This window comes from Lepisma saccharinum, chromosome 15 (genome assembly GCF_977018435.1).
Source record: "Lepisma saccharinum chromosome 15, izLepSacc3.1, whole genome shotgun sequence".
Lineage (NCBI taxonomy): Eukaryota > Metazoa > Arthropoda > Insecta > Zygentoma > Lepismatidae > Lepisma > Lepisma saccharinum.
Window position 1 is genome coordinate 59,468,151 of NC_139243.1, and position 72,089 is coordinate 59,540,239.

Genomic DNA, 72,089 nt, shown 5'->3' on the forward strand with positions numbered 1-72,089 from the left:
AACCGCATAGGCTCCTTCCTGATTCTTTTGCTGCAAATTCAGAGTGTTTAATATTCAATTGATCTATCAAACTGCTTATTATTTTGTCTGAATTTGCATTTGAATATACAGGTACAGTTTCTGTTATGTGGGGCTGTATAAATTTTGTGCCATTTGGTTTCTTATATTGTACAAACAATTTAAGGGACAGTTTATAAGAGCCATTTTGTGCATTTAGAATTGCCTGCAGATCAGAATTTATATTGTTCAAAAAATTCTTAATGCCACATCTTGGCTCTGATACAAACCGGTGATCTCTTAATTGGCCCTTAAAACTGCTATGGATAGGTTCATGGCGTGGCTGCTTTGCTGCTCTAGCATTAACAGGTGTTTCATGCTTCCTTTTCAGACCAGATGTGGATGGTTGTGTTGATGACTGTACAGAGCAAGTATTTTTATGTGTATATGTGAAGTATTGCATGCTGTATTTTCTATGGCATTTGGGGCAAATTTTTGTGGGAGTTCTGCATTTGTCCGGGTTACAAATCTTTTGGTGCTTAGCCCAATTGGGGCTGGATATATTTTTATTGCATTGATTACAATATTTTTGACTTGGCATTTTTGTTGTTGTTTATTATATACAATTTCCTGGGATTCAAATCAAAACTCTATGCTGGATAAAAATATCAGTTGAGTTCAGCACTGTACTTTGTGTGTGTGTATGTATGTATGTGTGTATACACTTAATATTTTTGGCTTTGGTATTTATATACAATTTCCTGGGATTCAAATCAAAACTCTATGCTGGATCAGTTGAGTTCAGCACTGTACTTTGTGTGTGTGTATGTGTGTATGTGTGTATACACTTAATATTTTTGGCTTTGGTATTTATATACAATTTCCTGGGATTCAAATCAAAATTCTATGCTGGATCAGTTGAGTTCAGTGCAGACAAAAAAAACTGCATAGCTCTATGTCAATTAGTTCTTGAGATTTTGTATTTAGGAACCATTTTGGCGAGAATAAAACTGCCCGGGCGGGGAATATTAATCCCACAGCTCCGCGGGGCGAGAATTTGAGAAATTGCCCCGAATATTGATCCCACAATTCCGCGGTGCGGGAATAGAACTGCCCGGGCGGGGAATATTGATCCCACAACTCCTCGTGCGAGAATCTGAGAAACTGCACCGAGTATTGATCCGCGCAGTCCTTCAGCGGCCTTCAGAGGCACTGACCTAGCACAAATACCTGCACAGACATGCATGTCCCAGAAGACACTGACCTAATGCCATTTTATATAACAACTTGGACAGATATAGGCCTAACTCTAAATATGAATAGATTACAACAAACAAGCTGGATGTAACAAATATCAGATTTTGTATAAAAAAATGCAAAATATCCCAGTTTCAATTCAATCCATTTATCTGAATCGAAGAAACCAACAATTCACATATCCCCATATCATTGTATGCTTGCCCTATTAGTACCTCTTTTGCTGTTGTACTCAATTAATTTTCACTAATCTTCAATTTTCTTGAAGATGCCTAATAGAACAAGATATGGCGGTATGAGAAATATGTGAATTAAAGATATTTTAGTAATATACGACGTCTTAAGAAAGGCATATTTGGCTCCAAAGTACTTTGTCTAATGCTTACTACCATTCCCTATTACTGGCAAAAAGAGTTAAAAATATTGACATATTGAAAAAAATTGACTTGTTCCCAAGTGTTCACCGAGTTCAGACATTTGCACATAGATGGCCCTGTTGTTGTTGCTTATTTTTTTGGAATATCTCTAAAACAGGCAAATTTTGTTTACTGTTTTCTACAATTGGCAATACTGACATGTATTACACACCAGATGAATTCAAAACACGGAGACCCATGTTTGTAATCAACACCTCAAAAAGGAAACAAGTTGTGGTGAATGACAGGACAAACATTAAAATTATCTGTGAATTCCATGAGGCATTACCTGATGACACCATATGTAGTGTTATTCTCATAGGTGAAAAATCATATGTTTATGATGTAAGAAATGAGAGAGTCACGGAGCAATTCTAGAGAGTCTCTGCATATTGCATTTTTTTAATAAACAAATTGAAGCTGGTATCCAATTGAACTTAAACCAGAAGTAAATATGTATGGGTATGTATGTAGGTGGCTCTTATAAGCAGCTTGGCTTAGTTTTAAGTGTGGCCAAAAAAAATATCAAGAGGGGCATATTTTTGACAGGATTATGGACATCAATCTCACAGAAGTGCCTTTTGTAAGTATAGACAAATCAATCTGAGGGGGTTCATACTTTCCGAGAAATTCCCGATGGCATTTTTACAAAAATCTTGGATTAGACGGGGTTCCACACTAGAGCAAAAAACTCATATGGGCATGTTGAGCAAGTTTTAAGTGTAGCAAATCTGCATGAGGGGGGTTCATACTTTCCTGAGTTTATAGTATCGTCTTTTATACTACTCACTCTGCTCTCCCACATAGCACAAGAAGAGAAGAAGAATCACAGCGATCGATGGGTTGTCAACGTGCGCCTCAAAGATGCTGCCAGCAAATTCCTCAACTTGAATCCAAGTGACAGCATTTCTACCATCGCCAAGTGTTTGAGCGAGGTTTTCTTGGAAGGAGAGAGTTCACTCTCAGTGCACTTGTTCAAACACAGCCTCGAAGTGACAGGGAACTTTATTCTCCTGTTGGACGGTTACGACGAGATTGGTACTAGGGAAGAACGTGAGAAGGTGCGTATCATCTTACAAAAATTGAAGGAGAACTCTCTTGGGCAAGTGATTTTAACGACGAGGCTCCACTTCAAGGAGGAATTAGAGTTAGCAGTATCAGCCACTGCTTACCGCTTGAAACCATTAAATGAAACGGGGCAGGAAAAGCTTCTGGCAGAAACATGGATTAAGAACCTTGGTATATTTTCCACTGAAGACAAAGAAGAACGTGTTTACGTCTATGCTCGGGATCTTGTAAGGGATTTTTCTCAAAAAGTTGACGAAGGGACAAAGAGTTTGATTGGGATTCCCTTGATGTTAAAGTTACTTGGGGAAGTGTATGAAAGCAAATGTCGTTTATTTTGCAATAAGGAAGGCACTCAAGTTGAATCTGTTATCATTGGAATTGACAATGTCTTAATGCTCTATAGAAAATTCGAAGACAAGAAATATGAAGACTTCTATGCAAAAGAACTAAGGGAAAGTGCTTCAGTTAATGAGAGCATAACGACAATCATTGTTCATGATCACAGAAATACATGTGCAGAAATAGCTCTTCAAGAACTTTTCCCTTACACTAAATTTCCATGTAACTGTTGTCTGAGGAGGGAACCGAGGAAACAGCAAGTACTAAAGGAAGATCAAATTCTGAGGATTGGGATTTTGCAGAAGACTGACGCAAGAGGACTATCCTTCATTCACAGAACATTTGCAGAGTACTTCCTCGCAATATACCATATCCTACACATGGGTAAATGTTGTAAGAAATTCGTTAAAGCATTAAAACAAGCATTCTATGAAAGAAGATATTTTGTGGTAAGGTTGTTTCTGGACAACGCCTTAGCTACAAGCAGAATCCATCAGGCTGCTCTAACAAATGATGTAGAGGAAATTGAAAAAGAGCTAGAAAAGGGAACTTCAGTTAACCTACTCGATGCACTGGGAAGAACGCCCTGCCACTTAGCGGCTTCCTATGGACACGTGGAGGCAGCAGAATTGCTTCTGACAAGGGGATATAATACACGCATAAAGGACGGTCTTCACAATTATACACCAGCGGAAGTGGCTGCTAAGGTGGGGAATTGGGAGATATGTTCTCTCTTTCTATCAAAGCGAAGGAATATTGAACTAAATGTAGAGGACAAATGCACACTATTTAGATATCTGTGTGAAAATGGAAAAGCAGAGCCTCTGAAACAAATGCTCAGTAACATTAATTTATGTTTGAAGGGTATTTTTCATTTCACGCAGATACTTTTTTGTGAAGATGAGGAGGACGGTTTTACTGGTTTCAACAACGCTTTAAAAAATGGCAATATTGAAGTAGTTAGAATTCTTCTTGACAAATGTACAGACTATTCTGTGCAGATTATGAAAGATGATATCATCCAAAACTTCTTTGATATTTCATTTTATGAGGGGGAAAGACAGAAAGCATGCTTGAAGTTATTAATTGAGAATGCGTTAGTAAGTAATTACCCTTGTACCCTCACAGAAACACTGTTGGTTAATGACTTTTTTAGCGCTGAATCGTATGTTCAAACTATTATACAATGTTTGTTGGACTGCGACTTTTCGCTAAAGGATGTATTGTTGTTAGCTCTATTAGATGGAAGAGACTCTGACTTGGAGAAAGTATTCACTGTGGTTGGTAAAGAACATGGCGATATTGTTTCCTTCATTACACAAACTTTTAAATCACACGTGAACACGTTACATTTTGCTGCTGTTTACGGTACAGAGGATTCTGTTATCTTTCTACTAAGGAAATTAGAAACTGAAGGTGAAAATATACTTCATTTTATATTACCTCCAGATGTGAAACAGCTATCACTATTGCATCATGCTGTAAGGAGGAATCACGTTAGACTGTGTGATCTATATATTCAAAAAGGTAAAGAAAGTGAAGGAAATATTGGAGAATGTATATCCCGGAAAGACTACCTAGGTCGAACTGCTCTCCATTGGGCTGGTTATCACGGACATACGAGAATGATGGAGTTTCTTATTTTGAAAATGAGAGACGAACAAACACCTATTTTTGAAGGAACAAGTAAGTATCCGTTAGTAAGTTGCCATGATGAGATTCTGTTCTTTGAAACTTTATATCTGAAAATTATGAAACATGGACGGAACTTATTAGCTTACATATTGCAAACCGACTCCGCACAAATGAATATTTTTGACTTCTTAGTTAAAGATAAAGATGAGCATACTTACAACCAATACCTTAAAAATCATAAAGTATGCTGCCTGCAGTGTGTAAAGGAGCAGATGAAGGATGAGATTTTTAAGCTATTTCAGGCAATTTCAACGACATTTAGTGTTCAGAATTTCATGAATTTCTTAATCTTTAGAAGTATTGAAAAGAGGAAAACAGTTACCTACTTCATTATTTCCGAGAATGAAATGGGATATAACGCTTTGACAGAAGCTGCCTTTGAGAACCATTTCGAAATATTTAAACTGCTCACAGAGGAAATTGAGAAAGAGGGAGCAAATCGTATCCACTTGATACAGAAGAATTGCTCTTCTTATGGATATGATATAGTATTTCAGTTGATGGCAGAGAAAGGACACATGCAGATACTTGAGTTTATTCTCCAGAGAATAAAACGTGATGGAGGGAATGTACTTGATTGCAAACCATTTCGTTACGTAGGAGAAAATATATATATTACCCAAACATTTCTAGAATGTTTGGCGAATGAGAAAATGTCGTCCTCGCAGTTGGATGCACTGAAAGCACTCAAGAAAGATTCTGAAATTAAGTATTTTATGAATGGCTTTGCAATTTCCTGCGACATGACTCTTCTGAGGACTTATATTGAAATAATACGCCGAAATGGCATACGCCTTGAGCATTTCATCACACGAAGAAATCATGAAGGCATTACTTGTATTCATTGTGCAGCTAAAAAAGGGAGGAAGGAAGTCGTTGAGTATCTTCTTGAAGAAGTGGAAGAGGAATGTGGACACTGCAGGCACTACTTCTATCCGAACGAGGAAGGATGGACGCTGTTGCATTCAGCTGCTGTTGGTGGAAATCCGTGTTTAGTAGGCTTTATTTTAGACAAAATAAGGGAGTATAAGTTCAACACCATAGCATACATTATCCTACAAACAACTGATGGACGGAGTGCTATTCACTACGCTTCTTATAATGGCCATACAGAAGTTGTAAAGCTCTTACTCACAGTCATAGAAATTAGAAGTTCTGTTCTTCTAAAAAATATTCTCTCCAAGCAAGAATATAAGAACACTCTGTTGCGCGATGCTGCGTATCATGGTGACAACGACCATCTTAATTTTGTAGTGCAGAAATGTACAAGAAAGCAACGTGAAAGGGGTGTACTCAAAGATGGAAGTAAAGTAAAGAAGAAGAAGTTTGCAAAATATACTATCAACTTAAGAGGGATGAAGATAAAGAAATGTGAAACAAGAGTGAGAAAGTCAAGTAGTATTTTCAGATTCGTCTTTGGGAACTGCAAGAGTTCACAGTAGTCCAGGTTAGGGCATTCTGCAACCGAAAATGGGGCTCGGTGGGGCTCGCCTTAATGGATTTCTCTCGTAAGGCATGAGCCCCATTTTCTGGCAGTGTTGCCAGCTCCTTACTCGAAAAAATCACCAAGGTTTTTTTTTGGGTCTAACCTAGCCTAAAGCAAGGAGCTGGCAATCTTGCTTGAGGCTCGCCTTAATGGTTTGCTCTTGTAAGGCATAAGTCCTATTTTCTCGCAGTGTTGCCAATATTTTACTCGAAAAAAACACCAAGGTTTTTTTTTCGGGTCTAACCTAGCCTAAAGCAAGGAGCTGGCAACCTTGCTTGAGACTTGCCTTACAGTGCATAAAGCAAGGAGCTGGCAACCTTGCTTGAGACTTGCCTTACAGTGCATAAAGCAAGGAGCTGGCAACTTTGCTTTATGCACTGTAAGGCAAGTCTCAAGCAAGGTTGCCAGCACCTACCTACAGCTTTTTTTTTTCTTGGTGTAACCTAGCCTAAAGCAAGGAGCTGGCAACTTTGCTTGAGGCTTGCCTTACAGTGCATAAAGCAAGGTTGCCAACCTACTGGTATTTTTGCCATGGCTTTTTACAAAAAAAAAGAGAGAGAGGAGAGAGAGAGGGAAGAGTTAAACAACCGACAACTGCCAACACCTACCTACAACTTTTTTTTTCTTGGTCTAACCTAACCTAAAGCAAGGAGCTGGCAACTTTGCTTGAGGCTTGCCTTACAGTGCATAAAGCAATTTTTGCCAGCCTACACACACTAAACAAGGAGAGTCGGCAACAAACACGCACTGCCGTAAAAGAGAGAGAGAGATGGGTGGATGGTAATATAGTATGTGTGTGCGTGTGTGCGTATAATATGTAGCATTATTAACTAGAGTGTGTTGGCAACCCACTTACAACTAAAAAAAAATAGAGATGCCAACGTTGCTGTAAGATGAAGAGAGAGAGAGATTTATGGCTGGCAACAGTGGTGAGCGAATGCATCTTATTGTAAATTTTTTCCAAGTCCCAAAAAAGAAAGAGAGAGGCCAATGTTTATATATCGTGACTTTTGTAAACCTCTCTCGGGGGAACAATGTACCACACACGCGCGTGCGCGTATGTATTGTAACGCAAACAAACAAACAAAATAATAATTGTTGTTTTTTAGGATACCTGGCCCCTATAACCTCGCCAGGGTGCGTGGTGCCCAGCCAAAAAAGTAAAGGTTTTCTAACGGCTGCGGTTATCTACAACCGCACCTCTGTAGAGTTTCACGTGTTTTTTTTTCTCAAACTTCCATGAAACTCTACAGAGGACCTCCGTAATGCATGCAACGTGTGCTAACGACTCTAGTGTTATTTTGATGTTGTAATATTTTTGGATATAGAGTTTTATTGTGAGATATAGATAAAAATAATTATGTTTATTATAATATTTTCTTGATGAAGATGGAGAATATGTGTGTGTTACAAATAAAGTTGCATGCTTTTTTTCTAGTGTGTGTGTATGTGTTTTTGATGTTTCGACAGCATCTGAAACGATAAAAAAAAGAAATTTTATTGTTAATTTTCACGTGTAAAAACAACAACAATTTTTTTGTGCAAATTTTCTGATTGTCTCGTGCTATAGTGCAAAAAAAGATATTGTAACTGATAACTAATGAAATTGACATTTGTAACTGATCTGAACTAGTGAAATTCGTATTGTGCTATTGTAACTGATTGTGCTAGTACAAAAAATTTCTTATTGTGCAGGAAAAGATGTTAAAAAACTTGTTAAAACTGCTCTGTGACCCTCTCGTTCTTCACGTCGTAGGCGAAGGACTTCTCTGCAATCAGGATGACACTGCATAGGGTATCCTCGGGCAAGGCATCGTGGAACTCACAGACGACCTTGATGTTGGTTCGATCGTTGACCACCACCTGCTTTCTCTTAGATGTGTTGATGACGGTCATGGGTCTCCGTGCTTTGAACTCGCTGGGCGTGTAGTACATGTCCACGCTTCCCTCGGTCACGCGTTTGTAAGCCGAGAACGCTTCGTAAAGTTTGAGGTAATCATTTTTGGTCACGTCGAGGTTGTAATTCTCGCGCGGGAACACTTCGTTGCGTCCATTCTTCAGATAAACGTTCTTGATCTTGCAGTCGTCGAACTTGCTGGAATCTTTTTCCTGATTCTTGTCCCTCCCGGTCTGAAAAAGCACTACGACTAAATCTGGCATGTCGAACTGTATGTTGTTGAACTGCGTCGTCACGTCGAATTCCATGTGACTTCCCGACGCCATCTTCTGCACGCACTGGTAACCGTGAAAGTGAATCGGCACCTGCGGACTTTTCAAGATCTCCGCTTTGTACTTGAGGGCGTAGTTCGTTTCGTATTCCACCACCGGCATTCTCAATTCCATGCTTCGGATGACGCATTTCGCCGCTTCGGGTAAAGTGTTGGCTATCGGCGTGGTGCCGTCCGGACCCAAAGTAGCGTATCGCATCAGTGCGTCGTTGTCGTTGGCCGCTCTTCGAAACGTGATCCTCAGTCCTCCCTTCCACATGATCTCCTTGTAGTCCGAGAAGAAACCAGGCAGCAGACGCATGGGAAAGAGCACCGTGTGACTTCTCGTCGATATTTTGGTCCCGGCTTCGAATCCCCCGGCCTGGTAGTACGCTGCGTCCGTTTTGGATAATTTCAACGTTCCCACTGCCGTCGACGTGATGCCTGGATAATCTATTCTGTCGAAGACGGTGTTGTGTTTCCTCACCTCCACCTGCGAGAACAGGTGAGGCACGAAGTTGTCCACGAGTATCAAGTTTGCTGCTGCGGGAAACGCGTCTCCGTTTTCCTTCTTCACCACGTCGAATTGAAGGTAGAGGTCCGCTCTGTGAGGATGAATAAACCCGTCGCCTACGTCCACGTCGTATTCGATCTCCCTGTTCGCTTCGTTCAGATTGGCGAACGTGCGACGGTTGGGAGGGAAAGATTGCAATTCGTAACTTTCGATTTGCTCCATTTTACACTATGTGTGTTATTTATTATACGTTGATCTCCACGATGGCCGTCGTAGTGGCACCTGCGAAATCCACCACGTCTCCTTTCTCGTTCGTCACCACCAACTCTATGTCGTCTATGCGGTTGCGACATACTGGAAAATAGATCGGCGAAGAGGGCGTGTAGATGATCGGTTCCATGAACTCGGAACTTGGTTTGAAAGTGGCTATGATTCCCGTCTGCTTGTGACTTCCTAATCCGTCCGAGGATTTCGTGATCATGCCTTCCGCCACGTTGCAGTGTACGTTCAGAGTCTCTATGGCTAGAAATTTAGGAATGTTTGTTGCCGTGTGCTTGATGCCAGCTTCGAGTTTTGGGTGGTTGTTCTCGAAACCTAAAAGTTCTCCCATGGTGCCCAGGTCCACGGTCTCCGTCGCGGATAGGATTTCCACTCTGTGCGTGACCGAATTTTGAGAAAGGTATGTGCCTTTGGGTAATTGAGCTTGCAAAGTGGAAAGATTGTATTGTCCTGGCGTGACGACGATGTGTTCGTTTCCGACGCTAATTTTGTTGTTGTGCTGCGTGACGTTAGGTATGAGGTACATGCTGTAGAATGCACGCAGAGCCACGGATTTAGGATAGACGATGTCGTCGTGCAGCGTGAGTTTCAAGATTGAAGATTCGCTCGTGAGATGGAACACGAACATGGTGTTTTAGGTACCACAATAAGTAGTTGTATTGATACTACGGACAGCGCAGGAAAGGAAGAGCTCCCCTCAAGCAGATTTGCTACACTTAAAACTTGCTCAACATGTTCATATGAGTTTTTTGCTCAAGTGTGGAACCCTGCCTAATCCAGGATTTTTGTAAAAATGCCCTCGGGAATTTTTCAGAAAGGAAGAGCTCCTCTGAGAAAGGAAGAGCTCCCCTGAGAAAGGAAGAGCTCCCCTGTATTATAAACTCACGAAAGGAAGAGCTTCTCTCCAGCAGCTTTGCTACACTTAAAACTTGCTTAACATGAGCATATGAGATTTTTGCTCAAGTGTGGAGCTCTTCCTAATCCAAGATTTTTGTAAAAATGCCCTCGGGAATTTTTCAGAAAGGAAGAGCTTCCTCAGATTGATTTGTACATACTTACAAAAGTTGCATCAGCCAGATTTTTGTCCATAAACTTGTCAATTTTTGGCACACCAGAAATTAAGCTTATAGTATGTTTTTCTGTCAAAATCCCAGGAATCTTGAATTGATATCTATTGGGTTCTGAGACCGAGTGGAGTGTGGTGCATTGTCTTGTAATCAAAAGGTTCGGGTTTGAGTCCTCATAAAATCTGATGGCAAAATGTTAATATTGTAGTTTTGTAAACAAGGGGTTTTGGGTTCGAGTCCTGATAGATTGAAATATGTGTGGCACTCCACACGTGAGATTTTGAGAATAATTATTCCTAGTTGATATACAACTCCCAGATCTGAAAACCTGGTAAAAAGTGTTGTTCAACAGAGCAAAATTATTCTCTATTGGGAACCACTCGCTCAGCCATACAATAGGGGGAAAAGCGGGTAAATATAATTAATTGTTTGCATGTCTTGCCGGCACGCAAGAGATAAAATCTACACGCTAGAAGGGAACATTAATGATTTTTCTGTACGATTCACTGAAGGGGCCATTAATCTTTCTGTGCGACAGGGGAAAAAGTGTAACATGTCTGCAACATGTAAAAGTGTAACAAAGATTATTGAGATAAAAATACATATTTTCACACAGTGGCAATGAACTGCACCCCCTTCATGCTAAAAGCAATTCTCTTCTGATAATATGAGCCTAGGCAGAGACTTGGAAAATATTATGACAGAAACAAAATCCAATTTTGTCTGTATAAGGGTCTCAGAACCCAGTAAAATGTGGGCATATTCCATATTGAGAAGTGTTAATATTGTTGCATTGTAATCAGGGGTTTTGGGTTCGAGTCCTGATAAAAGATTGAAATATATACAACTGCCCACACATAAGATATTCACTGCTAGCTGATAATACAGTTGAGGTTTCAAAGCTGGTAGAGTGTCTGGGGCCTCTCTGACAGCAAAGTGTTGGTATTATTGCTTTGTAATCAAGGGGTTTCTGTGTTTGAATCGGGCCTCTAGAATTGCTCCGTGACCCTCTCATTTCTTACATCATAAACATATGATTTTTCACCTATGAGAATGACACTACATATGGTGTCGTCGGGTAATGCCTCGTGGAATTCACAGATAATTTTAATGTTTGTTCTGTCATTAACCACAACCTGTTTTCTTTTTGAAGTGTTAATTACAAACATGGGTCTCCGTGCTTTGAATTCATCTGGCGTGTAATACATGTCAGTATTGCCTGTAGTGACCCTCTTGAAAGCCGAAAAAGCCTCATATAATTTAAGAAAATCATCCTTGGAAATGTCTAAATTGTAATTTTCAATAGGAAAAACCTCATTTCTCCCATTTTTAAGATATATGTTCTTGATGTTGCAGTTATCAAATTTACTTGAATTTTTTTCCTGATTATTGTGTCTCCCAGTCTGAAACAGTACCACCACAAAATCGGGCATGTCAAATTGAATACTGGAGAATGAATTTGTAGCATCAAATTCATAATAGCTACCAGTGGCAACCTTCTGTACGCATTGATATGTGTAAAATTGCAGAGGAATCTGTGGATTTTTTATTATATCAGCTTTGTATTTCAGAGCATAACTGGCCTCATATTCAACAACAGGGATTCTTAACTCCATAGTCTGAATAATGCATTTGCCTGCATCAGGTAAGGTATTAGGCAGAGCTTCTCCTGTAGAGTTTAATGTGCTGTACCTCATCAATGCATTATTATCATTTGCAGCTCTTCTAAATGTGATTCTTAACCCGCCCTTCCACATAATATCTTTGTAATCCGAGAAGAATCCTGGCAACAGGCGCATGGGGAACAGCACTGTGTGATTTTTAGATAATATCTTATCACCAGCTTCAAATCCACCTATTTTGTAGTAAGAAGCCTCGGTTTTGGACAATTTTAATGTGGCCAAAGCCGTGGAGGTAATGCCGGGATAATCTATTCTGTTTATAACAACGCCATGCTTTCTGATCTCAATTTCAGAGAACAGATGCGGCACAAAATTGTCCACCAATCTTATATTTGAATTTGCCGGATAATCTGTTCCATCGAGCTTTACAACATCAAATTTGATGTATAGATCTGCTCTGTGGGGGTGTATAAAGCCGTCCCCTACATCAAGATCGACCTCAATTTCTGTGTTGGGTTGATTTAAATTTGCAAATGTCCTCCTGTTTGGGGGGAATGATTGTAGCTCATAACTCTCAATATTTTCCATTGTATGTATTTTTATTTAAATATTAATCTCTATGATTGCAGTTGTTGTGGCTCCAGCAAAATCAACTAATTCTTCTTTTTCATTAGTGACCATCAATTCAATGTAATCTATTCTATTATGACACACAGGAAAATATAATGTTGGGGATGGATTGTAGATGATTGGCTCCATAAATTCAGAATTAGGTTTGAATGTTGCAATGATGCCAGTTTGTTTGTGAGTGCCTATGCCATTTGATTTGGTGATCATACCCTCGGCCACATTACAGTGAATATTCAGAGTCTCTATGGCTAAGAATTTAGGTATATTAATAGCAGTGTGTTTGATGGCTGGTTCAAGTTTTGTGTTGTTCTCAAATCCTAACAGCTCTCCTATAGTACCCAGATGCACTGTTTCTGTAGCAGATACAATCTCTACTCTGTGAGTGACAGAATTTTGAGTTAACACTACACCTCTGGGTAATTGAGCATTTAGAGTGGACAGATTATATTGCCCTGGAGTGATGACAATTTTTTGATCCCCTACTGCAATTGTGTTGTTGTGGTGTGTAATATTAGGTATCAAGTACATGCCGTAAAATGCTCTGAGAGCTATTGTTTTGGGATACACTATGTCATCATGTAATTTGAGTTTCAATATTGAATTTTGGCTGGTGAGATGGAATACCCCCATGATGTTTCAGATACCACAAGGCCTTTTGAAAATTTTCAATTGATGGTTTATTTATTTGAGACATATATCTAAGAACTGATAAACACAAATGTCCGCAATTAACATCTTTGAAGTTTTGAACACGGGCATTATTGTAATAAAGATTAGCTGAATTTAGATATTTTATTAAATTTTCAGGAGGAACACCTCCAAATGAATCAAACACAAATGCCTCATTGTTTAAATATTTAAGATAACAGATCCAGTGAGTGCCCTGATTTTTGTACTTATCCAAATTAACAATGCCACACTCTTTGTTGAGTGGTTGCTCTGGTAAAGAATCAGACATGTACACACCTCTAAAATTTTTGATGCCCAGTGGCTTGATTAAAGCTTCAATATCTTGGTTTGTAAGCGGTTCTTGTTTTTTTTAAACTTACTCATGGCTCTCTTAACACCTTTGCCTTTTTTCTCCATTGCCAGGTTATGGCGCCTCTGCTCATCTAATTCTGCCCTATTTTTCTTGGCATCTATTACTGTTTTTGCTATGGCAGCTGATCCCCCAGCCAAGCTCCCAACAGCCCCGAGAGCAGCTAAGATGGCCGGGATAGTGAATATCAATCCACCTACATGTGATTTTTTTCTTGATTGCTGTAATTTTTTTAATTGGGGGGTACTAAGCAACAATTTCATACCATGTCCTTTTGCAAGACAAGAGCTTTTTTTCTTGCGCTGCTTTTTGGTCAAGAGACTGTCAATAGTTTTAACAGATTTGAGACCTGCATAAGGTATTTGATACATAACACCCTTGGCCTTCATTGTAGGTTTATTATATACATATTCACAACCCCCACCCCAGTTTTTGTATGGTGCTCATAGCTATGGTGGTTCCCAACGCTGATATTCTCTCACTTAAAGAAGCATCTTTGCTTACAAATCTGCCAAATGCAGCCTCTTCTAATTTCTTGTCTGCAACATGTCTCTTGTCAAGATCAGAATGTGTGTTGTATGCTATGTCATGGTCTCTACAAGCAGCATCTAGGGGATTTACACCAGGATCACCTCTGTTTAATCTATGATCCAATTTTGTGCCTGGACCACAATACTGATAGCCTGGAATATGTAGTTCAAATGGCAGCTTGTTTATAATGTCATTAACCAACCCCCGACCCTCAGAAACATTCCAAAATTTAGGTGGTAGAGTATTAATAATTTTTATGAGATATCCAATCCCCTTAGGGTCATTCACTCTAAAATTAGACAATTTTGTGCTTATCATGTCCATAATTCCAACCTTTTCATTGTAAAAATTGTGGTTGCCAGCATTTTCCTCCCCAGCTATCACCAGCAACCTATCCACAAGTTTCCTGACATCATCAACCCACACAAATTCTTTAGGCAGGGTGTTGTATTGTTTGATTCCACTGCCAGTCTTCATTTGTGACCATATGGGCTTGATTAAATTATTGTATTTTGCCCCACTGCTAGACTTAACTCTTTTTTGTGTGGGATCATTGTTCTGGTATAGAGCATCTGATTTTATTAATATTTCTTTGTAGTGCTCATAATCTTGATCTGTATAGCTGCCAGGCCTTTTCCTAGTCATCAGTTCCCACAATCCAGGTGTTCCGGGATATTTAACAAAACCACCTCTTTGTCCAAGATGAGATTCTGAATAAACAATTATATCATCCCCCATAAATGTTACTCTGAAATTGCCAATTCTATGAATGATGCTGCCGTCAAGCTCTGTGTCAGCATATAAGCCAAACACCTCATCTTTGTTGTCTTTAGGTGTGGTTAAATATTTTTGAGCAAGAAGACCCAATTCAATAGGATCCTGAGTAGCTTCAATTCTTCGAGGAGCAACAGGACTAGGTGTATGAATACTGGAAAGTGGGGTGAATGGATAATCTAATATGTTCCTTGCAGCTACAGGTACAAGCTCCGTGATCAAATCTTGATTCTGCTCTGTAACAGTTTTGATATTCTTACCTAAATTATTAATAGCATCAATTACAGGCTGTTCTGTTTGCTTGTGTTTTTCATAAATTCCTCGGTTCTCTGATTTCCATCCCTTAAATCTTTTTACAAGATAATCTCTTAACTTAAGATCGTCAATGACTGGTCGTTTCATGGTTATTTATATATGCTTCAACGTCTAGAAAATCGTTGATTTTATTTCTGTATTTGCCGCTATTGGGTGTTCTTGTCATATCAATAGTGACAAACCCATAACTGTCCTGGTTCCAGCACCTGCTGCAAAACTTGGAAAAATCATTGTAGCTCAAGTCCCCACCTACATATTCATCATGTATGTGTTTGAGGTTGGTATGATCTTGATGAAACACACATATAAAATTGCTGTTGTCTCGGATCAGCTGCTTCGGTATTTTTGAAAAAGTCTGTGCCAGGTAGAAGCAATCAATGTTTTTGTGTCGGCCCTGTGTAAAGAAATTTCTAACCTTGTTTTGATTATCCAGTATAACATCATCAAACACAACAACAGAATTATCGAGACATTCGTGAAGTGGCTTAACATCTGGTTCAAAAGTAGCAATATCCAATCCATCATATAGCTTCATCAGCTGCTGATATTTTAATTGTTCCAAGCTCTTAGAGAAGACATACAAGTGCCTGTTTTTCCAGTCTAACCAGTTGGGTGCCAATAAAAAATTATCAATCATTAGTGTAGTTTTACCACAAGCAGATGGCCCAACAATAAGACACCTAATATTATCAGGCAGCAAGTTGCCATTTCTCTTATTCTGTTGTTCAGGTTCTGGCAGCCTTTTTATAACATCCCAGGTGCTCATATTATCACTTTGTTTGCATCGATCCAGCTGTTTTCCGGATGACCCAGCCATTTGACAAGTAACTTGTTGCCTTTTCTGCGGATGATTTTTTCTATGAGATATGTGTCAGGCTGTTTAGTTTTGCTGAGCTCTTGTTCATAGAACCTGCCTTTGAGAATTTCTCCTCGGTGATCTTTTATTATATATGTGTTAAGGGTCCCGGGTTTAACTTGAACCACTGTAAATAATTCAGTGCTCCAGTTTCTCGTAAAGCCTCTTTTGAATAAGTGCCTATATTTGCTGATTCTTACTTGATCACCCACCCTGTATTTGGCCCTTCTTGTTGTTGCCTGGTATTTAGGATAATAAACAGTCCTGATCAATTTTTGTTCATCAGATGAAGTTACTTCAGAGGGTTTCATGTTGATTGTGGAATGGACAGAATTGTTATATTTATGTAGAAGTTCTGGAAGAATATTAATCCATTTATAATTACCTTGGAGGGTAAATTGTTTATACATAAGATTTTTTAAGGTTCTGTTGAATCTCTCTACAATTGAGGCCTTGAGATCACTGTAACTCGAGTAATGTTTTATTGCCTGGCTTTTAATAAATTGTTGGAACACAGAATTATAAAATTCTTTGCCATTATCTGTTTGCAAATAGCGCGGTGATCTTCCACTCTGATTGATGATTGTCCCGATGGCTTCTGTAACACATTTTCCAGTCTTGGATTTGAGTGGCACAGCCCAGGCAAATTTTGAAAATGTATCTATTACAGTGAGTAGATACTTGTAGCCCTTGTTGATTTTGTCTAAGTTTTTCAACTGTCCACTTGACAACTCAATCAAGTCGCTCTGCCATAAATCATCTATGCCTTTTGTGACTACTGGGAGTCTCTTAAAATGATGTCTGGCTTGTCTGTGTAATTCATCAACAATAATTTGTCTAGACATGGTATGAAAACAAGAATATTGCAACTATGGGGTGTTCAGCAGCTGATACTACAGGATTTTCTAAATATAATTTGTCCCCTATTTGTATTTTAAATTCCAAAGAGCCATCATCTTCAACATAAGATGTTTCTAATGTATTGGGGTCTGTAAAATCCTCTAATTCTACACTGGTGATTTTCACTTTGTTCTCAGCATTTGTTATTGATAAGGTAGGGTAGTGGTGTGCCTGTGGCTGATGCCAATATTTGATCTTGATTGGTCTCAATGTCCCCCCAACAAAAAACTGGTAATAAAATTGTGCAGGGGACAGCATATATATTTTGCCACCTGGTGTAAATGGTGAATCATATTCTTTGTTGGGGATGCTGTACAATTCAAGAATTACTGTATGTTTTGGATTCTCGATTATGCCTGTTATTTCCTTTTCTGCTGTGAGCAATCTGCTTGTTACAGATTCAAGGTGCTCATTGATGGTCCTAACAACATCATCGTGGCCTGGCTTGATTTTTATGTCCACAATAAGTTTCTTGTATTGTTGCACAATCTCTTGAAGCTGGGTGGCAAAAACAGACAGAGCATTTGCTTGATTGGATTCCATGGTTCCTAGCTGTTGCTTGATATTAGCTACAATTTGTTGCAAATTTTCAACAACTGCCAATTTTGAATTTTGAGTAGTAAGATCATGGACCTGTCTTCTGATATCCTCAAACAGGGCATGCAGTTCATTAATATGTTGATTGGTTGGTAGAGTGGCAACTGTCTGTGTGAGATGTTTGATCTCTGCTTGGATATTCTTGATATCTTCTGATTTCAATATGCGATTCACTGCCCTCTTAATATTTTTAAGTTCCTGTGATGTAGGAAGATTTGATACTGTATTTTGCAAAAATTCAAGTGCCAATTTTACATTGTTTAATTCAGAAGCATCAGCCACATTTTGCATAGCATTTTGGAGCAGGGCTATATCTGCCTGAGAGGGTGTGGATTGTTGTAAAATTTCAAGTTTTGTTTGGATATCATCGATCAAGTGATGAAAATGAGATAGTTCAGATTCAGTGTTGAGGTTTTCAAGCTTTGTGATTTGTTGCTGGACACTGACAAGGGTATCTACAATCCCAGGCAATCGGGATTCTAGTACATTTGCCAAATCACTTTGCACTGCTGCTATTGTACCTTCAAGATGGGTTATGGTACTTTGAATTTTTCCAAAATCTTCATATGTTTCAAGTTGCAGCTTAATATTTGCTACACTCCGAGTTATTGCATTCAAAGCATCAGAAGATGGCAAATTGTTCATAAAATTTTCAAGTGTCTCAATTTTTTCTTTAACCTCGGCTATGGCATTGTTCAAGGGGTCCAGATTAGGTATCTGGAGTGATTGAATCTGTTCCTTTAGAGTGGAAATCACTAGATCAAAATCTTCTTGTGATTTTATGCTTTTGACAATTGTTTGGAGCTGTGTCTGGACATTATTAATCTGCTCCTCCAATTGCTGTTTCAATTGCTGAGAATTGGTGGCCTGGGTCTTAAATTTGGCTTGAAGAGCTGCTACAGCTTCTTCTAAACTTTGAAAATTATCTAATGTGGCCAGATCAGTATATTTTTGAAGCAGCACTTTGAGTTCAGAATCAATTTTAAGAAGAGGGTCCATGCATTGTGATTGCAAATTTGTAATTTCTAATTGAAGACTGGCATTAAGTGTGGTTTGTAAAGCTTGTAAATCACTTCTTAATTTCTTGACTCTGACATCAAGCATCAGAATCTCATCACTGTGATCTTCATGCCTTGTATGGCCAAATATATCATTAGGCATTTTGTTTTAGTGGTTATTTATTATAGAGTATCTGATTCTTAATTCTATAAAAAAAGGTATAAGCTTGTCATATGACCCAGGGACCTCAATATATAAGCAGTCACCAGCAGAAACAGTATATACAGTGCCAGAAACCATGTTTGAGTGCTTAATTCTGTAAATATTTCTCCCTACTGAAATTTTAACATCACCCTCAGGGGTTGTAATAAATTGTAATTGCCCACCTACAGGTAATTGGTAATGATTTAAATTATTGTTAAATATGTACAATGTTTTGCCCGTTTCTTCATTATTATCTGTAAGTATGCTGTTCAGATGAATAATTAACAAGCCACTCAGTTTAGACAGCCTATCAGGAGAGGCTTGTGGTGTCGGCAGGTCCATAATAGCCTGTTTTTTGAACCCAAATAAGTTCATAGGCATGTTTATTTATTTCAAATCATGCTCTGTAATTGGGCATTGATTCCCACTTTTCAAATCACAATGACCCCATGGTAAAGTATGTATGCCACATGACAAAATGCATCTCTTATCATCATGTGGGTCCAGGGCCACTTTTCTTACAACATTTGAAGTCAACAAGTGATCCTCACTCTGAATTCTATTTTCTGATGTTTTGATTGAATTCTGGGATTTGATGCAATTTTCATAATCTTCAAATTGGAGATCTTTTTCAACAGTAACTCTGCCAATGCCCTTGGCTTTTTTGGCAACAGCACCACTACATGTTTCAAAACTGTACATCTTGGCACTTAACCCAGCAAATTTCACAATAACATCACCAAGTGTCTCATCTTTTAACTTGCCAGGCACCTTTTTGTTGTGGTGATGTTGAATCTTTGTATGTTCACTGGTATCAAAGTATGGAAACAATTCAGGCTGTAACATATCTTGATAAACATCTTCTGTTTGAATATCAAGAATAAAAGTATCCGTGTCCATGTACAATAATTTTACACGATCACCATAAAAAGGTTTCAGCACATCATAATACAATATTAACATATGTAATTTGGACAATTCCAATATCACAGCCCCTACATAAATAGGTTTATCAAACTTAATCTTTGTTTTCATCATGTTGAAAAGTGCCATGTGCTCATCATAAATTCTTCTATAATTGAAATTAGGCTTTGCAACCAATTTTTTGCTCCGGCTGGGGTCAGTAATTATTTTAACATCGGTATGTTTCCTGACATTTTCAATTGTTTTGCCATACACTGAATTCACCATCAATTTAAACAAGCCCTTATCAAATTGGCTCTTTGCAGATGTTCGAAGCTCTGTGTTTGTATCAATGTATGGTTTCAACCATTCTGAGTGCCTAAACCTCAAAACTTTTCTAACTTTGGTCACTTGAACACCATGTTTCATCAGGAACTGGAGGTTTTTGTAATATGCGACATATCCTTGTTTCGGCTCCAGTGTCATCATGAGCTTCTTCTGTTTAGAGCCAGGTGAGCACTGGACCTCGGGAATTGGGGACAGATCAGAAAATTTCTTGTGCGAATCATCAGGAATTGTCAGATCAACCTCTATGAATAGGCCATATTCACTGTCATCAAAGTCCTTAAGATCTTCAATATTGAAATTTTCAACCCATTCAAGCTCTGCATATGGCAGTTTTTGCATCATGGCGTGACCATAGAGGTTGTTTGCATCTACATACGTTATATAATTTGATGGCCGTGCTGGATCATAATCAGGCATATACTTGTTATTTGCTCTGGCATATCTCTGGGAACATTGCACCATCCCTCCTCTTATACATTTCTCCATAAACAGATACTTATCTTGATCGTGGATCAGATCCAATTGCATTTTAGTGTTCAAAAACGTTGCAGCCCATGCTAGGCCCGGGGCACTGTAAAAATATATTGGATCCAGTTTATAATTTTGCATGGAAGATTTTCTGAATGCTTGCAATATATCAGCTAAGAGGGTTACATCAAGTTTTAAATATGCCATGTGATAATCACCAAATGTCTTGCATTTTAAATTGTTCCACATCAACTGAGCATGGTGATAATCATCATCAGTGATTCCAGATCCTCTGATTTTGCTGTAAAATGCTTGTTGTGGTGGCAGGGAACACTCATCAAATTTAGAAAAATCTGTAACATAGTCATATGGATATACACCCTTCCGCCTAATTAATTTCAGGTCCTGATTTGGAAACAATGCACGTGTGATTTTGAATTGATCATCAGATAATTGAGAGGCCAGTGTGGCCAGGCCAGCAGATAAAAATCTGTAAGAATCAAGAAATCTTATGTGAATAGGAACACCATCAACTTTAATTATCTTGCTAATAGATATATATTTTTCATCATTTTCAGCTAAAATATTTAAATTCTGCTTCTCAAACCCCTCGTATCTGATCAGATGATGGAAATCATAATTGGATGCTCCATGGCAAAATATGGGGACAAATCTTGGTCTCTTGATCTGAATATTACAGCTATTACACAGGGCCTGTTTATATCGACCATCTGTATGAGAATGGTGATGTACCTTGATATTTGTATCTGAAAATTCAGAATCACATACCGGGCATTTTTCTGCATTGTTGAAATCTTCAATCTGTTCCTCTGTTAAAGGCAACATAGGCTTTGATTTTAATAAGATGTTAGATGCTATGTCACGGCACACATTTTCTATTCTATGTGCAAATATTTTGATGGCATTTGGTCCCTTGTATGAATATTCTTTAATAACAATACCATCCCGTACAACTACATAACAAAAACTGGAAGGTTCATGTAACTGGTATGGTGTAGTTGAAGATTCTTCGGGATCTGGGCTACAGAATGCAAGAGGTTTGAGGTTCGATTCGAAATCACAGACAATATGTGCTGGGTGTTCCAACAAGGCTTCATATTTTTTGAATTTGCAATTTTCACTTGGATTGGGCATCACCATATGAACAGGTTTATGGTTGCCACAGTATTTCAGATGCTCAATTAACTTGTTTTTGGCAATTTCTGCATTTTTTTCACGAACCCCATTTACCATTTTTTGACCATCAAATACAGTTAAGCATCTTCTGCACAACTTAAATATTGTATGAGTTTTGTCTAGTTGTGTTCTCACTAAAGCTTGAAGATTATGTATTAGAGTGTAATGATATGTGCCATCCCCTTCAATTAAGAGCAGATCAATCGGAATTGCAGCTTCATCATCAAGTATACTGATTCTGAGAGGTGCTATCGGGCAATTGCCAGTGGAACAAATAAATACATTAATAGATAATTGTTTGCCATTGATGTGCCTGGCCTTTTTTTCAAATTTATCAATATTCTGAACTGACATTGGATATTCTAAACCCTCCATTACATCGTCAAAATCATGTTCATGCTGTTTGTAATAAGTTATTCTTTGAGGATCCCTTGAAACTGGATACAAAGCAGCTAATATACACCACAAAAAGCATTTCTGGTCGGTGTTTTTTATATTGACCACGGCTCTTTTGTTTTTGATATTGGCAGGTAATGGCACATATGTAGATCCTTGTAATGGGCTGAATTCAGAAATATTAACATATAACTTGTGTGATGAACCGCATAGGCTCCATCCTGACTCTTTTGCCGCAAATTCAGAGTGTTTGATATTCAGTTGATTTATCAAGCTGCTTATTATTTTGTCTGAATTTGTATTTGAATATACAGGTACAGTTTCTGTTAAGTGGGGATGTGTAAATTTTGTGCCATTTGGCTTCTTATATTGTACAAACAATTTGAGGGAGAGCTTATAAGAGCCATTTTGTGCATTAAGAATTGCCTGCAGATTAGAATTTATACTATTCAAGAAATTCTCAATGCCACATCTTGGCTCTGATACAAACCGGTGATCCCTTAATTGGCCGTTAAAACTGCTACGGATAGGTTCATGGCGTGGCTGCTTTGCTGCTCTGGCATTAAGAGGTGCTTCGTGCTTTCTTTTCAGACCAGATGTAGATGGTTGTGCAGAGCAAGTATCTTTATGTGTATATGTGAAGTATTGCATGCTGTATTTTCTATTGCATTTGGGGCAAATTTTTGTGGGAGTTCTGTATTTGTCCGGGTTACAAATCTTTTGGTGTCTGGCCCAATTAGAGCTAAATATATTTTTATTGCATTGATTACAATATTTTTGATTCGGCATTTTTGTTGTTGTTTATTATATACAATTTCTTGGGTTTCAATTCAAAACTTTATACTGAATAAAAAATATCAGTTGGGTTCAGCTGTGTGCTTTGTATATGTGTGTATATGTGTAGGTGTGTATACACTTAATATTTTTGGCTTTGGTATTTATATAAAATTTCCTGGGTTTTAAATCTAATCTTTATGCTTATTATGACAGGTTGTAAAGCCAATAGCTTACAAGTGGAATATTCATTCACACTGCCATTCCGCAAATGCCTGCACGGACATGCATGTATAGAATGGCAATGACCTTGTTATGTATAACAGGCTGGGACAAATATAAGCTTGACTCTAAATATGAGTGGATTACAACAAATATCAGATTTTATAATGTTCAATTAAACCAAACAGGCCTGTAAGTATGAGAAGCACTGTATCAACACATCTATTCCCCTCAGTCACTCTCACATAACTGGCTGATGCAATAATCGGGAATTTCTGTAAATACTGGCGCTGAGGAAAAAAATCAATACTACCGTCTCGGGAATTCCACACATTGCCACAGAGGGGGAAACATGCAAGCACAGAGCAATTCTAGAAGAGGGCTCTACATATTACATTGTTTTAATATTAGATAAGCAAATTGAATGCTATCCAATTAAACTTAAACCAGAAGTAAATATGTATGTGTATAAGCTTAATTTCTGGTGTGGCCAAAAATTGACAAGTTTATGGACAAAAATCTGGCTGATGCAACTTTTGTAAGTATGTACAAATCAATCTGAGGAAGCTCTTCCTTTCTGAAAAATTCCCGAGGGCATTTTTACAAAAATCTTGGATTAGGAAGAGCTCCACACTTGAGCAAAAATCTCATATGCTCATGTTAAGCAAGTTTTAAGTGTAGCAAAGCTGCTGGAGAGAAGCTCTTCCTTTCGTGAGTTTATAATACAGGGGAGCTCTTCCTTTCTCAGGGGAGCTCTTCCTTTCTCAGAGGAGCTCTTCCTTTCTGAAAAATTCCCGAGGGCATTTTTACAAAAATCCTGGATTAGGCAGGGTTCCACACTTGAGCAAAAAACTCATATGAACATGTTGAGCAAGTTTTAAGTGTAGCAAATCTGCTTGAGGGGAGCTCTTCCTTTCCTGCGCTGTCCGTAGTATCAATACAACTACTACAATACTTTCTGAAAATGTTCCACCGACGGGTTATTTATTTTAGACATGTATGCGAGAACGGAAAGACATAGGTGGCCGCAGTTAACATCGGTGAAACCCTGGATGCGTTTGTCATTGTAGTAGAGGTTGGCAACACTGAGATACTTCACCAACCTGGCAGGCGGTGTGCCACCGAACGAATCGAAAACAAATGCATTGTTATCGTTAATTTTGAGGTAGCATATCCAATGTGTACCAGGATTTTTGTAACTGTCCAGGTTGACCACGCCATACTCCTTTTTCTTCACAGCAGAGGGTAGAGAATCGGACATGAAAACACCCCTGAAGTTCCTTATTCCCAACGGTTCGATCAGAGATTCAATATCGAAGTTGGACAGGGCTTTTTCTTTTTTTTATATTTCTTCAAAGCATCCAGGCTGCTTTTTTGCTTTTTGGTCACACCTTTCCCCTTCTTCTCCATGGCCAGGTTGTGACGTTTCTGTTCTTCCAACTCGGCCTTGTTCTTCTTCGAGTCGATGACGGTTTTCGCGATGGCGGCACTTCCACCGGCCAAACTTCCCACGGCCCCCAATGCTGCCAGGATGGCGGGGATGCTGAATATGAAACCTCCGATCTTTTGCTGTTTCCGCGAACGCTGCAATCTTTTCAATTGAGGTGTGCTGAGCAGTAATTTCATTCCGTGTCCTTTCGACAAGCAAGAACGTTTCTTCTCGCGTTGTTTCTTGGTGAGTAACCCATCGAGAGCACCTAGATTTTTTAGATTGGAGTATGGTATCTGGTACACGACACCCTTGGGCTTCATGTTGATGCTCTATGTGTTATTTTCACGGTATGTTATTTATATATATATATTCTGAGATTTTTTCTTGTGTAGTTTTTTTACGGTATGTTATTTATATATAAATGTTCTGAGAATTTTTTTCAAGGCCTCGCAGTCGTTACACAAATTCTATTACGTGCTTCGTTTTCTTGCCAAGAAGTTCCTTTGTCCCCTTGTACACGATTCGAGTTTTGTTCTCGATTAAAATAGCTAGCTTCTCGTCGGATAACATGTTAGCGTATCGATCTGGTAAAAATAGACTGTATTGTGCGTTGAGCAACAGGCGTACCTTGGGACCATACTGGGTAGAAACGATTGAACCGGAAGTTATCGTGTAAGGTTTGTCGACTTCCAATTCCTGAATTTTTACATACTCGACTGATAAATTTAGCATTTGTTTTAATGCTTGGAGATCACTCATTTTTTCAGTCGTCATATCAAAGAAAAATTTCAGAGTGTTAGAGAGAAATTTAATTTTTATTCACGATGTGTGTTATTTATATATATATATTTTTTCACGAGATTTTTTTTGTATCGAATATTTTTTTAACAGAGGAAGAAAGTTCGTGCTTCCGAAAACGCGATGATGTGCGTGATGATTTCTTCCGTCTCCTGCTTAGATTTTCTCCAATCATCGGTGTCCCGTCTTCTCCCCTGCCTCGCCTCGTACAGTTCGTCCAACCTCTCGTTCAATTTCTCCCCTGCGGCCGACAGAAGAGTGTCGAGATCACCGTACCTCATTCCACTGATCTCCCGAAGACGGTCCTTAAGAACTATTTCGCATCCCATGTGAAATGCCGGCGTCGTTTTAGCTATGATCACAAGTTTATTAACATCTCCGTTAACTACCTTTTTGAATATTTTAGATAGTAGTTCGTGCGGCAAATCAGTTATGCAAGCCATGTTGTTTTTTTTACTGGATGTTATTTATATACCCCACCCCAATTTTTGTTTTGTGTTCATGGCGATGGTGGTACCCAGTGCGGCGACCCGTTCACCCAGCGATGCGTCTCTGCTCACGAACCTTTCGAAAGCTGCATGTTCCAATTTTTTGTCTGCTTCGTGACGTGCGTCCAGATCCGTCTGCGTGGTGTTGTAGGCGATGTCGTGATCTTTGCATGCGGCGTCCAACGGATTCACACCCTTGTCTCCTCTCTCCAATCTTTTCTCGAGTTTGGTACCCGGTCCGCAGTACTGGTAGCCAGGTAGATGCATCTCGAAAGGTAACTTGTTGATGATGTCGTTCACGAGTCCCTTTCCTTCGGCCACGTTCCAAAATTTCGGAGGCAGCGTGTTGATGATTTTGATTAGGTAACCTATGCCCTTGTCGTCGTTCACGATGAAGTTGGAAAGTTTCGTGCTGATCATGTCCACGATGCCAACCTTCTCGTTGTAGAAATTACGGTTGCCTGCATTCTCTTCACCGGCTATCACCAACAATCTGTCCACGAGTTTCCTAACGTCGTCCACCCAAACGAATTCTTTGGGTAACGTGTTGTAGCGTTTGACGCCGCTGCCTGTTTTGACCTGGTTCCAAATCGGTTTGATGAGATTCCTGTACTTCTCGCCGCTGCTCGATTTCACCCTATTCTGCGAGGCGTCGTTGTTCTGGTACAAGGCATCCGTCATGATCAGAATTTCCTTGTAACTTTGGTAATCTTCGTCGGTGTAATCTTTCGGCTGCTTTTTGGCAACGAGTTCCCACAGTCCCACCGTACCCGGATACCTGGTCCAACTATCCTTGTCGCCTAAATTGACTTTAATGTCGTTGCCTTCGAAGGTCACCTTCGATTTCCCAATCTTCCACACCACACCACCGCCTTCGTTGGTTTCCATGCTAGGATACAATCCGAACACTGCATCCTTGTCGAATTTCCCCGTACTCAGGTAGTCTCGTGCCAAAGGCCCCAACTCGATTTTATCCGAAGACGTGCTGCCTATGGCTCGACGTCGTGCCGGTGCATCCTTCAGTTCGAACGGCGTCGAAGGAATGCTCGAAATGGGCGTGGGTACGGCATAACTTTTAGCTACGAGCGGCACGAGTTCGTTGATCAAATTTTTATTTTGTTCCGTGACACTTTTAATTTCTTTACCTAGACCGCTGATGGCATCGATCACAGGTTGATCCTGACGTTTCTTCTCTTCGTAGAATCCGCGATTCTCGGATTTCCAACCTTTGAAGCGTTTCGCGAGGTAATCGCGAAGCTTGAGATTTTCGTCTTCGATTTTTCGTTTCGTCATAACGTTTATTTATATACGTCGTTTCTCACAACGTTGCAACGTTTAGAAAGTCGTTGATTTTGTTTCTGTATTTTCCGTCGTTGGGTTTCCTCGTCATGTCGATCGTCGCGAATCCGAAATCGTCACCGTTCCAGCAAGAAGAGCAGCGTTCCGAAAATTGATTGTAGTTCATGTCTCCGCCTACGTAGTCATCGTACGCATGCTTGAGGTTGGTGTGATCTTGACGAAACAAACATATGAAATTAGCGTTGTCGCGTAGTAACTGTTTTGGAATTTTGGAAAACGTTTGAGCTAGGTAAAAGCAATCCATTTCTTTGTGACGACCTTGCGTAAAAAAGTTGCGAATTTCATTTTGATTTTCCAGGATGGCGTCGTCGAACACGACGACTGAATTTTCACGACAATCGTCGAGTGGTTTTATTTCCGAAGCGAACGTTGCAATGTCCAGACCATCGTACACTTTCATCAGTTGCTGGTATTTGGATTGCTCCAAACTTTTCGAGAACACGTACAGGTGCCTGTTCTTCCAATCTAACCAATTCGGTGCGAGGAGAAAATTGTCCACGAGCAGTGTCGTTTTCCCACACCCCGAAGGACCTACGATCAGACAGCGGATGCTGTCGGGAAGCAACTCACCGTTCTTTTTTTTTCTTGTTTGACTTTCCGGATCCGGTAGACGCTTCACCACGTTCCACGTACTCACAAGATCACTTCGTTCGCGTCGATCCAACTTTTTTCCGGAAGTCCCAGCCATTTGACAAACAGTTTGTCACCTTTCCTACGCAATACTTTCTCGATGAGGTACGTGTCGGGGTGTTTTGTTTTAGAGAGTTCCTCTTCGTAAAATCTTCCTTTCAAAATCTCGCCGCTACTATCTTTTATTATATACGTGTGTCGGTTTCCGGGTAGAACTAGAACCACCGTAAAGAGTTCCGTGCTCCAATTTTTTGTGAATCCCTTCTCGAAGGTGCGTTTGAATTTGCTGATCCTCACCCGGTCTCCAATTTTGTATTTAGCTTTTTTTGTCGTGGGTGTGTACTTTGGACAGTAAACAGTAGAAATTAAACGCTGCTCGTCAGACTTGGTAACGTCAACTGGCTTCATGCCTATCGTTCTGTGTACCGTATCATTATAGGTGTCGACGAGTTCCGGCAGGATGTCGACCCATTTGTAATTTCCCCGAAGCGTGAATCGTTTCCACATGTGTGTTTTCAAGGTTCGATTGAATCTTTCCACGATGCCGGCTTTGATGTGACTGAAGGTCGAATAATGTCGAATCTTGTGTTTTTGAATAAACTTTTGGAATACGGCGTTGTAAAATTCTTTACCGTTGTCCGTTTGCAGAAACCGTGGTTGTCTGCCGCCGCTTTCGCGAAAAATTAATTTGAATGCTTCCGTGACGCATGTTCCCGTTTTCGCCTTCAAAGGTAGAGCCCATGCGAATTTCGAAAATGTGTCTATGACAGTGAGGAGGTACTTGTTGCCCTTGTTCAATTTATGTACGTTTTTCAAATTGCCGCTACTCATCTCCACGAGGTCGCTTTGCCAGAGGTCGTCGATGCCCTTGGTTACCACAGCCAAACGTTCGTAGTTACGGCGTGCAGGTTTATGCAATTCTTCGACGATGGCTTGCCTAGACATTTTTTTAGAGATTACGTTTCAAGAGAAGCACAAGCGTGATAGGATTCAAAGAGGGTGGCACTTCGCTCGTGTTTTGAATGATCAGCTTATCGCCGGCACTCACGTCGAAAACGGTAAGATCTTCGTCTTCGTGTATTTCATATATGTTGCGCGTTTCGTTCCAACGTGCCAGAGGAATGTTTCCTGCTTTCTGGACACCACGATTCGATATCAAGGTCATGGTGGGAACGATAGCTTTTCTGCCGTGAGACCAGTACGAAAATTCGTTTATCTGAATTGTGCCATCGAGGAGAAACTTGTAATACGGATGATAAGGATGCAACATGTACAGTTTGTTACCTTCGACGAACGTGGAGATTCTTTGTTGATTGGGTATGCTGTTGATTTCGATGGCTTGCAAGGTGAACAATTTGGCGAATTTAGTGTCGAAGGTGACGAGATTACTGTGAACTTGTCCGAGTTTATTTTCGATGGGCAGCAAATGCTCGACTATGGTATCCGTTACGGCAGAAAACGACGGTTTGATTTTCACTTCCACGTTCAACTGCTTGTAGTTTTCGTTGAGTTCTTGCAACTTGGCACCGAAAGAGGCCAGCGTCGATTCCTGCGTGGATTCCAGCACTCCAACTTGATCTCTGATGTTGACGACAATGTTCTGAAGGTTCTCGACTTGATTCAATTTCGAGCTCTTCTCGGTAAGATCGTTCACGATGCTTCGCATCTCTGTAAACTGCGTGTGAAGATCGGCGACGCTCTGCGAAGTGGGCAGCGTCGACACCAGCGAACTAATTTCGTCTCGAATCTGTTCCACGTTCGCCGTTTCCGTTTCCAGTCGTTTCAGCATTCGAGATATGTTTCTTTTCAAAGCGTGCAATTCTTTGGAGGTGGGGAGATTGGCCACCCTACTCTCGAGATCGCTCAATGAGCTTTTGATATCGCTCTAATCGGATAGTGCCGTCACCGCCGTTTTCAATTTTTCCAAATCTTCGCTCGAAGGCACGCTCGTCCGTAACGATTCCAAGTCACCCTGTATGTTGTCGAGTACGTGATGAAAATGAGCGAGATTCGTTTCGACGTTCAAATTTTCTAAATATTCGATCTTCTGCTGAACTGTGCTTAACGTGTCTTGAATGCTCGTCAACGCTCTCGCTTCAGCGTGAATATTTTTAATTTCTTCGTTGATCAATTCCAAGGTCGCCTGAAGCGTGGCGATGGTGGTTTGAATGTGTTCGAAATCTTGATAGGCCTCCAATTGAATTTTTATGTTCGCGACGCTTTTACCGATGACCTGCAGTTCGTCCGACAATGGTAGGTTCGTCATTGTATCTTCCAAAGTCTGCAACTTGGATTTAATTTCTTCCAACGTGCTGGTGAATTCTTCTTGTAATTTGGAAACAACAACATGCAAGCGTTCTGCGTCTATATCGTTCACGACGGTTTGAAGTTCAGAGAAATTCTTTTCTATTGCGGAAGTTCGTTCTTCGATTTCGAGTTTCAGTTTTTCCAAATCTTCATTTTTCGATTGAAATTGCTGTAATTTGGCCAAATCATTTTGAAGCGAATCCACGCTCAACTGTATATTTTGAACGCTGTCGTAAGAAGGTACGTCGACATAATTTTTTATGAGCGTTTTCAGTTCGGAATCGATTTTCAGAATGGGGTCGAGACATTGCGTTTGGAGCGTAGCGATTTCCGACTCTAAACTTTTGTTTAAGGTCTCCTGCAAAGCAATCAAATCGGTCCTCAACTTCTTAACTCGAATATCCAACATGAGAATCTCTTCTGCGTGGTCTACACGCTTGGTGTTGCCGAAAATGTCGTTAGGCATTTTTGGTTAACGGTTATTTATAATAGGATAAACGATTCGTAATTCTACAAAGAGAGGAATGAGTTTGTCGTAATCTCCGAGAAGTTCCATGTAAAGATAATCTCCTGCAGAAACATCGTACGTAATGTTAGAAAGCATCTTGTCGTGCTTGATTCGAAAAATATTCTTGCCGGTAGAAATTTTGATTTCGCCTGCGTTTTCCGGATTCACGGTGATTTGAAGTTTCCCGTCGATCGGAATTTCGTAGAAATGTAAATTGTTATTAAAAACATAAAACATCTTGCCCACATCGTCATTCAGTTTCGTCCAAATGCTGTTGAGGTGAATGATCAACAGACCGTTGAGTTTAGGTAACACGGAAGGTAAGACTTCATGATCTGGTATGGTTTCCATAATGATCTGTTTTTTGAAACCGAACAAATTCATAGGCATGCTGGTTATTTAAGAATACGGTCAAAGTTTTTTTTTTGTAATGACAGTCAAAGTGTGTTTTTTTTTGTTTTGTTTTGTTTTTATAAATCTTCTGTTGAAGATGGACATATGTTGCAGGTTTTGCTTTCTGCTAAGCGATAGTGCCCCCACGGCAATGTGTGAATACCACACTCGAGGACGCACCTCTTATCGTCATCTGGATCCAGCGCAATTTTTCTAACTTTGTTTGTGGTGATGATATGGTCGACGCTCTGGATGCGCTGTTCTTCTCTTAGAACCGACGACCTGGTCTTGAGGCAATCGACAAAGTCCTCGAATGTGAGATGCCCCCGAACCACCTGTCTGCCGACACCCTTGGCCTTCTTGGTAACGCTGCCCTCGGCTTTGATGGCATAGGCCTTGGCGCGAAGACCTGCAAACTCGAGAATTACATCACCGTCCTTCTCGTCTTTGAGTTTGCCAGGCACCTTCTTGTTGCGGGCTAGGATACCGTACTTGTTTTGCTGGGGATAGCCCGAGGTGTCGAAGAGGTTGACCAAAGATGGAACTGTGGCTATATCCCCGTACGCGTCGTCCGTGCGAACGTGGTACACCAAGCTGTCCGTGTCCGTGTAGAGTAGGCTGATATTGTCGTTATAGTGCTGGCGTAGTTTCCCATAATATATTTGAAACATGTGCAGCTTGCTCAGGTCGAATACTGAGGCGCCAACATAAATTGGCTTGTTGAGCTTCACCTTGCTCTTCCTCATATGCACCAGAGCAAGCTGTTCATTATAAATAGTCCTCGATTTGAATAACGGGTTTGCTACGAGCCTGCGACATTGTGCTTTGTTTGATATTAGCCTCACATCTACACGATTCCGTACATTCTCCATGGTTTTCCCGAACACCGCATTGTTCATAAGCTTGAAGAAATCCTTATCAAGCTCGGACGTGGCTGCGGTGCGGTGTTTGGTGTTGACTTCAATATATGGACGCAACCACGGAGAATGCTCGAACTTGAGGATGCGGTGAACTGCGTGGACCGCGACCCCTCGCTGCATCAACCACCGGAGATTCTGGTAGTGCAGGACGTAATTCTTCTTGGGCTCGAAATCCATGACGAGCTTCTTCTGGTTGGAATCGGGTGGACACTTGAACTCGGGTGCAGGGGGAAGATCGCTGAACAAATCCTGCAGCTTCTCGGAGAACTCAAGGTCCACCTCGGCAAAGAACCCATGTTCCGAATCGTCGAAGCTTTCGACGTCGAAGTTGGAGGGGCCAGCCCACTCGAAGCCTCTAAAGGGGAGTGGCTGCATCATGGAGTGTCCGTAGAGGTTATTGACGTCCGTGTACATGATGTAGCTGGACGGTTGTGAGGGGTCGTAGCCGGTGGCCATGTGGTGATTGTTGGCGCGCGAGTGTCGCTGCGACACCTGGACCATTCCACCCCGCACGGCACGTTCCACAAACAGCACCATGTCCACGTCCGAAAGAAGCTCCAGCTCGATCTTCGTCACCAGAAACATGGCTGACCACGCCAGTCCGGGGAGACTGTAGAAGTAGGCGGGGTCCAGCTGGTAGATCTTCATTGCGGTCGCACGGAACGTCTGGAACACGTCGGCGAGGAGCGTCACATCAAGTCTGAGGTAGGCATCGTGGTAGTCCCCGAGAGTTCGACAGCCCAGCTCGCGCCACATGGACTGGGCATGGTGATATTCTTCGTCGGTGATGTTCGAGCCGCGTAGCTGACTGTAGAACTTCGCCTGGGGAGGTAGTGACGTCTCTGCGAACTTGGAAGGGTCTGTGATGTATTCGTAGGGATAGACCCCCTTACGCTTGAAGAGGCCGGCGTCCAAGTTCGCAAAGTTTCCAGAGGTAATGAGCATTTGCTCGTCGCTAAGCTTCCCTGCGAGAGCATCGAGGCTGGCCGGGAGGAACCTCAGAGAGTCGAGGAAGCGAAGCTCGACAGTAGAGCGTGATCCTGGGATTCGCACCCACTTGCTCAAGCTAATGTAACGCTCCTCGTTCTGCGCCAGGACGTTGATTCGCATGTCGTCGTACCCAAGATGCTTGACGAGGTGGTGGAAGTCGTATCCCGAGCCATTGTGAAAAAACACAGGGATGAAGTGCGGGTCCCGGGCCATTTGGTTGCATCCGTTGCACCAAGGACCAACGTACCTACCGTTAAAGTGATCGTGGTGTTGGACTTTACGGTTGTTGGCGGTGTACTCCTTGACGCAGACAGGGCAAGCGATGGCCTCGTCGTGTCTACGTTGATCGTCGGGGGACAGTGGGAGCATAGACTTGGGGGCCAACAGTACCTTCCCTATCTCGATGGCCTCGACAACCATCCTCTCGAGGAAGTGTTTGGCTGCGTCGGGACCACGGTACACGTAGGGCTCGGGGGCGTCGTGCTGGTCACGTCGCACCACAACGTATGCGAAACTGGATGCCTCATGGAGTTGGTAAGGGGTGGTGGAGGAAACTTCAGGATCGGGATCGCAAGTGGACAGGGGTTTGAGGAAGGCCTCGAAATCCGCGATGATGATAGCGGGGTGCTCTACCATGGCATCGTGCATGTGGAAACGCTCCACGACGCCAGATTCGGGTAAGACTGCCACCCCAGGCTCGTTGGCATTGCAATAAAATTTGTGGCGAGCGAGCTTCTCTGCAGCGATGTTGGGACCTCTGATGCGCTGATAATCCTGCTGTTTTTGATTATCAAAAGTTGACAAGCACCTTCGACAAACTTCTATGCTACTATGATGCTTGTTTGTTTGTCTTGACACCAACCGAGAGAGCGAGCGAATAAGGGTGTAATGGTGATGGGTCTCGTCCATGATGAGCAGAAGGTGAATTTCTCGAGCATCATCGGCGTCTACGTCGCTCACCCGGATGGGGTACACCATATTTTTGTCAGTGAGGCCATACATGTTGATGGCCAACCGAGGGTTGTGTGTACGGGCCTCGAACTTTCGAATGTCCGGGACCTCCACGGGATAGTCGATCCCAACCATCGCATTTTCCAGCTCTGACTCGTAGGGTAGGTAGTGGTTAACTCGGTGTGGTTGGTTTTTCCGGTGGACAGGGTGCAATGCTGCCAGAACACACCATACGAAGCACTTGGCGTCACTGTTCTGAATGTTCAGGACGGCCTTCTTTGCCGCAATGGTAGATGGTAAGGGAACGTAGCTGGAGGCGGAGAGAGGCACGAACTTGCAAAGTTTGACGCACAGTTCGTGAGGCTCGCCACACAGCGAAACCCCCGAGCCTTTAGCTTGATGTTCTTCTTGTTTTGCCACCAGCTCATCGGCAAACTGGTTGTAGATGACCTCGAGGTTGTCGACATCCGCCAGATGCAGCGTCTTCGCCTTGGTGTTGTGGCAGAAGCTGTAAATTTCATCAGACGGCTTCTTGTACTGGCAACGTAGCGATGCGTAGAATTTGGTGGAGTGCGTTGCAAGCGCATCACCGAGGATGGAAATGATTTTGGCTTGCATGTTCTCTAAAAAGCTACGCACGTCGCATGAGCCCTCCGAAGTGAGGACAAAGTCCTCTAACAAACGCTCGAAAGCAGACCGATCTGTTTTCATCGCAGGCTTGACGCGTTTCGTGGGTGGTGCATTGATGGAGGCTGCTTCTGCCTTCCTCTTGGTGGAGGTCGAAGGCTGGGCCCCAGATGTACTTTTGCTTAGACAATTAAGCTTATGATTCTTGACATACGCAATTGTGATCTGTTTATTGCATCCGGAACATAGTTCAGTGGCAGCCAAATGCTTGCCTGGCACGCAGGTACGACAATGTCTTGCAAAACGTTTGCTTGATATGGTTCTCTTGCACACAGGACAACTTTTCATGGAGCGCATTTTTTTTGGGGGGTATGTTTATTTTATATGTGATCTGCTGGTGGTAGAGTGTTTACAAAAAATGCCTTATAAGAAAAAATTTTGTAGGCTAATTCTAATTAGTGTTAGTTTGAGGGGTTTATTTATATATGGGTGGCGTTGTTTTCCTCAAATATGTGCTTTAATAAACCCTGTAAAAATTTTAAAAAAAATATATAAGAAAAATATGATTGTAGATAGAAAAAAAACACAATAAATATTGTATGCATGTGTAATTCTATTTAGCTTATTTTTGCTAGACACGAATCTTCTTCAGATTTTATTGCCCATTAGTATATTTTTCTACCAATCTAGTAGAGGTATGAAACTATGAAAATGTACTTGTTTATATATATTCCATTGTTTTGGCTGATATAATAGCAAATATATATATATAGCTATTTTGAAATTCTAAAACTTTCAGGTATACTTATTTTTACATGCAAACATACATCATAAAAAATTACACAATCGTATTTTTTTTCCATACACAAATTTTTTATTTTCAGAAAACAAAGTTATTTTCGATCTTTTTTTTTAAATCAAACAATAAACATTATTTGTGTTTATAGTATTTGGCGGGCAATAGCAGATAAAACAAGAATGGGTTTTCTACGACCCATAGTTTACGAGTTACAAAACAACTTAGAAATTACATCTTGAAATTTAAATTTAAAATAACTCGAAAACAGTAAGCACTAATCATTATGTTTCCAATAGGTTGTAGAGTACATTCAATTTTTTTATCAAATATCATTAAAATTTTCGAAATAGGGTAAAAACTAAGCCAGCAAATCAAGTTTCTCAAAAAATAAAAAAATTGTCTATATTTTCGAAACTTGAGAGGGTGGAATCGATTTTATTTGCTAGTCGTATAGTTTTCGTCAAATCCTATCCAACAAACCTAAAATCATCATCCTAGGTCAATTAGGAACCAAGAAAATCAATGTCTTGGAAAACATCTTAAGACAAATATCTTAAGAAAATTTTCTTGACAGACCGGAAGTAACATCTTGACAGGCCGGAAGTCGACTTTCTTAAAGATTAAGACAAATATCTTAAGATGTTTATCCAAGACATTGATTTTCTTGGTTCCTATGGGGCCTAGAACCACGCAACTTTGGATTATGTATATACCGTTGTTTTTTTTTCCTACATATTCACTAGGGCTCGAAAGTGCGGTGGTTGTGTTGTTGCCTTATAATCAAGAGGTCCTAGGTTCGAACCCGATAAAAGTACATAGTGGTTCGGATCCTACTTTAAAAAAAAAACTGTAGGCCTAGTCCCGATTAGCCTTACTGTGCATATGTGAATATAGGAAAGTACAATGCAAAGTCAGCAATATGTGATGTGGTCAGCACCAAATATTTTAATTTTATATGTATATTTAAGTTTCATGCATAAACATGGCAGTTTTCCTATATGCTTTTATGGTATGGTGCTATGCACAGAGGAGCACTTTATTTAAGCATATTTAACTTCTCTTTCCATCTCTCAATCTATTCATATTTGACACAGTCATTGCAAGTCGGCCATTTTGTTTACGTAGCAATTAGGCTTAAAAAAACTTTGACACACTCATTGCAAGTCGGCCATTTTGTTTACGTAGCAATTACGTTAAAAAACTTTAAACCACATTATTGTTATTTTTTGTGAATGCTTGTTGTGATAAAAAAAAAACATAATTAGATATATTTTATTTAATTTTATGTTTAATATCTTTTCTGTGTATAAAACTAAATAATAATAAAATTCGAAACACTATATACCTCCACTAAATATCAAACGCACAAAAAAAAAAACAGGCTAACACACGCAAAATTATACTGGTCTGCCAGACGCCAGAGCCTCGTTACTCTACAGTCCAGGGTGTACTACGTGGAAGTGAGGTTAACTGTTGGGCGCCTTACCAGAAAGTCGCCCTCTTACACCCCGCATATTGCTATTTTGCATATGCCTGATGTATATAGTAATATGTAATAAATATATATATATAAAAAAAAGCAAGAAAAAAAAGGGGGGGAGATACATGCAACACACTCAAAACTTGTATTACTTTCTCTCTCTCTTTTTGCGTGCTTTGCAAGTATATATTCATTCCACAATATGCTTAAGAATTGTTTGGTTTTTGTAGAGAGTTTTACCTTTTATCTACAATTCCTTTACATCTGTTTGGTTATTACAGAATCAACTCACAGAAGCAACACTACCTATTTATATAACACAAAGCCATCTCATGCAAGCTAACAAACAAATTTACTCACGCTAGTTAATTTCAATCACAATCACAATATTCTTCTTGCAGCTCACAATATTCTTCCTGCAGCTCACAGAGTAGAATGATGTTTTATTAGCCAGAATAGTGGAAGCTTGCTTGTGTGATTTTCTGTTACATGTCCGCCTCCCGCCCCACTTCCCCTAGTTGCCATAAAATGGCGACGGAAACGTGTGCATGTCCCTCTCCTCCCCGTCTTTTTTTTTGGTTTATGAATAGAAGCAGGAAACTTGGTTCTGACGGCATCAGTGATGGGTAATGTGAAAGTCTGTGACAGTCTGATGTTGATGCCCTCGAGCTTCTAGTTTTATTAGTCGAGGAGTAATATGTAGGTTAACAACATGGACTAGTAGAAATCCGCTCTGTCAGCATGAAATTCCATCATTATTGTTAGCTTTTGAAAAAACAGGAAGTACATCCGCCACTGTGAATAGCCAGAAATGCTGCCCCTCCCCCCAGTCATCCATCTCTCTTACAACAGCGTGTGTGTGCTGGCAACTCTCTCTAGTTGCAGGTTTTTTAGTTAACTCGTAATCCTCGTCAAAAACTACAGTAACATCATAATGTCATATTGCACAGAAGAGGGAGGACATCGCTCACCACTGTTGCCAGCCATAAATCTCTCTCTCTCTTCATCTTACAGCAACGTTGGCATCTCTATTTTTTTTAGTTGTAAGTGGGTTGCCAACACACTCTAGTTAATAATGCTACATATTATACGCACACACGCACACACATACTATATTACCATCCACCCATCTCTCTCTCTCTTTTACGGCAGTGCGTGTTTGTTGCCGACTCTCCTTGTTTAGTGTGTGTAGGCTGGCAAAAATTGCTTTATGCACTGTAAGGCAAGCCTCAAGCAAAGTTGCCAGCTCCTTGCTTTAGGTTAGGTTAGACCAAGAAAAAAAAAAGTTGTAGGTAGGTGTTGGCAGTTGTCGGTTGTTTAACTCTTCCCTCTCTCTCTCCTCTCTCTCTTTTTTTTTTGTAAAAAGCCATGGCAAAAATACCAGTAGGTTGGCAACCTTGCTTTATGCACTGTAAGGCAAGCCTCAAGCAAAGTTGCCAGCTCCTTGCTTTAGGCTAGGTTAGACCAAGAAAAAAAAAAGCTGTAGGTAGGTGCTGGCAACCTTGCTTGAGACTTGCCTTACAGTGCATAAAGCAAAGTTGCCAGCTCCTTGCTTTATGCACTGTAAGGCAAGTCTCAAGCAAGGTTGCCATCTCCTTGCTTTATGCACTGTAAGGCAAGTCTCAAGCAAGGTTGCCAGCTCCTTGCTTTAGGCTAGGTTAGACCCGAAAAAAAAACCTTGGTGTTTTTTTCGAGTAAAATATTGGCAACACTGCGAGAAAATAGGATTTATGCCTTACAAGAGCAAACCATTAAGGCGAGCCTCAAGCAAGATTGCCAGCTCCTTGCTTTAGGCTAGGTTAGACCCAAAAAAAAACCTTGGTGATTTTTTCGAGTAAGGAGCTGGCAACACTGCCAGAAAATGGGGCTCATGCCTTACGAGAGAAATCCATTAAGGCGAGCCCCACCGAGCCCCATTTTCGGTTGCAGAATGCCCTAACCTGGACTACTGTTCACCAGTTTACAAAGCCATTCGGCACGACAATGTACAAGTAATAGAATTCCTTTTTGAGAACTTTGGAAATAAAAGGTACAGGACTACTTTCGTTAAGAATCTCGTAAGTTGCTTCCATGGCACCAATACAAGATCACCTTTCCATTATGCACATATTCATGGAGCATGGAAATGTCTCTCTTACTTAATCCAACTAGTCATAAACAGGGCGAAACATTTGAAGAACTTCCTCTACAGCAGAGACCAATATGGTAAAACTCTCTTGCATTATTCCATCTCAAGTGGTAACACAAAAGTGTCAACATTGTTGATGCAGACCATGAGTGAAGAAGAAGGAGAAGACATCCTGCAGTGGAGTTTGTGGAGTTCCATGACCTTGGAAGAATTTCTGCAAAGCCTTTTGAAGAAAAGAAATACTGAATTGTTTCTATTTGTCCTTCGTCTAATCCAGAAAGAAAATGGCAGTATTCTCTCTTTATTTTCTAAACACCCTAACACAGAGATGTCAGTGTTTTACTATTTGGCCAAGTACGTAGACAGAGAAGTTTTGGAATTGTTGTTGAAGGAGATAGAGAAAGAAAGTGAAAACGTCTTGCATTATCTATCGACAACTGATTCAGATGGGAAAATACTTTTAGAGGAAGCTGTGTTTTGTAAAAACTACGAAGCAGCAGAGTACTTGATAGGTGTGATAAAGAAGGGAGGAGGAAATGTCCTCGACTATTTTTGTGAGGAGAAGTTCATAAGTACAGTAGACATCAGAGTAATTAACTGGGGCACAAACGAACGTAGAGACTACGAATTACAACTTCAAAATATTGAAGAAGAATTTGAAAGTGAAGATGAAGAATCTGAAAGTGAAGAAGAAAGATCTGAAAGTGAGGAAGAAAAGCTTGAAAGTGAGGACCAAGAACTTGTAATTGAAGAAGAAGAATCTGAAAGTAAGGAAGAAGAACTTAAAAGTAGGGAGGAAGATCTTGAAGGTGAGGAGGAAGAACTTGTAAGTGAAGAAGAAGAATCTGAAAGTAAGGAAGAAGAACATAAAAATGGGGAGGAAGAACTTGAAGGTGAGGAGAAAGAACTTTTAAACAAGCAAGGAGAACATGAAAAACATTTAAATTACTTAAAATATGCGAAGCATTACCTTCAAAAATGTCGCGCCGATGCATTGAGAAATGATATGACTGAAGTTGCTAACCTATTCTCGCACTTGGCAGAAAGCTTAAAACAATACGTTCTGAACAATTTACCTTCCGATATAAATATAAAGGCACAAATTTACGTGGCTATAGGTACAGGGAATATCGAGATGCTGAATTTCATTTTTCACAGAAAAGAAGGCTTGAGCATTGCAGAGTCTTTAGAGAGCAATAACTATGATAAGGATAGAAGAAACGCCTTTCACTTCGCTGCAGTGTATGGTGACAAGAGTGTGATGGAGTTCCTTTTTGAGAAGGTGAAACAAGAGAGTGGAGGAAGTTGCAGTCTTGTAAGGATTATGAGTGGTAGAGACGTTTACGGAGAGACTCCATTCAGTTATGCTGTAAAAAGTGGACACATAAAACTGGTTAAATTTCTGCTTAAGACTATAAGGGAGGAGACACTTTCGAATAATCATTGCACACAGGATAATTTGGATTGAGCAGTAATAGCTGAGGGAACCAAGTTATTCCTACATGTCTCATTACGTACAATACGGACAGTTCTGTGCATACGTGGAGAATGTTTGACTAGAAGACATGAGAGAATTGACAGTGGAGATGCCTCTTATTCCTCCTCCAAAATACTAATATCTCTCGAAGTGAAGGTTTTATCCACCCATAACAATACATTAGTCACAAATACAAGGTCTGTCCATAAAGAAACCGAAGTGTCAAAAAAAAAAAGAAAAAAAAAGAAGCCAACCAAATAAAAAGGTACCGTATTCTGGCAACACTGCAAAGAATTTCCGTCAGTGCATGTTTTAACCTGTTACAGACAGTCGGTATCGGGGCAAGCGTTCGTCAGATGCTGAGTGTGCAGGCAGCGTAAAAAATACACACACTAAGATGGAACAACGTTACAGCATTACGTTTTGTTTCAAATTGGGTAAATCGTTTATCCAAACGTTATAGATGATACGGGCAGTGTATGGTGATGCAGTATTATCAAGAACCCAGGTGTATGAAAGTATCGATAATGAACCAAGATCAGGACGCCCTTCAACGTCAAGGAATGACGACAATGTGGAGAAAGTTCGTGCACTGGTAAGAGGTAATTTGTCCCTGAAAACCAAACAATCAATCAGTGGTATTACAAAGAAGTACTTAGTCGACTCAGAAACGGGATGAAGCGGGTTGTGAAGGACCTGTGTGATTCTGGTCTTACACTATAATGCTCGGCCTCATACCGAATTGTCTGTACAACACCTTGCTAAGCATTCAGTGACTGTGATCAATCACTCTCCATATTCTCCAGACTTATCGCCTGCTATTTTTTCCTTTTTCCCAAGTTTAAGATGGCTATGAAAGGGCGAAAATTTTACGACGTCGCGGACATTAAATTAAATGTTACGCCTATTTTGCGAACACTTACTATTAATGACTATCAACAGTGTTTTCAAGGACTGTGCAAACGCTGGTCAAAATGTATTGCCTCCGCTGGTGATTATTTTGAAGGTGATAAAGAAATTTGAAGGTAATTACTTGTTTTCTTTCCTAAAAAGTTCGTTCTTTTAATAGGCGAACCTTGTATTTGTAAATTAAATATTTGCATGAGTTTTAAAATGTGAACTTATTTAAGAGAAATTATGTTCTCGTTCTCTCCCATTCGACCATCAATGGCAGACAACATATAAACTAATTGAAACTACAACTAGCTCGTTATCAAAAGCTCGAAGCTAATTCTAAATATTCCTTTTTGTTGTAGAACGAAATGGTCTGAGCTTGTGAGTGGGAAAACATTATCGGGGCAGAAATTGTTTTTGAAATGTAAGCATTAGGTTGCCAATATAATGGAATAATGTTTCTTCTAAGCTACTTTCACTTTAAAACCAATATGGCGGCTGCAATCAAAAAGTTAGCTATAGTAACGAACAAAAGTTTCAATATTGCTCATATCTACTAAACCTTAAATTCATCTCATGTGGAATCTAAGCAGCGTACCTCCAATTTATTTATGGTCCATTCATGCTGTAGCAGTTGCTGAAAGAAAAGTCCTCCGGATGAAGGTGCAGCGATCAGATAATGTCTTCTTCACTTATTCTTATTTATTGACGGATGTGTGACGAATGCTGCGCACAGTGTTTTCTCAACTGCAGGCGGGACGCGGGGAATACAATAATCTCGGGAAATGTAACCAACATTTTTCAGAAGTCTGTAGAAATCAGAGTGTATGTTCCTTAGCCTGAAGTATAGGTGCTCAATATAATAACACCGTAAACATTATTATAATTAATAAGCAATAAATTTATTATTTTATATTCCTCCCTAAAAGCAATAAGCAGAAGATGCTGAATTATGAGGAGCTTATACAAGTTTACATTTTTTTTTTCGTTTGCGATGTACAGTCACTGGCAATAGACGTGGTACACTTCCATCCTGGAGCACTGGCTTTCTTGCAATGCATTAAGTATGTTGCTCAATTCGGCGATCAGCCGATATTAATAGACACTGTTTAACATGAAGGTGTGTCACCGCTGTGGAGTAAAATAACATACATAACTAGTGGCGGAGATTGGATTCAAAACTGGGGGTCGTAGTGACCAAAACTTGTGGGGAGAGAAGGACAGTTTACTTTTCCTTAGTATATATGGTTTGGCATAGAATGGGGACAACAGTGACGAAAGTGGGGAGAAAGTGCCTCCACTGCATTTAACGCATTACAGAAAAGCTAGTATTTCAGGATCTTGGCGTGGCATGTATATTGCCGGTTATTGCACGTACTTTTCTCGTGCAACGTTAATCATATCTATCTGTTTATGTATTATCAAAATATCATTTTTCCTATCAAAGTGGCAATTCTTATTTACATTCAATAACATTATCTATCATAAATTTTCTTGCGTTTACTCTTGATTGAATTTTCACGCTGTAGTGAATTTACAGTTTTCACTTATAATAATATATTCATTTCATGCTATAATTAAACAAACATGGGATATTAACTATTTTTGATTGAAATCTTTAACGAGATATTTATGTAGTACGTAGTTTAGAATATGATTTCAATAATTGATTGGAAACACCAGCATCCTATAACTCATACTAAAGAATAGAGTTGAACAAAAATGAAAATTTTCGAAACAATACTTGTAATAGCAAAATTATGTTACTCCTTTTGCTTACAAAAGACGAGTTTAAAATTTTGAAGCGTTGTGAGTATGCAACCACTCAATACATCCCACTCAGGCGATTTATCAAACGACGAGCATTAATGTGTACCATTTTTGCTCCACATTAATGCTCGTAGATGGAGAAATTTACTTTCAATTCGCTTGCAAGTGTAATGTATAGCGTGGTTGCATACCCATAACATTTCAAAGCCGTTGAGACGAACCTTAGAAGCTAGATGTCGACGTGAAATTTTAAACTTTTCTTTTCTCAAGAGAAAAGGAAACTTAATTTTGTTATTACAAGTAAAACTTCGAAAATTTTCATTTTGCACTTCACTTAATTAACATTACAAAAACAATTATTTTTAGTAGAACTGGCTCTGACTACAGGTCCAGAGGTCCCGGTTTTTATTCCAGGCCTTAGCATCGATGTTTGTGAGTGTCCATTCATTAATTTCATCATATCATTACTCATCCCATCTTCGCAAATTAGCCAAAACTGGCACAAAAAGCGAAGTATAATATAGCAAGTCAATCAATCAATCAATCTCAATACAGGAATATAGAAATGAGTTTTCAGCAATTGGTGTCCCAACGATATTCCGTAAATCGTCGTTTGCCGTTGGAACGACGCTAAAATATCATAGTTTTTATGAAAACAATATTTTTGTGTGCACCTACAGAAGATATTTCGTTGCGGGAAAAGTTATTTATCCGTTCTTTCCACCATAGGAGGAAGTTCTTATAGCAATCATTGTATAGGAAATAAGAGTTATATTAGTTGTTGTAAGTCATCTTGCTTTTGCTTCAACAATGACTTAGAAGACACAAAGTTCCACCTGCCTTAACTCCTATCCTCTTCCTCAATTAGTTAAAGAAAGTTTTATATTAGTATATTCCATGCTAGAGGATCATAGGATATGAAAGTCTGCACCATTGTCACTCCAATGTCAAATACCCAGAACATTTTAATTAATATGTAATATTGTTTCTATAAGAAAACTAGAACGTGTTCTTCATGATTGGAGTTTGTATCTTTATGTTTCCTATAGCTGCACGAATTTGCATTTAGTGAAAACTGTTATGTACTAATGGAATCTGAGTCGTTAGTGGAGATAATATACTACATGCAAGTGATGTTAAGAGAATCTTCACATTCGAAACATATCAAATGATCTATCAAGTAGCGCGGAATGTTGTTTCATTTGAGGGAGTAAAAATGTTTTGTATTATGAAAATCTTCTTCTTCTAACCTTACCTATTTACACTTGTCAGCCAAATATTAAGGGTTGTAATATTTGAATTGCTGACTTAAAAGTACACTATGTCCTCTTTCTGAAACTTTGAGGGTGTGCTATGTACTGCTGTATTCCCTGTTCCTACGCCACTGTATGTATATGTTTGTATATATCTATATATGTGTGTGTGTGTGTAAATCTGTATATAAATATGTATATATGTATTATATAAGTATGTGTTAATTTGTATTCTAGTTATTAAGCGTTGGTATCCTGTTAGTCTTAATCGCGACGATGAGGATGAGAGAGATTAGATAAAATTGATGAAGGAACCCTTTCAAAGAGCTTCCCTGCCCTGACAGGGCCTCTACTAGGTAACTTCGGTGGTGTTATGAGAGTCGACCACTGAAAGGACCTGACTACCTAGCCAGCGTATGTATATCTATGTGTAGCCAGAGGTCTCAGGTTCGAACCCTAAGATGGTGGCACCATCATCCAATTCGTTGACACATTATTCCTTCTCTTCGTCGCGATTGACAAAAAAGGAAGAAAAGCGACGTAAAATATTATAATTTGATATACCCTATGTGTTTATGATTTAAGGCTTTGTTAATCACGAGCACTACGAGATTACAAACAATTTGCAAGTTTGTAATGCACAGGAGCTGCTCTCTTCTTATGATTTGCATACATTATGTATTGATGGTAAGGAATTAACTTTGAAATTAACCACAAAATGGTTCTGTAATTCCCTGAAATGGGAAAATTGGGTATATTGTAACTGTACAGTATTTACGTTAAGTATGTTCATGTAAATGTTGTATTTTGTAATTATGAGGTGTAGATATTGTATATAAATCAAGATTTATTATTGTATTATTTCATCTTGTTTGAGGAAATATATATTTTTTTGTAATACAAATAATGTATTTCAAGACTTTTATTGTGTGTATTACACAAGAAGTTATGTTATTCAGTTTAATCAACTTTATGTAATTGTATAATTTATGCGAAAGTACTTGCGTTTTATGTGTGTGTATAAAACATGTCAACGTTTTAAAATAAAACCTATTTTAGTATGAAGTGTCACTCCTTTGAAAAAAGCGAAATTTACGAGATTCAATTTCCCACTCGAAAGAGAGTGGAAATGTAAATCCTGTGCATTAATAATTTGGAAGTAGCAATTTGTCACACAAATTCCTAAAATGAAAATGTTTAAAAAATGGTAACTCTATGTTATTTACATATGCATTAATGCTGATGCTAATGTTGTATTTTATTGTTATGGCATGTGAATGCTGTGTATGAGTAAAATATAATATTATTTACGTTATTTAAAATGAAATGTTGTTTCATAAGATTCAGGAAAATAACTGCAATATATTTCTCGTTTGTGTGTAAGGGGGATGGGTGCGTGTTTTCAGACTTTTTAATGTACCCCCCCTACAATATTTTCTCGCCCTCAAAGTCACTTTCTCCTGGCGCCGTAAATGGTTGGATACTTCACTTCTCTGGTGTATAAATATCTGAACGCTATGTTTGCCGCCATCTTTACAAGTGATTGAAGAGCGGACTGTAATAATATTGCTAATAATAAAATTGCTAAAAATAAAACCGACACAAGAAAATCAGATGTGTGGTTCCTAGCAATGGAGAACCCACTCATGTTTGTCTTTCGATTGCAGTGTATCTCTTTTGGAAGAAGCTTACTCAAATACTAATTGACTGTGCAAGTAACCTCAGTGCTGATGCATCCAAGGTAATTCTCACCTCAATCAATCAACCAACAACTTCCCAAACGGCTGAAAGGTGAATGAGTTCATTAGACCGTTTCATGAAGAGATGTAAGGAGTGTGTGGTGGAGGTGAGGCTCCATGCATTCTTGATATCTACCATATTGGAGACAGGCTCCGAGTCACTTTTAATCCCAGGATTTTCACAGAGACACCAACAAATTGAGAGCTATGTGAGCCCCAGTGCTGCTTATGCACGTAGAGGAACCCCCCCGCCAAGTCAAACCACAACCAGAGCAGAAGCAGACAGATTTTTCCTGCCTAAAACTGCGTAGGTGCTTAGCATCGCTTACGAAAGCACCTGGATTCTCTAGATGAGCTGAAAATGAAAAGTTAAATTCCGCCATCAGGGAGCGTGAGAGTGTCTGTCTCGTCTAGTTGTAAACGACTCTATCTTCCTTGGTCTCGTCTCGGTTTATATATACTCGTTTCTTTCTAGTTTCTAGGATTGAAAACAGGCATACGTACGTCACAGAATTACATTGTATAAGCCAGTTTCGGCAAAGGAAATTCTCATATATATTTTCTTACATTTCATGCGTCATTTCGACGCTACGAACCTTCCAAAAAGCTGATTTTTTTCTGAGTATTCATTACTACATTAAATGTTCACTTAAAATATACAAAATATTATGTGGTCTATTTACAAATAACCCGTTAGATATCTGCTTCCTATGTTTGAAGAAGTCGTATGGTTATGTAATCTTGCATTATGAACCAAATATGTTTGAAGAAGCCGCATTAGAAAGAAGTCTTGCCTTATGAATTGGTTCTCAGTACAGTCGCGGACACTCCTGGATAGCAGCGAGCCTTTTGAGAGTGAAGGGAGTAGTATAAACTTATTGTTTCAACTTCAAAGAAAGGATGAGCCCTCTCTTTTTACGATTTAACCTCAGTTATAGCCTTTCATGACGATTTTTTGTGGATTTTATAGCGTTCAACGACATTTTAGTGCAATTTTCATGGCAACTAAATTTTCACAAAAGGATGAGCCCTTTGTGCACATTTTTTTGCAACGCCTCGTAGCCCTTCATGGCGATTTTTTTGTTCAACTAAATTTTCGTACCTCAGGATCTTACGTGATATAACTTAACCTGATTATTTTTTATTCTCGGTCTAAATTAACCTAAGTGTTACCGGGTCATATGGTGCAAAAGAGAGGTACCCCGCAAACCTTTTTTTTTTGGCCCACCACTTGTAGACAGAGAGAGATGCACGTTCATGCTGGACTTGGAAAATTTTTCGATTGATGAAAATTTGGTTCTATTATGACCTACACTAATTTTTGGTATGGGAGGACAGGGGACACCGAGACTCGACCAACACACTAAACCCGACCTCTCTACGACTACATGTTCGGAAGTTACGAGTGATCAAAGATTTGGAGGGTGTGCACAAACACCCCTCACCCTTGAACTCAGGCCCGCCCTTGACCCCCAAATTTCGTAACCATATTCTTCATCACCAAAATCAACAAGGGGGTCAAAGAATAATTTTATTGTTGTTAGGAATAATATTTTTAATTAAAGATGTAAGGGAGATTTTTCGATTTATTTTCGCTCTATCTTTCACCGTTTTCGAGATATTTGCAATTTTTAACGCTGGACTTGGAAAATTTTCGACAGAGGGGTTTACCATGATAACCAATGTTCATTTTGTTAGGAGCCGATGCTAACGCATGTCTCTACGATGATCCTATCGAGCGTTCAAAAAAAAAAAAAAAAATCGGCAATTGCTCCACCCTTGACCACCAAACTTGGTACTCTACATCACCAAAATCGACAACGGGGTAAAAGAGGGGGATTTTTCGATATATTTTTTCGCTATCTCTTACCGTTTTCGAGATATTCGCAATTTTAGCTCTGGACTTGGAAAATTTTTCAGAGCCTACGTTATTTTTTTGAATTTCCAGTCAGGGAGGACACGAACATGTCAATGCAACCTTCGAAGTTACGAACGACCCTTGACCTCCAAATTTCGTACCCATCACCAAAATCGACAAGGAGGTCAACGGTGGAGATTTTTCGATTTATTTTAGCTCTATCTCTTACCGTTTTCGAGATAACGCTGGACTTGTAAAATTTTCAGAGGTTGTCCGTTTGTTATGTTACTCTCACAAATTTTGATGCGTTAGAACTGTTCCGTCACCCCTTTCGGGCAGTGCATTGTGAAATTCGCACACGATCTTGATGTTGGTGCGATCGTTGACCACCACCTGCTTCCTGGTTGATTGATTAATTTGGTGTTTTAAGTCCACTTTATGAACAGTAAGGCAAATCGGGACTGGACCTACAGTTTAAAGTGGGATCCGAACCACTATGTGCCTCCACCGGGTATCGAACCCAGGATCCCTTGACTACAAGGTGACGACGCTACCACCGTGCCATCGGGGAGGCCTAACCGCCTGTTCCCTCTTCGCTGGACGTGTATGGGAAAAAATAGAACCTATCGAAAAACAGTATATTCTTGGTTAATTAACATGGATGAATGGAATGTGTGATAACTAAAGTTTTTTCTAGTCTGATAGGAGGGGAAAAAAGTTGATTTCGGCATCTGAAAAAAGAAAATTAGTGCAATCGCTCAATAACATTGGAATTGACCATCATTATTTATCCTCGTCGTTGCGATGTAAAGAGGAGAAGATTTTTCCATGTGACTTTTCGTTATATTATTAGTTGGTTATATTATTGTCTCGTCCTTTAGATCTGTTAGGAGACACAAACTTCCAACTTCTTAGGATTTTATGTATTTGTAATATAAGAATTTTAGTTTCTGCGATATTATACATATATTCTCTTATTTATTCTTCCCTTTTACATTAACTAACTCTCTCTCATCTAGTTTCATATTCTTATTAACAATTCTACAAGCAACAACGTTGTTCTTATATATTTTTTTTTTGTTCAATGCAACATGATTTTATTTTTTAAACACACTTAATGTATGTACCGCTTTCAATGAAAGGAACGAAGTTTTTTGCATTCATGGACAAAATTATTACTTCGTACATATTTTAACTTTCAGAAGACAGAGAAAAGTAACACACATTTTCCGAATTAATATCATTTTTCATTTGTTAGTACTTGAATTTGGAAACTGACACATTTTACGATTGGTTTTTGTGAGTATGTGTTAAATCACCACGCCCTTCCTTGAGCAATATTATTCCCTTGCTGCGACGAACAACAGTCAACTGCCTTTGTTGTACATTTAAAAAGGTAGAGAACATGTTTCTAAGAGGTAGGGAGATAATTGATGAAGAAACATTTGTAAGCGGAGGATAATGAAAATTTTACATTTTGAGTTCTCTATCGTGATAAACGGATCAACTTTTGCAACATTTTATTCTTTGCTATCATGTCACCCATTTGCATTATCATCGGTTGGATTACAAATAATGTGGAGTTCAAAAATGAGAAAGGGCATCCAGTTTTGTATCGAATAACACACTTATAACCCAAAACAAAAATATATTAGAATCTTCGATACCAGGTGCACGTCACTATTAAAACTGCATGTTCCGAATAAATCTATCAATTCATCAAGTTCAAGGATCCAAAACTTTTAGTTTTCACTCTCAGTCTCCTTTTTTCAGCCCTCCACGCTAACAACCTACTTCCGTGCCACATCACGCCAAGAGTATAATTCGATAGCACACTTTCGCTAACTCTAAGAAATATCACTGGAAACTGCGGGGTGTGAAAATATATTTCTCCTATAAAACTACTTCATACCATCATCGAAAAAAAATGATCTGTGAAATTGCTACATGAAAAACTGTAAAAATCCATTTTAAAAAAATAATCACGAATGAAACTATAATTTTTTTTAAAAATAACGATTATTGACATTTCTAACACGGAACACAAAAAATTTGACGGAATTATTTTTTCTGCTTTTTAACCACCCTTCCAACTTTGCCAATGGGCGAAATTTGCACACACACAATATTTCTGTTGCTTCGTATGAATTGGGCGCTATTTACAAATCGGTGGAAATCAAAGAAAGGCGGATTTCGAACATGGACACCCTACTCCCTCATCAAAATTAATTGGAGACCAAATCTCATGAAACATCGAAAAAGGATGCGCTTGCTACTGAAAATTTAATTACTTATAAACATGGAATGCGTGGTATTCTCGAAAAACTTAACCCCCCTCGCCCCCTGAACAATTCAAATCCTGTTAAAACAAAAAAAACTTCAACACGATGATAACCTATGTTCATTTTGTTAGGAGCCGATGCTAACGCATGTCTCTACGATGATCCTATCGAGCGTTCAAAAAAAAAATAATTCGGCAATTGGTCCATCCTTGACAACCGAACTTGGTACACGTACTCTACATCACCAAAATCGAAAAGGGGGTAAACGGGGGAGATTTTTCGATATATTTTTTCGCTATCTCTTACCGTTTTCGAGATATTTGCAAATTTTAGCTCTGGACTTGGAAAATGTTTCAGAGCCTACGTTATTTTTTTGAATTTCCAGTCAGGGAGGACACGAACATGTCAATGCAACCTTCGAAGTTACAAACGACCCTTGACCTCCAAATTTCGTACCCATCACCAAAATCGACAAGGAGGTCAACGGTGGAGATTTTTCGATTTATTTTCGCTCTATCTCTTACCGTTTTCGAGATAACGCTGGACTTGTAAAATTTTCAGAGGTTGTCCGTTTGTTATGTTACTCTCACAAATTTTGATGCGTTAGAACTGTTCCGTCACCCCTTTCGGGCAGTGCATTGTGAAATTCGCACACGATCTTGATGTTGGTGCGATCGTTGACCACCACCTGCTTCCTGGTTGATTGATTAATTTGGTGTTTTAAGTCCACTTTATGAACAGTAAGGCAAATCGGGACTGGACCTACAGTTTAAAGTGGGATCCGAACCACTATGTGCCTCCACCGGGTATCGAACCCAGGATCCCTTGACTACAAGGTGACGACGCTACCACCGTGCCATCGGGGAGGCCTAACCGCCTGTTCCCTCTTCGCTGGACGTGTATGGGAAAAAATAGAACCTATCGAAAAACAGTATATTCTTGGTTAATTAACATGGATGAATGGAATGTGTGATAACTAAAGTTTTTTCTAGTCTGATAGGAGGGGAAAAAAGTTGATTTCGGCATCTGAAAAAAGAAAATTAGTGCAATCGCTCAATAACATTGGAATTGACCATCATTATTTATCCTCGTCGTTGCGATGTAAAGAGGAGAAGATTTTTCCATGTGACTTTTCGTTATATTATTAGTTGGTTATATTATTGTCTCGTCCTTTAGATCTGTTAGGAGACACAAACTTCCAACTTCTTAGGATTTTATGTATTTGTAATATAAGAATTTTAGTTTCTGCGATATTATACATATATTCTCTTATTTATTCTTCCCTTTTACATTAACTAACTCTCTCTCATCTAGTTTCATATTCTTATTAACAATTCTACAAGCAACAACGTTGTTCTTATATATTTTTTTTTTGTTCAATGCAACATGATTTTATTTTTTAAACACACTTAATGTATGTACCGCTTTCAATGAAAGGAACGAAGTTTTTTGCATTCATGGACAAAATTATTACTTCGTACATATTTTAACTTTCAGAAGACAGAGAAAAGTAACACACATTTTCCGAATTAATATCATTTTTCATTTGTTAGTACTTGAATTTGGAAACTGACACATTTTACGATTGGTTTTTGTGAGTATGTGTTAAATCACCACGCCCTTCCTTGAGCAATATTATTCCCTTGCTGCGACGAACAACAGTCAACTGCCTTTGTTGTACATTTAAAAAGGTAGAGAACATGTTTCTAAGAGGTAGGGAGATAATTGATGAAGAAACATTTGTAAGCGGAGGATAATGAAAATTTTACATTTTGAGTTCTCTATCGTGATAAACGGATCAACTTTTGCAACATTTTATTCTTTGCTATCATGTCACCCATTTGCATTATCATCGGTTGGATTACAAATAATGTGGAGTTCAAAAATGAGAAAGGGCATCCAGTTTTGTATCGAATAACACACTTATAACCCAAAACAAAAATATATTAGAATCTTCGATACCAGGTGCACGTCACTATTAAAACTGCATGTTCCGAATAAATCTATCAATTCATCAAGTTCAAGGATCCAAAACTTTTAGTTTTCACTCTCAGTCTCCTTTTTTCAGCCCTCCACGCTAACAACCTACTTCCGTGCCACATCACGCCAAGAGTATAATTCGATAGCACACTTTCGCTAACTCTAAGAAATATCACTGGAAACTGCGGGGTGTGAAAATATATTTCTCCTATAAAACTACTTCATACCATCATCGAAAAAAAATGATCTGTGAAATTGCTACATGAAAAACTGTAAAAATCCATTTTAAAAAAATAATCACGAATGAAACTATAATTTTTTTTAAAAATAACGATTATTGACATTTCTAACACGGAACACAAAAAATTTGACGGAATTATTTTTTCTGCTTTTTAACCACCCTTCCAACTTTGCCAATGGGCGAAATTTGCACACACACAATATTTCTGTTGCTTCGTATGAATTGGGCGCTATTTACAAATCGGTGGAAATCAAAGAAAGGCGGATTTCGAACATGGACACCCTACTCCCTCATCAAAATTAATTGGAGACCAAATCTCATGAAACATCGAAAAAGGATGCGCTTGCTACTGAAAATTTAATTACTTATAAACATGGAATGCGTGGTATTCTCGAAAAACTTAACCCCCCTCGCCCCCTGAACAATTCAAATCCTGTTAAAACAAAAAAAACTTCAACACGATGATAACCTATGTTCATTTTGTTAGGAGCCGATGCTAACGCATGTCTCTACGATGATCCTATCGAGCGTTCAAAAAAAAAATAATTCGGCAATTGGTCCATCCTTGACAACCGAACTTGGTACACGTACTCTACATCACCAAAATCGAAAAGGGGGTAAACGGGGGAGATTTTTCGATATATTTTTTCGCTATCTCTTACCGTTTTCGAGATATTTGCAAATTTTAGCTCTGGACTTGGAAAATGTTTCAGAGCCTACGTTATTTTTTTGAATTTCCAGTCAGGGAGGACACGAACATGTCAATGCACAACCTTCGAAGTTACGAACGATCGGCCCACCTTGACCTACAAATTTCGTACCCGCATCACCAAAATCGACAAGGGGGTCAACGGGGGGAGATTTTTAGATTTATTTTCGCGCTCACCGTTTTCGAGATATTCGCAATTTTTAACGCTGGACTTGTAAACTTTTCAGAGATGAGACCCATATCAATTTTGGTATGAGAGGACAGCTAATGCGTGTCTCTACGATCATTCCTTGGACGATGAAAAAAAATGTATTTTTGACAATTGGCCCACCCTTGACCTCCAAATTTCGTACCCGTACTCTACATCACCAAAATCGACAAGGGGGTCGACCACATCTTCTGCATAACTCTGACGTGTACGTCCTGTTTCGCGAAGAGTCGAGAACCTTCCACAGCTGTTTGTATTATATTGCATCAGATAGTACATTGCAAGAGTGAGTTGGCTGTATATATAAAGACTAGTTTCAGACATGGACACGAATATAACGCCATGATAATTAGCTGGTGTCCAAAATTATTGCATAACTTAAAATATTTATATATAAAAAAGGATATTTATTGCACTGTGCTTTCTAGCGAAGGTATTATTGTAAACGATAGTGTTTGTAAATGTGGAAAGCGAAAATCTCAGTCCCCGGCTTCTCAGGGATAAAAATTTAATCACGGACAGCAACCAACAGATATTTTGCGTGTACGTCACAAAAGCATTGTCATATGTACTGACGATTATTATTTTTTAAAAAAAATAAAAAACAAAACAGACCTAGTTATGAGTTATAACCTGTGCTGTCTTGCAATTAAAAAAAAAGTCTTTCGTGTTTTCGCTTATTTCAAAGTCAGCGAGCGTGATATGAAACATGCATGCGAAGAAGGGAGGGAGACCATAACAAATAATTCACACTTCGATTTCAATACTTTCGCTAGTCACGATTCACCTCCTATCTAGAAGGACACTGGACGCTAATATTTGAAGATGGATAAAAGCGAGGGAAGGAGAGAAATGTTACCTTTTACCTCTTAGCCTGTGTGTGACGAAAATAGTTTTACATGCATATAGCTGTATCGTGATGCGAAAGTAATTTCCTCTGCTTGAATCGTCATCACGTCTGTGAGTTTTCAGTATTGCTGAATATAAATATTTAAATATCACCCAACAGTTATGAATTGCGTAGAAGGTGGCTTTGTTAACGGTCCAGTGGCGAAGTTGGAAACAGATAGGGGACATCGAGAGCGGTCACATCAGACAGGTGCTCCTGGTATCTAAAGAAATGCCCCTATTATGGAGTGTTAGAAAGGAAAGATGTTATACCCGAATGAACGGGGAGTCTCGAGCATCTTCCAATCCTCATCTTCGCGTTTAGCTAACGAGGAAAAAAAACTATACATATGAGGGACGCAACAGCTGCTGTACGGTATTGTCCATGGATGTTAAAACTTTTGGGTTTTTCTGAATAGACGGACATATCAGTGTTGCAATCTCCAGATGGGACCGGAGCTTATTTTTTTTTTTTTTTGGACAAAGGGGATCAGATCAATGCATGGACTAAAACTTTTGTTCACATCAAACTAAAACAAAAGGATTTTATTCCACTGCATACTTGTTCAATATTTTTATTATTGTAAAGAATGGGGTGCCGTGTCTCATTGTATAGTCTTCCAACGGCACACCTCGGGGCGTAAATTTCTGCTTCTACATGCATGCAAAATGCACTTAACTTCTGTTGTGAAGCGAATGGAGAGTTTGTTTTGCTACTGTGATTAAATACTAAACCAAATCGTATTACATAACTTTGAAGTATATTTGTTAATACGATCTATATTATATCATCGCTATAGGTGGTCCATATTATGCGCAGGAGAATGTTAAAAAATGTCTTGTTTCTCGAACCTGTGGCCTGTAGATTTGCTTTTGCTGGCAACAGAAACAGAAAATGGCACCATGTTATTCTATACTGATACAGGTGTACTGTAATCACAATAATTTTCTAGTAACAAAACAACAACAAAAAACAACAACTATGTCGAAAAGAAAATGGTGGGGGACTTGTCTGTGTTGGGTCTTATTAACTACTTCACATCTGTACCCGCACAACTCATCGACTACAAGGCAACAATGTTAGGAAGTGTGTGTATGGTCCCAAAAATACAATTTAAAATCACTAATGAAACAAGAACTCCCTTCACTTGTGTGTATATGAATATGCGAAAATGAGGTACTTTGAATAATGGAGGAGAACAATCACAAAAAAAAAGCTTGCAACGGTATAGAGAAGGGTCACAACTTCAAACTATAGACGATTTTTGTTAAACTGCAAATGCCCAGGGCGTACAGGTATCAATACGAAAATTTGTAAAAATAAAGAAGAAGCGAGGCTATTTTGGCTAACGACAACGATGATGATGAATAATGGTTATTTTGATGAAATTGATGTGGGGCACTTAGAAAACACACATCTGCTTCAAAGTGTATTGCACCAATAGCTATAATTGTTCCCCCCTCCCCCCACATAAAGCAGTTAACAGAGGTGTATTTTTGTTGGTTTACGACTGTGAGGGCTTAAGTTACTATGTTTACCTATAGCTGTACATATTAAAAAAGAAATGACTTGAGCAAAAAATTTTATTATACTAATCCTGGCCTTTGTCGGATGACGTAGTGGTAACGTTGTTGCAATCACACCCCTGATGGCGTATAGACTTAAATGTTTGCATAACATGGAATACTGTTAATGGAAATGTGTCGTTTCTAATATTCTATATAGAAAGCAAATAACAAGAAAAAGAAGAAAATAAATGTTGCGGTCAGATACGAAGCCTCAACCCAAACACATATATGATCAGACAGGAAGATATCAACGATGCGTTTATAACTAACATGTGATTATTCAAAATTCAAATATTGCAGTGGGAAACAACTAACTAATTAACTCTCTAGACTTCTTAAACCAGAAGAGAGCAAATACAAGCACAAGTGTAAATAATTAAATAAGTCACAAGGGACTGAGACATGGTTTGAATCTTTTGGTCTAGGTATGGATGCAGACTAAGTTTTGTGTGTGTACACAATTGATAATGGAAAAATGCCCTTCACCACGATAGCATAGTGGTAATGTTGGTCTTGCCTTGTTCCCATCGATAACAAAGAAAGAAAGAAAAAACACTGTCCCCTAGTAATAAATACTTCTTGAAATTATTCAACCACTATTCTTTCTCTTCCTATCTTCGTAACAAAAAAAAATGTGTGTGTTGACATGGGAAACATGCAATAAAAATGCATAATCAATAGTTAAGGTCAAAAGCTGGGCGGAAAGAATAAACAGTGAGGGTGATACACGCAAGCTTCCAGCTGTGTGATTTGTACAGAATTAAATACAAAATTGAGAGATGGAAGGCTTTTGTTGCTAAACCTTCGGGTTTAAGAAGGCAAGAGAATTAGTTGGTTAATACGGAGCTAATTAGGAACTGGCATCCTCGAAGCTTCATGCAGCAAGCCTCGCTCTTTACAAGTTTATTTCCGACATGATTCTCGCTCTTGTTATGCTTTTTTACAGATAACATCAAAAGCCGTGACATGCGATTTTCTGGCTCTTCTATTCACAACACAAATACTCATGTTTCTTTTTATATCGCAACGATGAAGATAATTAGTACTATATTAGGGTTCGGTGAATCCCAGACTTCCAAGAAAAATAAACTCCTGTATGATTTTCCGTGTAGCAGTGAGACATGCTAGCACCGTAAATTGATTTTATTGAAAAGTATGCAGAAGCAGTGTTGGAAGCAGTTTGAAGATTGAAACGGCTATGCAAGGACACTTATTATAATGTTAATATTTCAGTATAATGTTCTCAGAATTGCTTTTCGATAATGTTCGGTACTTAATTTAATCAATTGTTAGACAAAACACACATTAGAATTCAAGGACGGAAAATATGAAAATATGAAAACAACGACGCCCTTGTCGATTTTGGTGATGTAGAATACGGGTACGAAATTTGGAGGTAAATAGTGGGCCAACTGTCAAAAATACATTTTTTTCATCGTCCAAGGAATGATCATACCAAAATTGATATGGGTCTGAAAATTTTACAAGTCCAGCGTTAAAAATTGCGAATATCTCGAAAACGGTGAGCGCGAAAATAAATCTAAAAATCTCCGCCCGTTGACCCCCTTGTCGATTTTGGTGATGCGGGTACGAAGTTTGGAGGTCAAGGGTGGGCCGATCGTATACTCTGAAAATTTTTCAAGTCCAGAGTTAAATTGCCAATATCTCGAAAACGGTAAGAGATAGCGAAAAAATAAATCGAAAAATCTCCCCAAACCTCACGCCTTGTCGATTTTCGGGATGTAGAGTACGTATGCCAAGTTTGGTAGTCCCGAGTTCATGGGCACGGGGATGTGTTCACACCCTCCGAAACTTTCATCACTAGTAACTTGCGAACATGTAGTCGTAGAGAGGTCGGGTTTAGTGTGTTGGTCGAGTCTCGGTGTCCTCTGTCCTCCCATACCAAAATTAGTATAGGTCATCATAGAACCAATTTTCATCAATCGAAAAAGTTTCCAAGTCCTGCCTCTCTGTCAACAGGTGCTGGGTAAAAAAAAAGGGTTTGGGGGGTACCTCTCTTTTGCACCATGTGGCCCGGTAACACTTAGGTTAATTTAGACCGAGAAAAAAAATAATCAGTGAATAGGTTAAGTTATATCACGTAAGATCGTGAGGTACGAAAATTTAGTTGCACAAAAAAATCGTCATGAAGGGCTACGAGCCGTTGCAAAAAAATGTGCACAAAGGGCTCATCCTATTGTGAAAATTTAGTTGCCATGAAAATTGCACTAAAATGTTGTTGAACGCTATAAAATCCACAAAAAAATCGTCATGAAAGGCTATAACTGAGGTTAAATCGTAAAGAAAAGAGAACTCATCCTTTTTTTGAAGTTGAAACAATAAGTTTACACTACTGAAGGGGTTTCTTACATCCCAGAAATGCCCGTGACTGTACATCGTAGGAATTTACCAAAGAGTGGAGGAGAAAAATTCAGGCAAATCCAAGGCTAACCCAGTAGCTCGGTTGACGTACCCAATATAATTCAGATTTCACAAAGTAATTGAATAAATTTGATATTTAATTTTAATGAAACAAGGCCATGTAACGAACTTTCTATATACATAACCTATTATAATGAAGTGTAAATCACACTACTTGTAATTAATTGTCAAGGGTTTCAAATCAGCAATGGACTCTGTTGAATCAGCTGATTGAAAATTAATTGCCACTCTGTGTACTGACTTCTTGGAAAATACGAAGTAACAAAATTATGCGCAACAGGTTAATGACCTCATTGAACATTCCATGTGTTAGGGTGCCACGTGCAACATCTGGATGTCTTTCCAAACAATCTGGCATCATAAGCGATGAACAGGAGGAGCGTGCTCATAAGGATAGAAGTGGAGGGGATTACAATTAGTCTCTCTACAGGGAGAAAGAGCACCTTAAAAAACTACCCAGAGGAGTCCACTGCCAAATGCAACATGTATGATTGGTTCATTCCCATACGAAATACTGTTTATTTTTGTCCCATGGTTCCAAATATACTTCTACTTTTTCTTGTAATGTCTTGTTATTCTTTGAGAATATTATATTATATTACATTTTTATTAAAAAAAGCACGAAAGCTTGAATAATATTTGTGATGTTGGTGTCCATTCTGTATGAGGTAGTGAGTTTTAGACCATCCTGTGAATCTAATATCTGTGACGTGGCACGCACTTTTGGAGGCTATTTATGAAATCAGCTTACGCGAGTTTGTAAAAGAACACCTCATTTTGTCTCTGATGCAGAAAATAAATTAATATTAGTTGCTCAGTGTTGTATAAAGTATACGGTAGTTTGCCGAAATTTCAGTTTCTACTGGGGTTAAGGAACGTGAGTTTGACAACATATAATAAAAAAATAGGTTTGAAATACTTGTTTGTCTTTCTTGTATCATGTTGACATGGAAACGAGATAACATATCTACTTAGTCAACAAGTCTCAAAACTGCATTTGTGAAAGAACCAGAAAATTTATCATAACCTTCGCGTTTGCTTCTGGCATATTTCTAAATGATCAATATTCTCCTAAACATCACAGAGCTCCCCCGATGACGTAGTTGCCTTGTAATCAATAGTTCACGAGTTCGATACAAGGTGGAGGCATCTAGTGGTTTGGCTCCTTTGAAGCTTTTCTGTTTACGAAGTGGATTTAAAAATAAAAATCTCACTTATCACTGTGTTAAGAAAAAGTAGAGACTGATGCAAGTTTCCTTAGTTCGTTATTTGATTGATTGATTGATTTGCTTTATTTCACTTCGCATATTGTGTCACTTTTGCCTAATTTGCGAAGATGAGGATGAGTGATTATATGGTGAAAGTGATGAATAGACACTTACAAACATCCATGTCCAGACAGGGATTCGAACCCGGGACCCCTGGCGTCGTAGGACGATGCGGGGCCGACCCTTCGGTCCATGTCTCAAGATTGTCGTGTACTACATAAAAGTTCTTTATAAAGGAAGGAGAGAATTAGGTGTAAGTTTATCTGCTTGAGGTGGCACTAGAGCACACACGGGGTTGAGATACGATGTTTGCCATCCTTTTGTTTAACAAAATGACTTAGATTTATTTACCTTTACATGTTCTCGTCCTGTTTTTCAGCTCTTCATTGATGGAAATTAAAATTGTGGTGCGTCAACACTTAGGCAATTTTGCACTCATCATATTATACAGGACCTCTTACCTTATCTAAAATGAACATCTCTCTCAGAGGATTAAAATCTCTTTCCATAGTTAAATGCAGAGGCTGTGAAGAAGCACTAAGCGCAGACAAGGACAAAACACAGGATAAGTAAGGTTTTGCAATTCGTCCTTTTAAGGAGAGTGTAATTTCAGGAGGATTGTATTTGTTCCACGATCGAATGAAAGCTATAATTGAGGAACATGGTACAAAAATTGCCGTAGATTAAATGGTTGGTAGTGTGAATTCAATTGTATCAATTGGGTTCCTGCGTACCCAAATTAAAAGCGCTCTCACCTTCGGTGAGAGCGGTTCCAGGTTCGATTGTCAAAAATTTTGTCTTTGGCTCCGAGTCGTGAGGACAACTGGGGAAATGCTTGAAAAGAAGAAGTCGCGTGCTCCGGTCTCTAAAGCCAGGAAACAGCGACGATGGGACGATGCGCTTACAATCATGAGTTTATCACACGTTAAGTTTAAAATGGTTTATTCCGGCACTGTTGTAAGCATTTAGTAGCAATATGAGCCATATGAGTAATATGTACTAAGCAAGGTACAAATGACGGCCAATAGATGTCGGCACGGTAGCCCAAATAGTTGTCATCCACGTTAACTACCTTATGCTAAACTCTGTCCCGGATGTGTCTGGAGCAAGCAAAATAAAACACGTCTCTGCGCAAGTAGTGACGCGAGACGGCTCCAGCAATTAACACGTGAGAGGGAACGGGACTTCGTGGAGGGGGAAAGTGACTGCAGTTTCCAGCTTTCGCAGCAGCGTCTACAGCTTAGCTCCGCCCACTTAATCACCACCTTCTCTAATCTAGATGCGGCCTTGCCTCAGACATAGTTGAGACAGGGTATAGTATAGTAGTATGTAAGAGTATATAAACAGTTCAGACAGACAAAAAGTCCAGGACACAATTGACTCGTGGTTGCCAGCGCAAGGTCTAAGCGTGCTCGTAATCACCAGAAATAACTCATTGTCACACAGCAGGGTTTCCTCTTCAGTTAGCCCTGCTTCATAGAAAAAACGAATTTCCTTTACAGCAACGGCTTTAACGAGACAGTTGTCTAGTGAACATAGCAAAGCGATACAAGACACAGCAGTGGAGCGGAATGATTTCTTTTCTCGTCACCAGGCCTGTGGAGTGTATGCAAGTAAGCTGTCATAGAGATGGTCGCGTGGGTTGGATGGCAGCAAGACGAGATCACGGGCGGACCATGGAAGCAGAAGGAATAGGACAACAAGCCACTTGACGTTAATCTATTCCTAGTACCTGTGGAGCAATGCAGGCCCGTAGCCAGGAATTCTTAGTAGGGGGGGGGGGCAAAGTCAATCCTAGAGGGGGCAAATTTTTAATATATTGTGTTGCATTGACAGATATAGCAAGGTACAGAGAGGCACTTGCACCCCCTCCTCCAAAAGAAATAAGTAAGAGGAAAGGGATGTTATCTTGAAACTCCAACGAACAATAAAAGTTCAAACATCAAATAACAATATTTCGATAATAACCTTTCGGACTACCAAAGAATACAAAGATAAAGTTTAAGATAAATAGGCTAATCGGGACTGTATCTACTTTATATTTACAGATCAATAATGTTAATAGGCGATTAATATGTACCAACAGCTTCGGGCTTCTCTGCAGAACTGATTAAGGAAGTCCTTTATAAATCGTGCTTCATAATGTTTCCCTCTAGTTTCCAGTATGCAAGATTTTTACGCACAAAGGAATCTAACGAGAATCCAACACCACCATTGTGTTGTATTATCCAAGAAAAATCTAATTAATTAAATAATAATGGTTACATATTATCTAGACTTTGATGAATTGTGTAAAAATGTGTAATACATTTTTTGTAGGCCTACTTGCTAAAACTATGAAACATGGGTCTCTTACTCCACCACGGACTCTATTTGCTTGAAATGAAATACTTTTGCATCACTACAGACAATGTTTGCCTACTGGTTACGTTAACCATTTTGCAAAATATTGTGTTGTTGAAATACATGTGTTTGACACCCGACAATCAAATAGGAATGATTTATCCATGACTTCTTGGATTACAGTGTCATCATTAATATTTCATATCAAGTTTTATAGAGGGAAGTGTTGTATCCTCTTTACATTATGAAAAATTCTTTCGCCTTAACCCATTTCCGCGGCACGAGGTCTCTGGGCCGCTTATCGCCACCACTTTTTGAGCAGAAGCGTACAAACCCCAAACATCAGTCTTTTTAATGCTGATACTGATTTCTGCCAGTCACAGAATGGCAGAATGAATAAAATTAGGAGAATCCACTCCTTAGCAGAAGAGTTGACATAATAATTTGTCAAAAAATTAGGTTGTGTCTGAGGTACTTTAACAGACAACGTCTACAACAAACACAATGTAAATAGAATATAATTTGAGAGATTTTCAATCGTATTTGGGGCCTCCGCAATGGCGTAGTGGTTGCGTCGTTGCCTTGTAATCAAGGGGCCCCGGGTTCGATTCCCGGTGGAGGTACATAGTGGTTCGGATCTCACTTTAAAACTGTAGGTCCAGTTCCGATTAGCCTTACTGTGCATAAAGAGGACTTAAAACACCAATTCAATCAATCAATCGTATTTATTTCACTGCAGCTTTTTTCTACTTGTCATTTTCTTGAACCTATATTCATAGGGTGCCGCCTGATAACACAGACAACTTTCACAGTGTGTACAGGACATCAAGGCAAGCAACTCTTCTCAGTCACTATTTACTTGTCTAATTCTACTTTCGATGTTACAAGCAATCGAAATAAGGCATCTTCTGTCCTTAATGTATGCAATCCCATTGATAGCTTCGCAGTTGCAGATGGCATTAATTTTTACTGCCGTTTAAAATTCTGAGAGCAATATATAACATGCTATGGAAACGATATCATGCAAACAGTAAGGGTCAAAACTTAACTTTTCCTTTATAAAATGGATATCATAACACACGCCTATGTTGCTTATCACATTTGATGCGTTTGCATAGAGAAATGATTTATAAGATTTGAAATTGATATTTACACTCCATAAGATGCTTAGTGTAACCCGTATCAAGCTACAAATTTTATCGCTTTCTAACCGAAATAATAATTGTGAAACACTATCACATTTTCATCGTGTTTGATAATAATTTGAGCCAGTAAGCTGTCCTACATCTTTCACTAGACGACCTCCATGGTGGGATGGTTACATAACACACTACGAAGCCAGGGGTTCCAGGTTCGAGCCTGGGCAGAGGCGAAACCACAAATTTTTATCTGGAGAGGGGGTCAAGTACAAGGACAAACGTGCAATAAAAATAATAGTAATATAGTGGTGGTAGTGGTAGTAATAATAGCAGTATTAAAATACGTTATTATCGTCGTAAATCATGCAAAAGTGGGGAAGAAGTCGGTGCTAAAGCATTTGTGTTCGAACAAATTATTTGAAATATTTTTCCAACACGTTCAATTTCATATTAGCTAGTAATGGAAAACAAGCACACAAACTGTATTTTTGAAAGACAGAATATGCATGACGAACATTATTCTTTTTGTACATATGACACGTATAATTTTCATGTACTATATTTTACACATATGCAACATGGAGCAACGTAAAATAAGAAAATACATATGCAACATGTTAATGCTAAATTGTGTACGTATTCAAAGTTCAATAATAATAATAATAATAATAATAATAATTTCTTTATTTCCGTAGACCCATAGCCATGGGTGTGGAAAACGTCATACAATACTAAATATTACAAATGGAGTAGGATTACAATAAAAAGAACAAAATGCAAACACAAAAATACAAATAAATCATACGGGTTAAACATAAACAGTTATAAGTGGCACATACTAAACTTGTAAAAAAGAAAATCCAAATATAGGAGACATACAATATCAAAAGAATTTATATCTTTATTTAATATATATATATATTATTTAAATACATTAGGCTACATGATCAATTCCTCAGCTAAATTGTGTCTCAAATGTGGGCGCTCCTTTTTCTCAAAACAATTGTTCATGCATTTAAGCAGGAACAATCTGAAGTATATATCCAGCCTTATTTCTCTCTCGGGTAATTTAGAATGCATTACAGAAAAGAATCATATTGGGATCGAAGCGAGCAGGAAAATTCTTAGATCCAAATATTTGCAAACTGAAAACAATATTTATTTAATAGGGTGCAAATTATATCACGGATGCCATGGCATTCTCTCTAACATTTATTTTTTCATTTAGATCGTTTTGGCTCCCAAGGCTGACTTCCGCCGTCCCCTAGCTATGGCTCTGAACTTGGACTATAAGAGCAGGCATTTTGCTCGCGAGCAAAGCTAGCAAGAAAATTTTACGAAATGTACTTTTATTTGTATAAAATTTGAAATCGAAGGTGCAATTGCGCCTCTGTGCCCACTGCAAGTGCCCTTAGCCGTCTGGAAGAAAAGTGCAAGAAACACTTGAAAATTAATTACATCTCGAGTATCCATTTGTCCTGCTGTTCTTAGATTCTGCTAGTCATGTTTCATTACTTCAATGATTGCCCCCCCTAGATTGGACTACCGTCCAAGATTGGGAGGGCAATGTCCCTGCCCCCTGTGGTTGCAACACTGTTTGTGAGTCTCTTCATCAATTTCATGTCATCACTCATTGTCACGATTAGCTAGATGTGGCAGAAAAGCAGCGCTAAGTAACAAAAATCAAATATCCACTCCCTCTTTCTATCACATGAATCGCTATTACCAAAAGGTAGACTTGGAAAACAAAAAATTATGCAGTTCAAACCTCATAGCAACACATCCAAGAAAAACATCCAAACACATTAGGCACCTTTAATACAAGACTACTCAAAATGTCACAACTGTTCTATATACTGAAAATTGCGAAATCATTTCCCGAAGTCTGAAACTGGAAGGGAATTCTTTCCCCCCAATCCTGATACGACATTATACGGAATCAACCTTCATAAATCACAAAATCAATAAATGTCTTTATTATGTTGCTAGAGTAATACAGAATATAATTGTAAAGATTAGTGAAAATTCCAGGTAGGAATATGTTCTGTATTTTTCACAGGGGGGGCAAGGCAGGCTCTCAGGGGGGGCAGTTGCCCCCCCCTGCTCCCCTCTAGCTACGGGCCTGGAGCATGACGGCAGAGGGGGAAATTGCTTGGACAGAGCGAAGCAGTTCACGCTCAAAACTGATCGCAGGTCCAACTCGCGGCTGACTTACGTAGCTCCAGCTGTCCACAAATGATCTTCCGGCGGGTATGGTTCCATGAGTGCCAACAACCTCAGATGTGAAGTAAAGGCTGTAGGGGTAACATCGCTCTCCCGAAGCAACGTTGTCAAGCGTACGTCTATTTTTCAGTAGTTTATATTAACTTGTTTGTAAAGCTTTTGGGTGTTTGTGTACTAATTTTCAGTGCTTTGTGTACTATTGTACATCAACTTTTATCCAGTAATGGCGCTAATCAACTCTCTCTCTCTCTCTCTCTCTCTCTCTCCAGTACGTGTATCCGACACTAATTATTTTCGTCCCGCCGGCAACTTTGTGACACCACAATGCCCGATGTCAGTTCGAAGAGAATTCAACTGATCACTGATTCATTATTTCCCAGGCGCCAGCTGGATATGCAACCAATATAACTACAGTAGCATACACTCCTCCACGCAATCTCGTTTCTTCTCACGTGTTCATTGGTGCAGCCGACTTGCGTCACTACTTGCGCAAAGACTTGTTTTCGTTAGCTTGCTCCAGAGATAGCTGGGACAGAGTGTAGAGACGATAGCCAGGAAAGGCTCTGGAGAAGGGGACGCTTTTGGGTGGGAGTGGGGAAGAACGTGCAGGTAAATCTCTTGCAGTGTCCAAACCTTCACATCCATCGATGAGACCTCGGCAGGTGATTCCTCGAGGTGGCTGAGTGATCGAGGTTTTCACACCGGCTAAATCGTGAAAGAGAATTTGATGCGACGTCACAAGGAAACCATGAAAAGCCACATGGGAGCAGATGCTAGGCCTGTTGAGTCTTGGACAGTAGGTAAGCACCCCTTTCGATCACGGCATACGGCCGTGGTTGGATTCTTCCAATAAGGGAGAGCAACCTGGCACAGAGCAGTACAACAACCAACCCCCGAACCCACCCCCAACTGGCTGAGACGACGAACCCTCGGCGCAGTTCCCTGGGAAACAATCGAGAGAGAAGGGAACTTGAGTCAAAAGAGAACTGAGTCCAGTGTCGCTCCTGTTTGTTGATCGACAGGGAACCCATTACTCAGATAGACGCAAGAAAGCTCGTGCCACATTTCCTCTCATACAAATGTTTATTCAACATAAAACAAATCAAATCAAACACATAATTACAGTTTAGAATCAATTCTCTACACTTGATTCTACACATCATATCCCCCCATTAACATTCCATTACTTTGGAATTTGATTAGAGTCATTCTTCCGCAGCGACAGTACCTCTCTATGAAGGCCACTCTCCTGTCATCAAAAACAAAAACTCACCTCTACGATGGCTACTACTTTCATGGATGATCATGATGAATTACTTGAGCTCTAAGGAGTACGTTTCAGCGACTAGTTCTATCCCAGTTTTTAGTACTGCATTTTGTGTTATATTGTCATTCGTATACTCTGTCCAAGGTATCTGAGGAGCAAGCGAACGAAAACAAATCCTCTGCGCAATAAGTGACTGAGGGGGTTCAGCCAATGACCACGTTGGGGTAGAAGTGAATGCATGGAGGAGGGCAACGAGGCTCCGCTTCCAGCTTTGCTCCGCCCACTCGTTTTCTCCCCTTCTCTACCCTTACGCACGGCTTTGCTCCGCACACTTCTTGGGAGCTGTTACATACTTTAGTTACTGCCGTAGGTAAATGTATTACTGCGAGTTGGAATATCCGAGAGACAGAGACAGGCAATAGGATAAAGCCATATGGGGTGATGGAGAGGTAGAGCTCCACATGTTATTGATCTCGGTCATAGTTGGGATCATGGAATCAGCATCACGCCCGGCCACCTTTACCCTCCAGGGTTGGCCCCAGGGACCCACCGATTTGAGGCTGTGTGTGGCCAGAGTCGTTTAGGCGGGAGCATGGCCGGAAAAATAACGATCACCCACCCCGGGAATCGAACCCCGGTCTCTGTCGACAGAGAGTTCGGACATTATTAGGCTTCGTCATTGGACTAAGCAACAGTACGAGATATAACACTTCTTACTTGCCAGATTAGATATTGTGGTTGCTATGGAGATTATCTAATTTGCAAGTACAATTATCTTAGCTAAAGATATACACGTGTAACCTTACGTGCCGAGTGGAACCATTTCATCCACTTCTGTAACGGACTCTACTTTCTGATTCAGGGAAATATTAACAATCAGGTAAGAAATTAGGAATATATATATTTGAAAAAGTCATTACTGTCATATGAGTAGATACGAAATAACATTATTTTCTTTAGGAACAATATCGTTATCAAAATCATGTCTTCTATCATGTAACAGTTACATCTTCGTTACGAATCGAATAAAGAGGACACGAAAATTGACCGACTCTGTTGCTGACGATGAAGTGACAGAATTTCCGCGAAATGTAACTAACTGTGGTAAGTTTAGAATCAATCATGATTTGATTCAATTTGTGAATTTCTATTTTACTATTTTCATTTTTTATTTGCTTTTACTTCTAGCTGTGTTGATATGGAATAGTTTTGTTAATAATTTTAACGCATTGTTTCTACTTGTACACTTGCTAATTCGCTGCCCTATAAGAATGTATTTCTTATGTGTTACTTTTTCACGCAAATAATTCTTCTTCTTTTTTAATTCACTTTATGCACAGTAAGGCTAATCGGGACTGGACCTACAGTTTAAAGTGGAATCCATTGTCAGAGATGAGAATGTTCGAATTTTGTATATCAATGCATGAGAAAACATGGGTTGAGAACGAAGATTGTATTTCAGACGTTAATGATCCCTTACTTATAGGCTGCGAAGGATGAATCTCAAAAATTTTGAATGAGAACATCCGTCTGGTGACATCGTGTTCGATGGGTCTATTAATTACAAACAACTTTTTTAGAAAATATGCATTGGTTTAGACCATTGTTTGTGAATTAGCCTTCAAAAACTGTTGTACTTAATCATACGTGTAACATGCTAACATCACGGAAACATTAAACTGAGTGCGTAAACACTGAACGTCGCTACACCGCTCCCAATTCCAACTGGCGACTGGGAAACAACGAATCAGCGATCAGTTGAATTCTCTTCGACTGACATTGGAAACTTTCGAGTCCCAAGGCACCGAAAGTTCATGGTGAGACGAAACAAATGAGCATCGGATATGCAGAATGCTGCCAACCGTACTGTAAAACGGGGGCGGGTATCAGCGCCGTTACTGAGTACAATAATATACAAAGCATTCTTAATGTGGTAACGGGAGAGCCATGTTGCCCCTACAGCTCTTACTTCGCTACTGAGAATGTTGACACTCATGTAGGCACATATCCCCGAAGACGATTGTGCTATGTAGGAAGAAGTAGGTCAGCTGCCAGTTGGGCCTGCGATCACCAAACAGGGATCAAACGCAATACTTTCTCCACCGTACGACACTACCTTAACCACTCAGCTATTGGCCAACCTTGGAAAATATATTTCTAATCGGTATTTTTTGCAGCCTTCGTTGGTTTAGCACACTTTCATTTACACTGGAAAGGGTCTCAAAATATTCATGTCTCAAGTATATGGCTTTCAACACCGAATCAAATGTATAGCGTTTATTAAGAAATTTGAACCACCTGCTCTCTTATTGCCAATGGACTGCCGTCACACTGTACCGTCTGCTAGAGGAAACAATCTCAAAGTCCCGAATAAACCGTGAATATCCGTTCGTACACAGGCGCGAATCGTTAGTGTATGACATCAGTTCACATCAGTTTGGAGCATGTGGGTCCGCCAAGCAAATACCCTTGAAGAGATGTCTGCGTTTGTCCAGCATACCCGATAGGTTGCAGATCGGTTTAGTGGATTGGCCTCCTTCCAGCGAATCATACCCGCCCGTTCATATCTCTACCGTGAAAAGCAGTCAATATGAGCGGGTAAAACCTGAGAGAGAGAGAGAGACAGACAGACAGGACAAGGCCTTGAAATCGTGGCACTTAAAAAAAACAGTACAGAGGTTACGAATGATAGGAATTAGTAACGAATATATCTGCTTCATCCAACATTTTTCTTCGTCATTGAAAAATGTAGCAACAGCTAAATTTAAATTGGCCAGATTAAATATTGAGATTGCAATGGAGAATATCTAATCTGCCAGATAAATTATCTTAGCTAAAGATATACACGTGTAGCCTTACGAGACAAGTGGAAGAAATTTGTCAACTTTTGAAGCGGACTCAATTTTTTGATTCAGAGCACATTAAGAAATAAGTAAGAAATGTATCTTTGAAAAAGCCATCACTATTAAATACGAAGTAACATTTAGTTTCTTTAGGAACAATATAGCTATCACAGTCATGTTTTCTGACGTATTTCTCAGTTTCATATTTCCTAAGAATCGAATGAGAGATGACGTAAATATCACTCATTTCTTGCTGACGCTGAAGTGGCGGAATTTCCGCGAATGGTCACTCAGGGCACTGGATTTGACATAAAAATGAGATCTGAATGTTTTGTTGTGTGTTAAGTTTAGACCGAATAATAATATAATTCATTTTGTGAATTTCTATTTTCACAACTGTTTCAGTGTTTCATTTTTTTTATTTCTAGCTGTGGTGACTTGGAATGATTTTCTTGACCATTGATGATGTCGAACCAAATTGTTTCCGAGTGCAATGTGCTGGAAGGTATAAATAGTCAGTGATAGTGAAGGTGAATAAAACAATTTAATCTCTTAATGTTACAAAAAAATAATCAAGTGAAAAACGCCTTTATTGATGGGTTGGTCCTCTGGTTCATATGAACGAGAGGATATAAATATATAGAGAATCCATGTTGGTGAGTCTGGTGGTAGGAGACCAGTAGAAAGGCCAAGTCAAATAGAAATGACGATTTTTGGGAGAGAGGGGAAGAAGGTTGATGGCTTGCTGAATGTCCATCAGTTAGTGAGTGGAAATTGAAAAGCAATTTAGAGATATTGTCTCACCTGACTATGTCGGATTTAGCTGGATATATCAAAGATTCCCCTCCCCTGGACCTAGGTCTCCTTGGCAACATGGATAATTTTTTATCCATGACTGGGATGATTAATATGTAATTGGCTATACAACCAGGACCACTTACAAGTGTACAAAGTATGAGCTTATATAATTAAACAGCCCGATTTGCCCACACTTAAAATTATGCCAAGATGCCCTTATTCCCCAATTCTTCAAGTGTGATATGTTCATAATTCTAAGAATTTTGAATCCTAGTGTACAAAGTATGACCCCCCTCAGATTGATTTGCCTACACTTATAAAAGGCACTTCTGTGAGATTGTTGTCCATAAATTTGTTAAAAATATGCCCTTCTTGATATTTTTTTTGCCCACACCTAAAACTAAGCCCCCCTCACCCACACCCACCCACCCACCCACCCACCCACACACACACACACACACACACACACACACACACACACACACACACACACACACACACACACACACACACACACACACACAAAGCACATTGTTGAACCCATCTGATATTTTTTATTAAGTATAGAGTTTTGATTTGAACCCCAAGAAATTTTATATAAATACTAAAGCCAAAAATATTAACACACATACACACACACACACACTAAATATACAAAACACACTGCTGAACCCAACTGATATTTTTTTATTAAGCATAGAATTTTGATTTGAACCCCAAGAAATTTTATATAATAAACATAACAAAATTCTAATATTTATTTTTGTTTAACAGGAACAACAAGTTCTGAGCACATAAGCAGTTTCTGAGGAATACAAGGCAGCAGCAGCAGCAAGCAAATAACTTATAGAAGGCAGTGTGTATTTTTTCTAATTTGCATGGATAATCTTGACACAGGATTTTTTGAAAGAAGATGCATTTCAAAATACATAAAATCCAAGTCACTTGTTGATGATTTCAAGCTTAGATTCTCTGGCCTGTCCGAGTATGACCTGTTTGCTGTGCAGAATGAGACTGAAATGCAGTGGGTGCTTGCCAGTAACAGGCCATTCCAATGCCTGTATCTCAATTTTATCAGTGAGTTTGAGAGGCGTGTATACAACAAGAACAAGAGAATTGCTGGATTTTTTGTTAATTTTTATACAGACAGGTGCCATTATAATTTAAGTTTGAAATTGTTTGACAATTATTGGCTCAACAATGCTCATAACAATTGTTTTGAGTATAGGATGCACATGATTGCATCTCAGAGTTTAAATTGGAGACATTATAAATATTCAATAAAATTAATAACAGGATATCTAAAAATAAGAATATTGAATTTGTTACAACTGATAATGGGCATTTGTACAGTGGTGAGGATTTCAATCCAGAGTTTGTATCAAATTCCAACTATATATATTTGAATGAGCTTATCTTGTATTTTATAAGGCAAAAATTTAGAGATTGCACTTATGATTGTATTGTTCAGGCACTGGGGCAGAATAATTTACATGACATATGCAACTGTGGGAGAGTTTTGTCTAGCCTCTCAGTGTGATTTCAGGCACAGGAATCTGGCAGTTGGGAATCAACAAGCAGCAGGCAGCCCTGATTATTTCAGCAGAGACAGCAATCAAGGTAAATAAATATTTGCTGCAAGTGTAATTTAATTCTCTTCTCATCAGTGTAACACATTTCCTGTTTTATGCAGTTCCAAACCCCTGCCCCATCAGTGCTGTAGAAATATCAGCCAGGCTCGGGTCTGTATGCAAGAAGAGGCAAGATATTTGTTTGAAATCTGTTTTGAAGCCTGTACCTAATCACAGCACAGCTCTGTCAGAGATAGGGACAATGAGTAATATCTGTAATTAATAATTCAGTAATTATTTCTAACAAGTTTAATTTTCAATAGGTTCTTCTCATCAGTGTAACACATTTCCTGTCTTATGCAGTTCCAAATCCCTGCATAGCAGTGCTGTAGCCAGGCTCAGGTCTGTATGTAGGAA